This window comes from Protopterus annectens, chromosome 9.part0, assembly GCF_019279795.1.
Source record: "Protopterus annectens isolate FY-2018-M chromosome 9.part0, PAN1.0, whole genome shotgun sequence".
Classification (NCBI taxonomy): domain Eukaryota; kingdom Metazoa; phylum Chordata; order Ceratodontiformes; family Protopteridae; genus Protopterus; species Protopterus annectens.
In genome coordinates this window covers 1,678,870,574-1,678,942,662 of record NC_056743.1, presented here as the reverse complement: position 1 = coordinate 1,678,942,662, position 72,089 = coordinate 1,678,870,574, and the positions used below count along the sequence as shown (strand labels likewise).

Sequence of the window (72,089 nt, the reverse complement as noted above, 5' to 3'; positions counted from 1 at the left end):
AGGGTTTGAATCTGGCCTCTAGTTATTGGTAAGAATAGCCTGCAGACTGAGAAACTAGTATTTGCCAATGGGGCCTATCTGTGTTTCCACAGATAAAAATTACACACACACACACACACACACACACACACACACACACACACACACACACACACACACACACACACACACACACACACACAGACAAACAGAAGGCAAATAGACTTCACATAAGAAAAAGTCACATCCAAGAGCTTAACTGAAGCAAAGCACTGTGAAATGGCAGTGGTACTCACCATGGCATTTTGGTAATGAGCAGGTGCTTTCACACACATCATACTCATGCCAAACCAGTAAAGACAGATAGGTACCTGTCATGTGTAAAGTCAATGTTTGCTATGGTAAGTGAAAGAAAATGTGGCCAGGGTTATTACTCTTAAATACACTGTAACCCCCTCCCACACGCAACCATTATGTCAGTGTGATGATGTTTGTGATCAAAAGTGAAAGAAATTATAGCCAAATTGTTGTTCTCCCACTGTAGATGACCACCCCTACATGGATACACACACACACACACACACACACACACACACACACACACACACACACGTATAATCCATGGCATACCTATCAACTCTCCAGATTGTCATAGAATGTCAAGATTTTTGCCTCTTACTTTGGCTGTTTTTCCTAAAATTTATGGTTTTCTGAAAAATTATTGGCAAATCTTTGAGGACTGAAGTCAGAAAATATTGGCAGACAGTTTTTTCTGATTTCATATCCTTCAAAAAATTCATGCTAATGCAAAATCTGCATGCTAATGCAACATCTGTTTTTCTATTAACTTTCTAACTTTGAGCAATATTTAAAAAAAAAAAGTCCTTGTCTTTGGGCCTTTGTCCCCACATTATTTGTGACTTTGTCTGGATTTATTGCTCTAACAGGTTGAGATGTATGATCCATGGTAATACCTGTTTTACTTTGATTTCAGCAAATAGTCAATTTTGTGCTGCTAACACTACCACATCAGATAAGTGAATGTTTAGCATTTATCAGGATTAAAGGGTATTTGTCACCGTCTCTAATTTCACAGAATGTCCTTGATTTTGCCTCATATTTTTGACTTGTCCCTCATAAAAGTTCTGATCCGCCGATGAATCATTTGGGATTACAGAGTCAGTAGTGCCAGGCATTAGTTTCTTATTGTCTGTAAATCTCTGTGCAAATGCATTACTTTATTAACTTTTTTAGCGAATCGCAGTAATATTGAAAAAGTGTTCCTGATGGTGAGCCTTTAGTCTACCATTAATATTTGCTTTGCCCAGAACGCTTAAGCAAAGAAGTTGAGATTTATAGTATCCGATGTCCTCCCAATACTTATAAAACTCCCTGTAAGAGGCAAACATCCCTGAAGATTGGCTGCATCTGCTCTTCTTAAAATCCCAGGTGAGCACTGAGATCAGTCACTCTGGGCTGCCAGTCTCTAGTGACTAAATCACTCACGTTCATTTAATGACTAGTGGCTTTATTCTAACAGGGTCATATCACAACACAGTTTAGAATAAGGTGTGGAATCAAATAATGACTGACCTTTTTGTTTTTTTATAACTTTTTCCTGATCAGCAGCAGCTTTTGCAGGGTCCCCCAAACAGTCAAAGATGATTAACCCCCCCCCCGACAGACACACACAGAACCATCCATAGGTGTCACTGGTACCTAAGGCAGACTATGATGTAGTGGAGAGAATGGCCACCAGCAGGATTGTAAGTCAAAGGCACTGCATCTGTGGTAAAACATTTAATGAAATTATGAAGCTACTTGAGAAAACAATGTGAGCACAACCAGAAACACCTTTAAATTTTGAAGGATATATAGCAGTGCAAATCCTTAATGTTAGTTATCCTAAGAGTTATTATTACCACTCGGGTTTATTAAGTACACAACATTGCTGTACTTAGCTTTTGTCAGTTTAACAAGCATGTAACAAAATATCAAAATAAGATGAATTGTTGGAGTTGGGTGCTCCTTGGACCAAAGGGTTAAAATGTCTGGTGGGATACCAGAGAACATATCACTGATGTGTAACTGATGTTAGGCTCCTTTTTATACTATTCCGTATATTTCTGTCACATCTTCCTAATATGTTCAGCTTCTTTTAGACCTGCCCCATCTTTATCTTTATCATAGGCATGTTTCTTGGAAGTTTCCCTTGGTATCAATAATCATCTTAACCAGATATCTTGTTTCCCTTTCTACTCTTTTTTCCAATTCTTTAAAATGTTCTTTTAAGTATGCTTTCTATTTTCTCCTTGATCATCTCTGAAAATTTGCATTCTGTTTAACTTCTTTTTTTTATTTTTAATAACATTTGTGCTCCATCATTTCACTGCCCCCACAAGTAAACATGTTGCCTTATTAATCTTTTCTATTTAGAACACTTTGTTATGGCACCTGCACACATCACAGACTTCTGCCCATAGATGTTCAAATGCTCTATCCTCCAAATCTATTGCTCTTCTGTTCTGCATATTCACTCGGAATACTATTGAGCTCATATCCCAATAGCCTAGATATATATTTTTTTCTTAAATTTAACTCTAAACTTTGCCGTACGAATCTCATGGTAGGAACCACAGTCAGCTCCGGGCATTGTTTTTTCTGACTATATAGCATGGTTCCATCTCCGACTACAAATTATATAGTTAGTCTGATTTCTGTAGTGACCATTTTGTGATAGCCAATTACTAAATCCTCTCTCAGGCTATTGACAGTGATTATTTGCTATGGTCAGCGAATCAGTTTGGCAGAATTCTGATAGTTTTGCGCCACTTAAATTTGTACACCAATACCAAACCTGCTCATTATTCCAGCTGTACTTTTAACTACCAGCTTAAGCATTCCAATAACATGTGGTGAATGTAATATTTGTTGTGTTATTTCCAACAGTCACATCAGCTCCTTATAAAACTAGTCAACTTCCTTTTCTTCAGCACCTGTATTTATTGTATATACTTATATTACCATAATGTTGAACTGCTTACCAGGTAGCCAAACTAAGATCAACCTGTCATTTCTTGGACTCTAACCAAGCACTCATTTGGACACTAGTTTCTTTACTATGAGGACAACTCCATTTATACTTCCGGATTCTAGACCACAGTAGAAGTTCTAATGATTACTTGATGTTTAATGATGCATACCAGATCATTTTAGTTCAATGATTAATAGTATGTTAATGTTTATTCTTGCCATCTCATCTTTAACTCTGTACCATCTTATTTATGCATGCTGACCCTAACCATAACCCTAACCCTACCCTAGACCCTAACATAACCCTACGCATTACACTGTACCACTACATAAGACAAAAGGACTCAGAATACAGACAGCACAAAACATATATACCACCATACTTATATCTATGTCCAGAGCTGCCCTTAGCAACTGCTGGGCCCAATTTGGACCATTTTGGAGAATATAAGACTATTTTAAATTAGATAATAAAAATGTATGCTATTATTGTGTATTAAAATAAAGCAATATGTTTGTTTACTAGCTTATATTTTGTCATAAGACATGTTAAAACCAAATTAAACTACTGGGGTCCTGGGTGATCCAGCCTCCCCCATCAACACAACAATTCAACATCTCTTGTATTTAATTCTTCTCTCTGGGTCTGCTTAACTACTCAGGCAGACTACAAGGGGACTGTTTGATGGGTCACTGAGGTCCTATGTAAACATGGTGCCTCACTAGATGGGTGCACCCTGGCTTAACAGTAAAGATGTTTCCAAACTCCTGTGGTAGTGCCTGTATTCCTGAACCTAGACAGAAGATAGCTTCACACGTTACCCTTGTTTTCCCCACATATTTGCTTTTCCATTTTATTGTATATTATTTTATTTTTTCTACTATTTCTGTCTCTCCTTTCCTGTCTTCTCCTCATTTGACTCCTAACTTACTCTCATTTATATCCCATGCCCAACAATAGGTACCTACTGGATATTGTATATTATTTTCTGCATTGAGACATTATACTATATGCTGTTATGACAGTGTACTGGTACTCCTCTAACCTATTTTATTATTTATTTTACTGACTGAATCCTTGTTAATTGTGTTCACTTATGCTACAAACATTTCTGGCTTATATTTTTCCAATGCCTACTCTTACATTACCACTGCTGCATTTATGTTAACTAAAGTTTATTGCTTTTTCCCTTGTTTTCTGCCGTGTTACTGTTTAAACAATTTCAGCAAAGTGAATAATTTTTTATCTACCTTTGCCTCCTAACAGTCAGAATGTACACCTCATATTTCACTTCTCTGTGATTATTTTGTTCTTATCTGTGACTGCAGAAAGCATTTCTCTATGATACAATTGAATTGGTAAAATTCTGTCATGAGTCTGATTGGAAGTTACCTTTCATCATAGTGTCTGCATTTTTTATGCTTACTAGTGTTTGTTTTTGTGCTGTCTGAGACTGACTATTGTACAGCTATTCCTTCTAACTTTGTTCATTAGCAACCATACCAGCAAGAGAAGCAAAATAAAATGGTACCCATCTATCAGTGTTCAAAATAAGCCTGGACTTATTTTCTTTTACTGTAACCAGAGCAGTACAGGCAACCAGATGGTTGATCCAACCAGTTTTGAGTTGAAAACCCTGTTGACCACTTAGCAACAGCAATTAACTGCTAAGGGAGTGCAGTCACCTGATGCTGTGAGCCATACTAGAGGTAAGAAGCTGCAGTTACTAATAATATTGAGCTAGCCACTACTGCAATGTATGGTGGGAAATGTTGTCCACTCCACTAATGAAGCTGTAACTTTGTAACTACTATGGGAGCAAGACTAACAGTAGAAGAATCCTTGTAAGTTATGCTGTAGTGACTCTTAGGCGAATTGCTGGTTTTTGGAAGGCATAATGACCCTAGTCTGGGGCCCCCTGGTGGAGCAAGAAAATCTTGGGCCAATTTGGTCCAATTGACCTAAGATGGCCCTGTGTATATCTTTCTGTCTCTCTCTCTCTCTCTCTCTCTATATATATATATATATATATCCTCCTCCTCATCATCATAATGCTTTTTCCCATTTTTCATGGGGTTGGGCTGTCACTTCCACACATCCACTGCTGTCTTTTCTCTCAATTCTGAATCACTTTCTTGCCTTCTTTAATAGTCATGCCTGCCTGTTGCATGGCTTCTTTCATGCAATTTATTCAAATCAGTACTGGATGTCCCTGACACCTCTTGTTTTCTTCTTGTTTCTCTTTCTCAAATCTTCTTTATCAAATCACATTCTGCATTGCTGCAGATTTGATCAAGTCATTGTAATATGTTCTTCTGTTCTTCTTGACCTTCTGTACAACTTAGGCTACTTTGGCTTTTACTCTGATGTCAACAATTATGTTGATAATGATGATATATATATATATATATATATATATATATATATATATATATATATATATATATATATATATATATATATATATATATATATATATATATATATATATATATATATATATATATATATATATATATTTAAGGGTCTACGTCTTTTAATGAATTGACACTTCACCGAACGTGAAATAAATGAGCCCAATACTTTGAAAACACACATAACTGAAAACACACTCCACCAACACATAAACCACCAAAACACACATTCTCAAATCAAAATACCTCAACCGATAACACACACAGAACTGTTTTGGTAAAAGTTAAACTAGTGCCCCCAAAAGCATCCACCCTTAAACAGAAACACATTCCTAAAACACACAGCGCAAGAAACTGAAGTAAATACCCACAACGGGACAATTTGAATTTCCTCTTCACAATTTACACACAGTTACAATAACGTCTTAAAACAAATGCAGCTGCATTCACTTTTACTATAACAATTTCAACAAAACATCTAAACACACATTATTATATAAAAATAAAATACAAAAACACATTTCAGTATTTTTGCTGGGGGGCAAGCCCCCTGCAGTCTGCGCCCACCACACCCCCTGCAAACTATATATATCAACTCAAAGATTGCACTACAATGAAAATAAGGGCAGATTTCCCAATCTTTACTGCAATGTGATCTCAAACTATAGCTACCATGCTCTTAAAAGACATCTGCTCTTTCTAACTATTGTAACACCTACCTAAAAAGCTGGCATAGAACAGAACTAATCAGCACCACAATCAGCTACATACACAGTAAAAAACCTCTACCTACCCTTCTCCCACCAACAAAACAGTGTTACCCGCATCGATCAAATGTAACCCGGTAAAGTAAGCTTTCGGCAAACTGCACATTAGACAAACAGGGTTCATTTATTCATGTTTGGTGAAGCGTATATTCGTTCAAAAGAAGTAGACCCATATATATTTATATATCTTTATATCTCTATATCTCTATATATATATATATATATATATATATATATATATATATATATACTCAGATAAATCATTTTAGAAGATATATTAATTTATTCATTCCTTTCATGGTCTTTGACTGGGTTGATCTATCACGAATAAAGAAATTATTCAGACTTACTATTTTATAGCTTTCTTTCAATTTTACTAATTTATAGCTTTTCTTTCAATTGCTCATTTTTTAACTTAGCATTCAACTATTTCCTTATTTAGTTTTGCTTGTTAAAGCAACATCATTATCAGACTTGACATTCTTTTAAATTAACACTAATTTTTCCTTCTTTAGTGAAAGAATATTCAGTCTCTGTATATGCCATGTACAAAATGTTCCATTTTTAAAAGTTTGTAGTTTTGAAGTGGTTATTCATGATATCCATTACTTAATGTTGGGATTAGAGCTCAGTGAGTGTTCTCCTGTGTAAAGGGGATAAGTCATTTTGGTAATGGAAGGTGATCAGGTATCCTACTATAAAGCCGTGATACTTTCATTATAAATATAAGTACTACATAAAAAGACCATTCACTCCAATGAGTAAAGCTGTTATCTATCTTTGCAAATGTCATTCAGTTGAGACTCACCAAATCTTAACATTTGTTGTGCAACCCTATAATTATAGAACCTATGTACTGCAAACATATTTCCTTACTCACATCCCTGAATTGAAATTCTCTGAGACTTTATTGGAAGAACCACAAGAGAAAAATGTGTAAATATTCTATATATATTATCAGTGCATTTAACATCTGGTAGGAATAGTAACTTGGATAAAAATAAAATCTGAAAAATGATTGGGGAATATTTTAAATATGCTATAGCACCTAACAGGGAAAATTTTATGAAACATTTGAATCTACCTTTTCTTTGACTTAGATTATGCACCTCTCATACTTTTTCCTCAGAAAAATTACTGCAAAAGTACCTCTATCCAGTACCCCCAAAACATCAAAAGTACCATAACTGGGAACACCTCTTTAGAGCTGGCATATAAATATTATCAGATTAATGATTTTTCATCATTTACCTCATGGTATCTGCACCAGTGACATATAACAATATAGCGCTTATTACAGCCTGGGTGACCTCACTTTGATTATCACTCAAGTGTTTCACAGTTTTTGTAGGGAGGATGGGACGACCTGTCTGAGAGACGAGGGACCACAAGGAGTGGCCTTTTGTTAAGTTCTAAGATAATGCAAAGGTTAATATGAATGTCAGGGCTATTGTGGACAGAAGGAGAGTTGAACAAGCATGGACATTCTACGTCCACATAGTAGAGCACGCACTTAGTCTACTCATCACCATCCAACAAGCTTGATGAACATGTGTGTCAGCATTCCAAGGGATGACAGTATCACAACAAGTAGCAAAATCCTCACTTCCCAGGAATGAGACCAAAACAAAGGGAAGCCGGTGCCACTGACCAGGAAGAATGTGTGTACCAGGAGAGTGCTAATGGTGAAAAAGGCTGCTGGACCAAAAGCTATAGGTAAGAAGTCCAAGGCACTAGATTCAGGCAACATAATGGTGGAGTCTACATCCAAAGTTACACTGAAAAAAAAAACAACTAAGGCAAAACTAAATAAGGTTGTTACTATTCTGCATTACAGGCTTACTGAAGGGTATCATTTTAAGGATGGATTTTGGGGATAACTAGAGTCCATTCTGAAAGAATTTAACCTATAAGAAAAGACACGAGTAAGGGCAAGGTCAGATATGAGTCACAGTGGGTCTCTTCTTTTGAGGCAAGTGAGTCCCTAGTGGGAAGAATCTGCTGTAAGTATCCTGGAAGATAAAGAACTTTGAACTGAAGTCACCCAGGAGATCTCTTAAGCACCATTAGAAGGAAACTTAGCTGGGCTAGACTGCTTTATTTATAAAATGGTAATGCAGCTAAACTTCAGTTTTATTTGTTTTATGTGAAAGTGGAACAGAAATACTAATGATTTACACTGGAGATAGATTATTTAGATGTCTACAATATAAGACTGTAGCCAAATGAAAATGGGGGTGGTGTTTATCTGAAGCAAATGAAAATCTTGAAGAAGCTGGTTAAAATACATGTACTGTTTCAGGTAGTGATCCTAGCATATCGCAATATACATAAATGCATTAGATAAAGAGAGAGAAAAAGACAGAGAGAGAGCTGGATAGTTAGTAAGGTAGATGCGTTTATGTATGTGTGTGTGTGTGTGTGGTGGGTGTAAGTGTGTGTGTGTGTGTGTGTGTGTGTGTGTGTGTGTGTGTGTGTGTGTGTGTGTGTGTGTGTGTGTGTGTGTGTGTGTGTGTGTGTGTGTGTGTGTGTGTGTGTGTTTGTGTTCATTGTCCATTTCTCCAAAATCAGCTTTCAGTTTAAAAGCTCATGTAGATTAACTTCCACAGAAACAGAATTAAAGCTATGCCAAGTAAATGCCAAAGTCAATACAAGTGAATCTTCTTCTTTGTCTTTCGGCTTTTCCCAGTTAGGGGTCACCACAGCAGATCACCTGTTTGCTCATGATTGGCAGTGGAGTTTTTATGGTGTCGAGTTGCCAGCCCGGCGCCCAACCTTCCACAGAAGGTACACACATGCACGCACTCACACATACCAGTTAATGAACAATGAAATTTAAATTTGCCTTTATTTTTCTTCTTGACCAGACTATGCATGTATCTTATATTCACTGTATGTTCATTCAGTCAGTTTTCTTAAGTGCAATGGTATAGAACTGGAGCCAACATTTGTATGATTTAAAATTTTGGGCAAATTGATGTAAGCTGTTAACCAGCTATATACTGTGCAGTCATTCAGTTCTTCTAATGAATACAATAAATATGAAAACATTAAGATCTCTCTATTACTTAGGTGCCTTACCTTCAACTACTTCTAACTTTTTTCTACCACACCATTTCAGGAAGGGTCAGTTGCATAACTACTGCTCAATGTGTCTTAAACCTTAATGTAATGTTATGTATATATAACTTTGAAAATAATGTTATGTTTTGTAAAGTGTTAAGTTAGTACTATGTGTGCTAAACCTGACTGAATCATACTTATCCTCTTATTTATCTTCGTGCTATACCCCTTCCTCCTGGGCTATGGCCCCTCTGCAGCATTAATCAGTAGAAGCTAACCTTATACTAGTATGTGTGTTTTCCTGCCTTTTCTCTTTCTCCTTTGACTTAATAGGTTCATAGGTTCATAGGTTCATAGGTTCATACTAGGCTATCTGCCCAAGGGCATTTATAAGCCTAGCCCATAGTTATGTGGCTTTCGCCACCCCTTTAGTTTGAATAAAAACTATGCCTATCATTTTTCTGTGCCTCTGTCAAGCAGTGACACTGAAGTAATCCCTGGGGTATATCTGCGATCTCCCATCCATTGGTCAAGATTCCTCTTGAACAAGGCCAGCGAGGTGCTCTGCCTCACATGTACCGGGATTTTGTTCCACAGCATAGGGAGTCTCTGGGTGATGAATCTGTCCCTCCAGCACGTTCTATTTATAACCGTGTCAAGGTTTAAGTCTCCGCCCTTGTGGTTCTGAGGGATCTAGATTTTTGAGGTGAAGCATATTCATCAAATCTGGGTTTGACATGGCCTTATATGTCAGGCACAGGTCACCTCTGAGCAAGCGGTATGAGACTGAATAAAGCTGGAGTTCTTTCAGTCGGGCAGCATAAGACATATTTTTGAGACCCTTTATCCTTTTGGTGAGGAACTTTTGGGGCCTTTCAAGCTGCATCAGGTGTCTGGTCAGATACATTCGAACGGGCATTGTACTCAATCATAGGTCTAATGAGTGATGAGTACAGGGGACGATGACCTCCCTTGATCTAGATGTGAATCCCTTCATGATCAGGTGGGCGATATAGAAGGTTTTCCTAACTACTTTAGCAACATGAGTGTCAAACGAAAGACTACTGTCAACTTGGGTCCCCAGATCCCTGATGACTTTTCTGTGCTCAGTGGATTGTCACCTATATGGTAGCTAGGGTAACCTTGTTTTTCCCGAAGGGTATGACTATGCATTTTTGGCGTTTAACTTCAGGCCATGGCTCTGGCACCAGTTATCCGCTTCTGTGAGGCCCTTCTGGAGGATATCTGTGTCAGATGTGTTTTCGACTATGGCCCAGTTTGCAGTCATCTGCAAACTTTGTCAGCCATAACCCTCCTGTGTTTGCTTGTACTTCAGAAAAGTAGATGCCGAACAAGAGTGGACCCAGGACTGAGCCCTGTGGGACACCACTTGTGACAGGCTTTGAGTCTGACATGGCTCCAGCAACTCTGACCCTGTGGGTTCTGTCGCTAGCCAGTTTGCAACCCATCTTGTGATGTATGGGTTTACATTCAAGCTGATGAGTTTTTCGATGATACCTGAGTGGGGTATTGTGTCGAAGGCCTTTGCCAGGTCGAGGTAGGCTGTATGGACTGCCTTTCCTCATCAATGGCCTTGGTGACTGTCTCAAAAAGTCAACCAAGTTTAAGAGGCAGGATCTGCCTTTGACAAAGCCAAACTGGGTTGGATCCAAAGTCTGCAAGTTCCCTATGTCTTTATTTATGAGTTCCATTATGATCCTCTCCATGGCTTTGCAGATAAGGCTTGTCAAGCTAATGGGGTGGTAATTTCCAGGGTCTGTGGAGGCACCGCCTTATGAAGTGGGACCACAGTCGCCGGCGCCACTCCTTGGGTAATGATCCTGAGGTGAGGCTAAGATTAAACAGCTGTCCTAACTGTGGGTTTAATTCCTCGTTGAGTTCATGAAGCACACAGCCGGGGACACCATCCGGTCCCATGGATGCTGTGTTTTTGCCTTAGTGAGGGCAGTTCTCACCTGGGCGTTGGAGATGTTTGGGGGCTACAATCCTCTGGAATAGATATCTCTCCTTTGGGGAGGTGGGACAAGTTTGCACTGAACCTGTCAGCCAGTATGTTAGCAATGTGTGTAGGTTCAGTAATTTTCACATCATTTTGAACTAATTCTGAGCATATCTGGGAGTTTCCTCCTAGGTTTCTAACATAGCTAAAGAAGGCCTTATGATTGTCTTTAGAGTCCTTGGCGATTTTTCTCTCAAAATTTGCCTTGGATGATTTTATGAGAGCTCTTAGTTTTTACTTATAATGATCAAAGGTGTCTTACCTTTCAAGGATTTTGCTCTATCTTGTAGTAGCTTCCTCCTTTTGTTGTAGAGCTTGTTTATGGCTGGGGTCCACCAGACTGGACGCTTGCCTTTGGTACAGAGAGTCTTAGTTTTGTTTGGGATTGCCTGATCCATGCAGTCCTGTAGGTGCTGGTAGAAGGCATTTGTAAGTGATTCAGCAGTTTGAGTAATGTTTACCACTGGCTCAGGGGCCTTAAAGGAGACCACACTAGTTTTTAGAAGTGTGAAATCGGCTTTTGAGAAGTTTTTCACTGTGGTCTTTTTGTTTCAGGTGGGGCGGGATGAGGACCTCCAGCGAGATTAGTTTATGATCTGATCTCACCAGTGAGGGGTATACTTCCGGTGTTGAACATTTTGATCCCATGTTCGTGATGATGAGATCAAGTATGTTTTCACCTCTTGTGGGGATGGTGACTAGTTGTTCCATGGCATTTGAGTTTATGAACTCCAGGAATCTTTGGGTTAGAGTGTTCGGGCTTGAGTAGTGTTCCCAGTCTATATTAGGGTAGTTGAAGTCACCTAGTATGATGGTGTTTGGAGATACATTTATCCCTCCAATGTTTTCAGGAAGGCCATGTGAGGTTCCTGAGTTTGAGAGGGTGGCCTGTAACATGCTACAAATTGCAGAGCAGTCTTGCCTATGGTTAATTGCACCTGGATGGTCTCCGATGCATCGTGCGTTGCCACCAACCTTGAGGTGTGGGTGTCCTTTATGAATATGGACACCCTCCTTTCTTGGTGTTGTCCGGATTTTGGGGCCGGAACGATGATATGAGGTGAAACCTGTTAGTGCTGGGGTGCTCTCAGGAGCCTTGAACCAGGTTTCTGTCACAGCACAGACATCGATGTTCTCCATATTGAGAAGGGCCTCGAGTGCGTGCATCTTGAGATTGAGACTTCTGGCATTGAGCAGCATTACCCTTAGTTTTTTCCTTTTGGTGTTCTAGGGTGGTAGGTTTAGAATTTGAGCCTTGCCTAAAAAGGCACTATGGGGTGGCAAGAGCCTTTGCCAATATCTGGAAGCCCAGGGTGACAGGTGCAAGCCGTCCTTAAGCAGCGTGGCTTGTCCAGCATGTCATCCCAGGCAGACAGACATTGATCCCCTTTGAATGACACCAGAATTTAAGCCAATTATTAAAGCTGATCATCTTATCACTGTATTGTGGCATCATTCTAGGTGAAGGTAGGATACTGCTCAAGGTGAGGGTCATACCTGCCTGGGCTACATAATCAGAGAGCTCCTCGACGTCGCTTTTCATGTAGTCCAAGGAGGTACGCCTCAGGTCGCTGACACCAGCGTGGACAATGACTGAGTCGCACTTGTACCTGCTGTTGAGAGACCTGAGTGCTTGCGTTATGTGGCGGATTCTAGCGCCCGACAGGCAGCTTACTGTGACCTTCTCCTTACTCAGTCTGGTGAGCGGGACGCCAGTGTGTCTGACTATGGAATCACCAATTACAAGTGTGTCTGGCATTTTGTTTGGCCTTAAGGGCTGTGACTGTTTGACACTCTGACTGTGTGGTCTATGTGTTGCATGTGTTGGGTCGTGAGGTGGTAGTTGTTTGGGTGTCTGCTTTGGTGGCCTCTGCTGTTTTGGTAAATTTTGACCAGAGCCTCCGAGTATGTCTTTGTGTGAGTATGTGTATGATTTGAAGTTGTGATGGTACCATGTGTGACTGGGTATGTATTGTGTGTGGTTGCCTTCTCCTCCTGTCTGGTCTTGCCAGTCCTATGTTGAGAGAGCTCAGCCTCCAGTTTGGCCGTATAGTTGCATCTCTCGCATGTATTTGTGTTTTGTGGGAGAAGGAGAGGATTGTTCAGTGTACATGAGGCAATTGTAACATTGCCTCAATATTCCCAGGTTCACCAGTTGAGCTGGAGAGGACACTAGCAACTGATCCCTCGACATACTAGAAGTAGTAGATAAAGAACTTTCAAAGGACTCGGGGAAGTGGGTTTTGGGCTGGTGGGGTACTATCTATAATAAGAGTGCTTTATCAAGGTGCAAGTACTGTAGGAGTAAGTGCTAGGCTTTACAGATAGAGAATAGTCTACTTGGGAATCAAGTAGAGATGAACTTTTCAGTTATAGGATATGCTGGTTAGATCAGCAGTACAGTTTAGCGTGTTTTATAGCAGGGGCTGAAGGGAGCTAGGAATTGGCCCAAAACGACCAATGGACTACTAGTTTCTGGCTGAAACTTCACCAAATCGGACAAAAGGCGCTCAGTGCTTCCCACTCCCACTGGTAAGCAAAGAAACTTCCCTCCTTCCTAATAAGGCAATGGATCAGTAACAGGAACTAAAAACAAAGCCCAGGGATCAGCAACTCTGAAACTGGACTACTCTAGTTCAGTAAAGTGGGAAAACAAGAGATTTTTTGTTTTATTACAGAGATAAGGAAAAAACAGACAGTAAATGCTATAAATGCTGTAAATCGGCTAGCGACTTTAGTGTGTAGCCTACAGAAACAATTTGCAACAATTAGTAACTTAAAGTGCAATAAACAGTGTAAAATGCAGAAATTACTTAAAGTAGCAGTAAAACAGGCGAAATGCAGTCGCTAGCTTAATAACAGTGGGAAAGCCACAAAAATACTTATATCTGGTAGAAAGTCACTCTTTTAGCTCTCTGTTGCTTGGATCACTCTGCAGGCCACCACGAGGATCTGTGCAGAGTTGGTACAAGCTGGAAAACACGTGTTTAGCGTGTTTTATAGCAGGGGCTGAAAGGAGCTAGGAATTGGCCCAAACGACCAATAGACTACTAGTTTCTGGCTGAAACTTCACCAATTCGGACAAAAGGCTGCTCAGTGCTTCCCACTCCCACTGGTAAGCAAAGAAACTTCCTCCTTCCTAATAAGGCAATGGATCAGTAACAGGAACTAAAAACAAAGCCCAGGGATCAGCAACTCTGAAACTGGACTACTCTAGTTCAGTAAGGTGGGAAAACAAGAGATTTTTTTTTTTTTTTTTTTTTTTTTTTTACAGAGACAAGGAAAAAACAGACAGTAAATGCTATAAATGCTTTTAAGTGGCTAGCACACTTGAGTGTGTTAGCCTACAGGTAAAATTAAGCAACAAATAACTTTTTAAGAGTGCAAAACAGTTAATCAACACAAAAACAGTTTAAATAGAATGCAGAGCTGTATAAACAGGCTAAGATGCAGTCGCTAAGCAGTAAATATTCAAAAAGCCAGAAAAAAATACTTAAATCAGTTATAGCAAATACAGTTATAACAAATGCTCTGAAATATACTGTATATTTCCAATATGTTTGAGAAGGACAGTCAGAACACAAGAAGGTTCAGGCGAAGAAGAAAAAAAAGTTTTGTTTTACTTTTTGAAAAGGTAAAAAGGAGGAACAGAATAATTTTCAAATATTGTGTAACTTGTACTTGATTGTATCTTAAACCTATGCAAAGACTCTGTACTATTGTTCACAAAAACAATTTTTATTTTTTTTTCCAACCATTTTTGCTCTCCAATGTATTTGAATCTAGTAATTTTTTTAATTATTGCATTCCGTAATTGTACTTATGCTTGGAGCTTTTCTCCCCGGGCCTCTACTGAAAATGGACATATATCCAGTCGGACTATCCCAGTCAACAAATGTAAAATAAATCAATAAATAAATAAATAAAGACAGTAGTATTATAAATTATTATTGATTTTATATTAAAGAACACAATACTTACTTAACATATTTCTCGCAGATGCATAAACTTCCAGAACATGCACTACAACCATCAGTTCACCTCAGAGAGAAACGTCCTACAGCTTAATAAATATGTTTTGGTGACTGTAATATTTCTTGAGTTGCAATGGAAGATATAAGACATGCAGAGGGGCTCAGTAACATTTGTATGTAAACTATGATGATTCATAGTTGCATATGGTCAAAAGAAACAAACTTTAGAAAATGGAATTTCTGAACTGTGCGAGGCCGATGCAAATATTTTATACAATATGTTTGTATGCCATCTTATGATGCTTAATGTGGTAAATGCATGCCACTACATGGGAGAACATGACAAAATAGTTAGACATACCTCAAAACCTCTTATTTTAAGAAATATGGACAAAGCCAAAAATAATAGGTTTACAGAGGCACAAACACAGGGACAGGTTTAAACATTGCTGCTACAAACTTAGAATTCTGCTAGAATTGCATGTTTTACAATAGTATGCAGTTTCTGAATGATGTGAAGTCTGAAACACAAATGACCTTCATTTAATGATTTCAGTTCTCAATGATTTGCGTAAAAACACAAATTTTATGTGGAACAGACCAAAAATATGAGGCAAAAATCTGTGTATTCTGCAAAAATCTGGACAGTTGACATGTATGCTATTAGTAAAATTTCAAGATATAATATAATGTATGTCATCAAACAACAAAATGTTGACAAGGTGTGAAGGCAGAAAACCAAAATTTGTTTTGTACATGTGCAAGTGCTTTTTTTTTTCATGTACACTTTTGACTTGTGCTGCTGAACTATGAGCATCGGATCAGTGAAGTCCATGTAAGTGATTCATACAAATCAAGTAACTGAGTGCATTTATTTATTATTGACTTAGCATGTATTGTTAAAGCATTTACACTATGAATATTTGTTCAGCATTTCTGAAAGGGTAAGGAGCTGATATGTATACCATTTGAATATATTGCATTTACTTACCTGTTTCATAAGTACAATGTCCAGAGAAATACATTCCCACATATGGACAAATTAACAGCTGTAGGGAGAAAGTTAGGAATTATACAGGACCACATATCTGGAGCAGAGGCCATATAAATCTATTTATCTCAGCAAGTTAGGTCTGAGGTTTAGTGTCACAAACTGAATTTTAAAGATGGCACACAAGCTTCATTGCTGCATTTCATTTCAGCTTCATTTGTAATAATTTTCAGAAATGTTTTAAGAAGATAGGTTGGGTTTTCGGTTTTCCCTTCTGTAACAGGAAGATCAGCAGTTGTTCAGGGGCTAATCAAGCAAATTTCCAGGATGGTGCTTACACCTGATTTTAAAATCCTTCTCAGGAAACAGGATACTTTGACATATTTTATACTGTCAAATATATTGAATGAGCAGTACCTGTCCCACCTATGTACCTAGTCGTTGCTCAGTTCAAAGTGAAAAACATCTTTGACTGATTCCTAAGCATTGAACCTGTGACCTGAAATGAGATATACAGTTATATAGTTAGCACCCGTGTATTTGTTGTGGTTGTGCATTGTGTATTGTAGCCAAGGTCTCCATCCATTAACAGAGCTCAACTGCAGTAGTGTTTCCTTTCTGCATTCTACTGATAAAATTAAGTTACAGATGCAAAAAGAAGGTCAAACATGTTTTTCCTTTCTTTCAATTAATAAGTGTCCACTGCTGATTAAGGCTTTGATTAATTACGTCTCTTTTCTTTTGCAGGAAAGAGAACTCAATAATTTACTATGGAACAATGGAATCACACATTTTCACCCATCACACACTTCATTTTGTCAGGAATTCCAGGGATTCAAGATGAGAGAGGAAGAACTTTGTGTTTTGTGATTTTCCTTACAATATACACAATCACACTCATAGAAAACTTAATCTTTGTTATTGTAATAACCTTTGACAAGGCCCTCCACTCCCCGATGTACCTGTTTATCTGTAACCTGGCCCTCCTGGACCTTCTTATTCCTTCAGTTACCATCCCAGAGGTGCTCTACTATTTAATAACAGATGACAAGTCAATTGCTTTTGGCCCATGTGTTATGCAGATGGCCTTCCACCTCACCTTTGTAGTAACAGAAAGTTTATCCTTGGTTGCCATGGCGTACGATCGTTACCAGGCCATATGCAATGCATTGCTTTATCCCACTGTCATGACTACCAAGCATGTCTTTACATTATGTGTTTTTTGCTGGACAATAGGTATGCTAGGGGCTGTGATAAGTGCATACTTTGTACTTACTGCATTTTTCTGTGGACCAAACAAAATTGATTTTTTTTCCTGTGATTTTTCAACTGTCATGTCATTGTCATGTACTGATGTCACATTCCAGAGACAATACAACAGCATCCTGTCTGTAGTCATTATCTCTTTTCAGCTGTTTTTTATCCTGTTTTCCTATGGGAAGATAATTGCTGCGGTACTGAGAATCAGTTCTGCTGAGGGTCAGTGGAAAGCCTTTTCCACCTGTGTCAGCCATCTTCTTGTTATAAGTGTCTTCTATTTGGTTATGGCTTTTGTCTTAGTGTCTTATTCATTACCAGGGTTTTCTGAACAACTCCGTACTTTGGCGGCCATGTTGCATAACATACTCCCTCCTCTGGTCAATCCAGTCATTTACTGTTTAAAAACAAAGGAAATCAGGATAAGTATTGTAAAGATGCTCATGAAATTCTCAATGGGACAGCTCACTAATGTTATGAAAGTAAAACTATTCTGCTCAAACATGTAAGGAGTTCATCTTGTAAGAAAGTTTATTATTTGATGAGATCCATTGTTATACAGTTAGAAAAGACAGACCACATGACATTGAAGTTTATAGTAACAACCAGGTTGTAAACTGTTTGTGCTGGAATGAATAAAGCTGGTGCATAACTTTAAGGAATGTGCTGTGTGAGCGTATTCCCCTACAAGCAGATAAAGCATTTCTGTTCAGACATATTGGTTTAATGTAGAGCTAACTATCTTCTTTCACTCTGGTTTGTCACTTTTCTGTACTAGTGTCAACTCTCAATGCACGCTTCAATAGTTGCTGCACAATGGCACTGCAGAAACCTGTATAGACACACACACACACACACACACACACACACACACACACACACACACACACACACACACACACACACACACACACACAGGATCATAGGATAATAGAAAGTTACTAGGTTATTGACCCTGAGGCCCTTACAAGCCTAGCCAAGAATTTAGCCCTTGTTCTGACAAGTCAGCACCCGATGCCTCTGTCCAGCAGGGACACTTGGAATCCCATGGGTGTATTTTCCTTTTCTCCATCTAGTTATCCAGGTTGCGCTTAAAAAGGGTTAATGAGGTACTCTGTTTGAGGTGGTGTGGGAGTCTATTCCACAGAAGGGGGAGTCTCTGGGACACAAATCTGTTCTGCCATCAAGAGTTATTGATGTCACAGACCAAGATGAGGTCACGAGTGCAGGTTACTCAAGTGGAGCTTGACTTGTCTATATGCAGCAGTCCCATCAAGGTGCGGCCTAAGATTGCTTTGTATGCTAGACAGAAGTCACCTCTGAGGAGACTGTAGGAGACTGAGTAGAGGGACAGGGCCTTTAGCCTATCTGTGTATGGCAGATGTTTCAGGCCCTGGATACTCCTGGAGAGGAACCTCTGTGGTCTCTCCGGCTGTAGTATGTGCTTTGTGAGGTACATGCTGAAAGGGACATTTTACTCAATAATGGGTCTTATAAGGGAAGAATGCAGGGATGATATGACCAGCTTGTCCCTGGATGAGATACCCTTACCAATGAGGTGGGCCATGTAGAAAGCTATAAAGCTGGGTGCCTGAGTACCTCATGATTGATAGTGTGCTTAGGACCTTGTTATTAATGTGATAATTTGTGGGGACATCACTTTCCCCAAAGGGATGATGATGCATTTTATGGCATTCAGTTTGAGGCCATATTTCTGGCACCATTCATATGTTTGGGTGAGACCCTCTTGCAGGATGTCTGTATCACTAGGGGATCTAATGGCAGTGACCAGCTTGCAGTCGTCTGCAAACGTGGTCAGCCATAGCCCACTGGTTTTGGCCTGCACCTCAGAAAAGTATATCCCAAACAACAAAGGCCTCAAAACTGATTTCTGGGGTACACCACTCATTATGGGTCGACTCCTTGAGGTGGCTTCCCCTATTTTGACTATGTGAGTTCTATCAGTAATCCAGTTTGCTACACATCACACATGCACACATATGCGCACAGATGTAAGCACACACCTACACACAGGTGTAAGCATGCACGAGTGCACAAACTCACACATACACACACACACACACACACACACACACACACACACACACACACACACACACACACACACACACACAATAAACTAGTGTACCAAAAAAAATAAACACTGAAGCATGTAATGTAAGGAAATGAAACTATTTTACATATTGTAACAGTGTTGGAACTGCCAATAGCAATTTAATTTCACCTCTGCAGCCAAACTCTAAATATTCAGTATTGTACTTTGTTTACAGGCATGACAGAGTGAACCACTAGCAAACTAATAAATGAGTTAAGTCTATCAAAAAAAATCTAAAAACCTTTCAAATGAAGTAACAGGAAACAGAACTCAGTCTTACTGTCTTTGGTCAAGTGTTCATTAAGTATACAAAGGCTCAGAGATGAAAAATGTTACATATTTAATACAACTGACCAGCTTACTTCAACAGGCAAGGATGCATGTGATTCCATTTAACATTGTGCTGAAGTCCTGCACTTTTCAGAATGGTCTGGTCCAGTCCATCACAGCACTGAGTGTTCATTGGAATTAAGCTTTTGTGTGATGTGTGTTATACCTGTCTCAGTAATCTACACGCTAAAGGGAAGACATAATATTAAAAGTGGTATTCGAGGATATAAGGAACTAATTAGAATAACATCTTCAGAATAACATCAGGATTGGCATTGGTGGTCCATGTTTCTTACATACTACATGTCTCCTGATACCTCTGCATTCTATCCCCAGTAGGTGATGGACTACTTATCTGAATACTAAACTGTTAACATTTTTCTAAGTCTCATGACTTGCATGAAACAGTATGTTCATTGTCATACTTTGCTACTACAGCTACCTCAGTTCACCAAATCCACCTATCCACCTTCAGCGAACATTGAAACAATTTTTTTGCAGGGGGGCAAGCCCTACTTCATAGCCCATGTAGGGAGACACCCTCCACTCCCCCCAGAATTATATATATCAACTCTGAGGACACTCAACAGCAGAGAAAAAGGCAATCTCCACTTTCATCAAAGATGGCTTTGGTGAACTGGCTTTCATTTCTTTGTATTTACTGAAATTCCTTCAATGAATTGACATGCTCCCAAATAATATTGATTGATTCATCACTCTCTATTTATGTTTCATTTGTTTCTCAATCACTTGGTGCATACATACACACACACACACACACACACACACACACACACAAAACACATATTTAGTTTGGTCCCATGAAATGAATATATTGCACAGTCTGAAAACACTTGTGTTCCTCCTTTTGCAGACATGCTAATACTTGTTTTTAGTCATTCATAGGATGTGGTAACAATATATATTTACAATGCACTAGTTTTCCTACTACTTCCTCAAGATGTTAATGTTGAGAGGTTCATGTGACAAGTAGGCTCTGTATTAAAGGTTTAACATATGTTGGTCCATGTTTAGAGCTAATCTACTTGGTAGCACTGGTAAAAAAATGCAGTGCAATACCTTGGGCTTAACAGGACTTTATGTAATGCAATGAGGTGTATATTTCTCAGATCCATGCAGAAGTTCTCATATTTTAATACTAATAAAGCATAACAAGAGCATAAGTGTTTGCTTTCTCTTTAACGCACATCTAGAAGAGGTCAAGTTACTGAAATTCACTTAGTAAAATTAGCAGTAGCACAAGAAATGGTGGAGTGAATTAGACAAGCTTAATAAAAACAAAACAAAAAAGTAAAAACTGGGATGCAGGTGTTATATATTGTCATAGGTATATTGCAAGGGGTATGAGGCCAGCATCATTTCCTAATATGGAGTTTTCTGTGACAGAGCTGATCTGAGCAAGTACCCTTTATAGCCACCCCAGGAATATTACTTCCAATGACCTTTGAACAGATATCACCATAGTTCAATTCTTCTTCTTTCGGCTTTTCCTGGTTAGGGGTCACCACAGTGGATCACCTGTCTGCTCATGATTGGCAGTGGAGTTTTATGGTGTCGAGCTGCCAGCCTGGCGCCCAACCTTCAATACTGATTTCAAATGCACTTCCAGTTTAAGCTCCATAGATGAAATTTGTATTGGCATAAATGGAACTTTGGACTGGCTACAAAACAATTCCACTTATCTAAATGGTATAATAGACAACAGTTTGTCTTTTTATTATTAAGTTATTTTAAACTATGTAATAGAGGCAGACATCTGAAGACCTAACAGAGGATATAAGTGGTCACTCGTATCGCAGGCAAAATCTTCATCTTTTTTTACTGAGTCACATCTTATGACTACTTTTAGAAAGAAGGTGGTGGCGATAAATGTTTAGGGTTTTATAATCCTGGAACTCTGTCTTGAAACGATTTTTACAAAACCTGACACGGACAGATTTTAGAGTTATCTCTTTTTGAAAGAAAGATGAGCATGGATAGACAAGAAAAAAGATCATGGGGAGACAGTGATGCTACATAATGTAAAAACAGTATAAATGAATGGAAAAATATGACCTCAGTTGCCCATATAAAATCTTGTTACTGTTACTGGATCACTGGATCATAGGATCATAGGACGTTTATTAGGCTATTGGCCCTGAGGCCCTTATAAGCCTAGCCAAGAGGTTAGCCCATGCATAGACAAATCAGCACTCAATGTCCCTGTCCAGCAGGGATACGGGTGGAATCCCATGGATGTATTTTCTATTTCCCATCCAGTTATCCAGATTGTGCTTAAAAAGAGGTACACTCCACCATTTTTTTATGCTACTGCTAATTGTACTAAGTTAATTTCAGTAACTTGCCCAGGATACCTCCTCTAAATGTGCCTCAAAGAGAAAGCAAATGCATAACTCTTGTTATGCTCTTGGGAGAGTTCATAAGCCTTACTGTATTTCTACTTCAGGGCAATTTGTCATTAGATTACTCAATTATTTTGTAAAACTAGCAAGCTCATTGGTAATACAGTTTCTTTTCTTAAACAGGTGGTAAGGCAAAATAAAATAAATGTGAACAATCTAAAGTATGTATATAACAAATAAAATGGATGAACCCAACCACAGCCAGCAATAGGTTAATAAAAAGAACTTTGTTTAATGGTAAGTGCTTTTGCAGCAAGTAATGCTGCTTCATCAGATACTCAAACACTGCAATACCATACATTTAAACAACAGACAACCAATAAAATCATTTGTTCAATTACATATGGAAATAAAACCAGTTCACATTTAAAGGTGCATAAAACTAAAAGAGACTGCTCATCTGAACAGTCCCCTTGCCTGTAAAACTGGCTTTATAGAAATGTTATTATTAATTCCTTTACCCATAGTGGCTTTCATCCTGTTAATCCATTGTAATTCTGCTGTCTCAATTTTATTTCTGATATCTCCCCCTCTTTCATTACTGGGGACTGTTTGTATTACCATGAACTTAAAGGTATATGTGTGACCATATAAAGTCACATGTTTGGCTAGAGCATTAGACTCAGCACCTCTGGATATATCATATATATATATATATATATATATATATATATATATGTTCCCTCATGCACTCTTTCAGCATCCGATTAGTCTTCCCTATATAGAAGGAAAAACATATATTGCAATATACTAAATAAACAAGATCGGTAGTACTACAGTCAGCCTTCAATGTAAATTCCCATACATTTCCTGTATCTAGATGAATAAATTTACTGCTCCTATCTATATACCTACAATAGCTGCATTTTTTGCATGGAAAAATGCCCACTTGCTGAATGTCAGGCTTACTCTTATATATATTTCTAGGTCCACATAGCAGCCGTTTCAAAGATTTTTTATTCTTAAATGTATAACTGGGTTTACCCCCTACTAAGTCTTTATTTTTCTCATCTGTACATAGTATATCCCAATTTGTTATAAAGATGTCTTGCAGTAACCTTATGTTACTAGAATATGTGATGGACATATGCATGTGTCTCTTAATTTCAGTTGCATTACTATTGTTGGGAATACTTTCTGAGAAGTATAGTTTACCTCTTTCCCCTCTACACTCAGGTATTTGAGAAAGTACACTTGTAAGCTTTCTTTCTGTGTGGCCTTACCAATGAACTTGTCTTTTAAACTCTCAAGTTCATCCAAACATTTGTGATCATCTGCCACTAATCTGGAAGTTCTTAAACATTGGCCTTTAATAATATTCTTAAAAATGTGGCCTGGATGCATGCTCTGTCTGTGAAGGTAAGAACTCCTATAACATTCTTTCCTGTATATCTGAGTATCACATCTCCCTGTCCCATCTCTTATTATTTTCACATTAAAAAAATCAATGGTGCTGTAAGAGCTATTGACTGTGAATTTAAGAAATTTGGTGCTGTTATTAATGGTTTTATAAAAATGCTTCAAAGAATGTTCATCTCCTTCCCACAACAGAAATAAATCATCGACAAATTGCCAATAAAAAATAACTGTCCTTTCCTCTCAAAAGCATTCGAATGACTTCTTTCCCAAATGGCCATGACAAGGTTGGCGTAGCTATCGGCACATGAAGTGCCCATAGCTACACCATCCTTCTGTCTGTATAAAATGTGTTCAAACAAAAATATATTATTCTCTAAAATCAAGTCCACAAACAAAGAAAAACATGAAATCATACGTAGCATCATCTAATATATACTGTTTAAACATTTCTAAGCCAGTGTTGTTAGGAATGGTAGTAAAAAGTGACTGGACATCTAAGGTAACCATCAAGCAATTAGCACTGATTTCTCCACTGCTAGTAAATGCACATAAATCAGTCAAAAACTGTTTAGTGTTCTTAAGAATATATGCATTCCTGGCTAAGATAGGCTTAAGGTGCTTTCAACGTATATACTCAATGGCTCCATGCACCATCCCCTACCGGCCACAATCGGGGGTTGTGTAGGGTGCTTATGTACCTTTGGTAGTCCTTGTATAATTGGTAATATAGGTTCATTAACTATCAGATATCTAAACAATTCATTGTCAATAATTCAACATTGCAAACATTCATATAAGCTGTTGCAAACATTCATGGTATATTGTTTTACCTTAGAAAAACAAATCTTATGACAAAATTTAGAATCATTCAACATTATAATCATAGTGTCCTTATAATAACCATAATCCATCACGACCAAGCGCCATCCCTTGTCAGCAGGTCTTATAGATATCTATTCGTCTTTCTGTAAATGCAATAGTACTTCCCTTTCATGAAAATTCAAGTTAGAGAAGGTCACTGTTCTAACATCATTGTCATACAAATTATAAATGTGCTTGATACAAATCATTTTGAAGGCTTCAACCACTGGATTGCTTTTAGGTATAAAAGTACTATTTTATGAAACGTATTAACATTGCTGTCCCCATTACTCTCATTCCCAAAATGCAGCATTGCTTTAATACTCCCAACAACTACCACATTTCCTCCTATAACAAACCAGTACCAAAATTCAGTTTAGCAGAGCTTCTTATTACTTTGTGAAAATAAACTAATATAAACAAATATGTATTACTGTCCTTTATAGCCATCCTGGCAACAATAAAGCTATATACAGAAAAAAATACTACTAGGTTATGCCAATTGCAAGAATTTGTATGATTATAGATTACTGGTATGGACTGGAAATAATTGGAAGAAACTGGAATGAGACTGGAATGAATGTCTTTATCTGTTAATTAACCAAACTTCCACTGAACAGATGCAGGTCTCTGCTTTACGGGCTAAATCCTCTTGTACATTTCAGAATAAAGTTTGCAAACACTGCAGTTCGATTAAGAATGCTTTATTATGTACAGTGAAGGTGAACAATATTTTATTTATTTAATATTTGTTTACCAGGAAAATCCGACTTGGAACAAAGCCAACTTTCAGCAGAGGCCTGGGGAGAAAAGGTCCAGACGCATGTCTTTGCAATGTGGGAGGAAACTAGAGTACCCAGAGAAAATTCACATAAACTCAGGGAGGACATGCAGACTCTGCACAGAAGACACTCCAGCTAAGAATTGAACTGAAGAACTTCTTGCTGTAAGGTGACAACGCTACTGCTGCACCACTGCACCAAATACTGTCTCCATAGAATACTGTCTCCAATAACAGTGAAGATAAACTGAAATAGTCTGTAGCTTTTGAACTTATATTCTTCATATTCCATTCCTCCTGAATAGAATAATTAATATTCTGAAATGCTGCATATTTGACTTGACTTCTGCACTCAAACTCAAGTGTTTGTAATGCAATGACTTTCTGAATGTCAGTCAAAAACGGACTAACTTAACTGACAGTGATTGAAGTATTTCCTAATAATCTACATGCCTCTTTAGCCTTGGTTCACAAGCCTTGTACCATACAAACAAAAATGTGTCTGTACTCAAATGTACTGCACATTCTGTTCTTATCAGTATCCTTGATTGAAGTCTATTTTCACTGACTGAAAGTGCATTCACTGAAACTGCATGCACACTGTGAAGTCCTGACTTAATATGGACGCATTTCTAGACTTATGTAAAAAGAATACTGCATTTTTGTACATTTAAATAATACCTGGTCTTAGAACTCCTCCTGAGATACCCAAACACATACAGGTATCTCTTTCTGTAGTTACTTCAAAATATGAAATATAAAATGAAGACACGGGCCAAACCTTTCATTTTCAGGCCTATGCAAACGCTGTTCTACTAACTGTATTTATGTAGGATTTATTCTGTAATAGTTGTCTTTGAAATTACTAAAATGGGATTTGCTTCTGTAATTGCTTTATGGATCTATTAATATGGTCTGCAAAGTATACTATAATCATGTGTCTCAACCTGTTAAGAGGCCACTGTGGAACACAGACCCTAACAATGTGTGACAAATGGTCAAAATGTGGAACACCCTATTTTCGCACTGTGTGAAATGTGCCATTGCCATGGATCATTGTAGAACATCTGTAAAATTCAATAAAACACACTTCTCAAATCCAAAACCTTTATTTGATAATCTGCAAATACCATAACCACACCATAAGTAAAGGAAACAGCACTTTACAAAAATAAAAATCAGATTTGCTAAATTTTCTAAACAGACATATTACAGGGACACTTTAAATATTGCTCCTATAACCTTAGAAATATTGCTAGAACAGGATCTGTCTTGGCATTCAGTTTCTCTAAAAAATGGCAATTCTCTCCAAGACGTACTAGGGGGACAAGCAGAACAAGCAGACACTTTAAATATTGCTCTTATAAACTTAGAAATATTGCTGGAATAACAGGATCTATCTTACCATTTAGTTTCTCCCCAGAAAAAGCAATTACTTTCAGAGACGTACTAGGGGGACAAGCAGCACAAACAGAGACTCTTTAAATATTGCTCCTATAGCCTTAGAAATATTGCTAGAACAGGATCTGTCTTGGCATTCAGTTTCTCTAAAAAAATGGCAATTACTCTCTGAGACGTACTAGGGGGACAAGCAGCACAGACACTTTAAATAGTGCTCTTATAAATTTAGAAAGTTGCTAGAATAACAGGTCCTGGATTGGCATACAGTTTCTGGGAAAAAATGCATCCTAGGGGGCATGCAGAACAACAGAGACACTTTAAATATTGCTCTTATAAACTTACAAATATTGCTAGAATAACAGGATCTGTGTTGACACACAATTGCTCAATTACTTTCAGACTTCAAAATCCTAGGGGGGACAAGCAGTACAAAAACAAACTTTAACTATTCCTGTTATTCTAGCAACTTTTCAGTTTATAACAGCATATGTGTTGGCATACATTTAGTTCTATTTCTGGCAGACTTCAGAGACATACTAGAAACAAGCAGCACACACTTGCAGACACTAAACATTGCTCTTATAAACTTGGAAAGTTGCTAGTACAACAAGATATGTGCTAGCATACCATTTCTCAAAGAAAACACTTGCCATTGCAGCTAAAACACTTACCTTTGCCAAGGTACACAACACCCGCTCAATACACAGTTAGCCAAAGTCTCCAGCAGCACAAATAATCCGCCATGATAACCACGGCACAAACTATGATGATCCCGGTAGTACAGCACCAAGAAGCAGCAAAATAGAAACTCAGCTCTTCTGTTCTGGCCACTTCCAAGTCTCGATGTCTTCAATCCATACCTTCCTTCTCCAGATGTCTTCAATCCGCACCTTCCTTCTCCTGATGTCTTCAACCCATATTCTGCTCCTTCCCAGTCTTTTCTCCTGGAGATTAGACCTAAAAAGTAAAATCCCTGATTCCTTGAGGTTTAGATCCCTAGAACGTGTGGCTCATGGGGATAAGGTTTTCTTTAGGTGGAGCATGTCCATCAATTCTGGGTTGGACATGGCCTTGTATATCAGGCAGAGATCACCTCTGAGTAGGCAATATGCAACCGAGTACAACTGTAATTTCTTCAGTCAAGCTGCATAGGGCATCTGTTTGAGGCCATTGATCCTCTTGGTGAGGTACTTCTGTGGTCTTCCAGCTGTTGCAGGTGTGTTGTAAGGTACATCCCAAATGGGGCATTGTACGCTAAGATGGGTCTGATGAGTGATGAGTAGAGGGGCACAATGACCTCTTTTGATCTGGATGCGAACCCTTTTTTGATTAGATGGGCCATGTAGAAGGATTTTCTAACCACTTTGGCAATGTGATTATTAAATGTGAGATTAGTATCTACTTGAATCCCCAGATCCCTTATTACATCTTCCATATTTAGGGGACTACCACCTATGCGGTAGTTTATGGGTACTTTGATTTTTCTAAAGGGGATGACTATGCACTTTTTGGCATTTAGCTTGAGGCCATGATTTTGACGCCAGGCATCCATCGCATTGAGACCCTTTTGGAGGATGTATGTGTCAGCCAGAGAGTCAGTTATAACCCCTAGTTTGCAGTCATCTGCAAACTTGGTCAGACATAGTCCTCCTGTGCTTGTCTGTACCTCTGAGAAGTATAAGCTGAACAGGTTGGGTCCTAGGACTGAGCCCTGGGGAACGCCACTTGTAACCGGTTTAGAGTTGGACCTAGCTCCCACAATTCTCACCATGTGGGTTCTGTCCATGAGTCAGTTGGCAACCCATCTTGTGATGTAGGGGTTTTTATTCAGGCTGGTGAGCTTGTCTATAATACCAGAATGGGGAATGGTTTTGAAGGCCTTAGCAAGGTCTAGGTAGGCTGTGTGTACCACCTTTCCCTTGTCTTTAGCCTTGGTGACTGTCTCAAAGAATTCCACCAGGTTTAGGAGGCATGATCTGCCCTTAACAAAGCCAAACTGGGTAGGGTCCAGTGTTTAGAGGTTCCCAATGTCTCTGTTAATGAGTTCCATAATGACGCGCTCCATAGTCTTGCAGACCAAGCTAGTCAGGCTTATAGGGCGATAGTTTCTGGGGTCTGTTGTGGCTCCACCTTTGAGGAGCGGAATAACCGTTGCTGTGCACCACTCTATGGGTATGTAGCCTGTGGACAGGCTGAGTTTGAAGAGTGTATTTAGGTGATCTGTAATATATGCATTTAACTCTAAAAATACTTTCGTTTAGATAACTGAAATGCACTTAAACATTAAAGCTGGCTTTGGTAGTCTTGTCTTTCTGTAGATACTTGAGTTGTGCACCACAGCTCTTGCCAGGTTTAGCCTTACTCTGCACTGCTGAAGAATTGGCTGGGCCACTGTAGAGTCCCAATATCCTTGTTTTTATTACACTTACACTTGGGCCTTGCAAACCTCATCTTTTCCATCTCCTTTGCAAGACTGGGTGGCTGAAGTAATATTTTTCTTGACTGTATTGAAAAATGGAAACACAGCTTGGAAGTTATTTAAATATGCAAAACATACAGTGTATATTTTGTAGCAATATGTACAAAGCACAAAAAGCAGTATCTGGTCCTTAAAATAACATTTATACAATTATAAACTGATTGCATTGCTTGCTGCCCTTACTTTATTTACATTTTTTGTATGAAATAAACATATGCTGCTAGTAATATCTTGTAAGTCTGTAAGCAAACTGATAATGTACTACAGTGAACTAGACCAGTGTTACTAATAAATACATTCTTGCAACTCTGTAACTCAATTGATAATGTAATACAGTGAAATGGAAAGGCTGTAACTTCATTATTAAATCAAACTGAAACTTCAGTGGAATTTGTATTCCCTGTCATAACCTCAAATGAAACTAAAGCAGTAATCTGACACTGGGGGAATTTAATAAAGCCTACATGGTCATATTTACTGTGTAGGCATCAAGCTACAATGCCTACACAAAAGTAAGCAGGTTTGTGATTCAGTAAGCTCTGCTGGGAGGAAAGCATGCATGTGCCAACAATGGAAGTTCTGTGGCATGCAAATCACCTCATAATCAGGCTAATCTCACAAAATTGAGGCAGGTAGAGTAATCCAACAAGCAGATTGGCAGCCCTGCAGACCCTGTGTCAGAATTTGTTGTGTACATGGAAAACGTCTGTGTACAGGAATGTAGACAGACAAAAAGGGCTGCAAAAATGTAGGAAGATGGACAGAAATGGCACAGCACACACAGATGTGAGCAAAACTATCCTCTGTGTGTCTCAAAAGTTGCAAAAAATATGTTAAAATATTTTTTAATTTTCTGGGCATGTTTGTGCAGTGTACTGCAGTGTGCAAACATGCCTTATAAAAAAAAAAAAAAAAATGTGGCAAAACAAAATTAATATCATGAGACAGAAGTGTATTAAAGGACCCTTCATGAAGTATCTACAATAGTGCATCAGTGCTGTTGCTAATGTGGTAGGGCTTTGAATCATGCAGATTCCAGGTTGTGAGCACGGAACCCTATGAAAATGAGGTGAAATTACTGAATAGCATAATGGGGTAATCATGTCCACATACCCCCTCTGTGTAGGCAGTGAACCATGTTGGTGTCCACACAGGAGGTAGCTGATATCAGGAGAGGGTGTATCCGCTAACTTCTGAGCTAATAGGAGCTTAGCTGCTCCTGTTTGCATGGCATGCTGCCATGCTGAGCATGGAAGTCTGGGGGTGTGCGCACTGATGTCTAAGCTTTATTTACCTGTGGGGAGCATGTTTTCATGTGTTTGCATGGCATGCCACTGTGCTGAGTGTAGAGGTCCGGGGGTGTGCGTTCCCTCACTTCTAAGCATTGTTTACCTATGAGGCACACATTTGCATGGTGCACTGTATTGCTGAGAGTATCTAAATGGCCAATGACGTATTAATTAGTTTTGTCCCTTGTTTAACTTTAACTAGGGCCATTAAATGATGTTAATTATATACTAGGTAGGTGCAATGTATCATAGTTAGCCAATCATGCAGGGAGCATCTACACTAGGGCACTATAAGTTATGCCTACTCCCTACAATCTTATTTCCCCATATACTCTGCACCACTGGAGTAGATGCTTGGGAATTTTAACTGAAAGAATACTAGGGGCTGCTGTAGGTCTGTTAAATCTGTATGTGATAGATGCTGAAGTCAATGCTGCTGCTGCTGCTGCTGACAATAGGCCTAGGCAGAGAAGGAGAACAGTGTTCAGGGCCAGGGTAACCTTCCAGGAGCTACATGAGCTGGAGATTGTAGAGCACTACAGGCTGGACAGGGGCATACTACAAGAACTCACTGAGCTCTGCTGCCCTCAGCTCAGACCCAGAGCCACAATACCTTTCAAAGACCAACTGGCAAGATGATGGGAGTCTCACAGGCATCAGCATCCAGGATAATCCACCATTTCCTGGATGCCATGCTACCACATGCCAGTGAGCACATTTATTTTCCTCTCACCCCTGAGGTGAAGGCTAGCAATATGCAGCACTTCTACCATGAAGCACACTACCCTGAGGTACTGGCTCCCATAGATTGCACATTAAGGCACCACCTGGTAAGGAGGGTAGAATTTACGTCCACAAAGGGTACCACTCCATCAACTGCCAGGTCATGTGCAATGCCCAGGGCATTATCATGAATGTGTGTGCTGGCAACCCTGGCAGTTATCATGACTCCCATATCTGGCACACATCACAACTGCACCAGATGTTTGCTAGGGGAGACATCCCACACTGCCATTTTCTGGGGATGTTGGCTAAGCAGTGGAATTGTAGATGATGACATCCATCAGAAATGCACAGACACCCATCAAAGAATGCCATAATGAGGCACACTCACAAACTAAAAACATCATAGAGCATGTGTTTGGGCTGCTGAAGTCACACTTCTGGTGCCTCGATATATCTGATGGAGCCTGCAGTACTCTTTAGCCACATTTGCACATATATTCATAGTATGTGCCATGCTACACAGTATAATCCTGCAGAACAGCTGCAGCAGGATCAGCAAAGAGAAGGAATACACAGCTGCCCACTAGTGCCTAAGTCACCACAACCACACTCACAGGAAGACTTGGAGGAGGAGCCCCCCGATGATGTCCCTGTAGGCAGATGTAGGTATGCCCAGTATGCCCCGTCATTGGCTAAGAAATAATGCATAGCACATACACTGACAACCTAGGCCCCTAGCGACTGACACATTACACCTACTCACATACAGATATTAAAATAGCTGATGCCAGACAACCCACACAACCTGTACCTATCTATGTATTGACTGTGTACTGCTTGCATCACACAGAGTCATCCCTGAACTACAGTTCTGTCAATTGCTGCATTCACAACGTAAGTCTTTAACCTACAAGCTAATTGGGAGCATTACTATAATATGTTATCATTTTGTTCTTAATTTCTCCAAATCTTTTGGATTTCTAATACTATGATAGCAATGGACCCCATTCCTAAGTCAACGTATGATTAAAGTCCATGAAATTAGTATTGTTTCAGTATTTGATGTTAGGCAGTAGTGCTCTTCACAGCACCTGCAATGTGTCCAGTAATGACTCCTTGTGCAAGTCGTATGGAGTTACATGGATTGATAGCATATTTAAATATGATTGTAGAATCTTTTTTATAAGACCTGTTGCTCCAACTACTATTGAACTGTCTGGGTATCTTTCTTCCACGTTGCTGTCATTCCTGCCTGCAAATCCTAATATTTTATGACTATGTGTCTCTCTGTACGCAAGACATTGTAGTCACTGGGTGTGCTGATTTCAATGAGCAATGATACTTTTGTCTTCTTTTCTTGCACCACTATATCTGATTTTCTAGCATCTATCCTTTGAACTGTTGGTATTGGATGATCCCATGTGATATAGATGTCTTTATTTTCTGTGATGGTTTGTGGCTCATGTTTCCAGTGTTTTTCAGCCACTTTAATACCATCATGTTTGCAGAGTTCTCAGTTAAACAGTCTTGCCAAATTATTATTCCTTTCAGTATACAGTCCTTCTGCCATTAGTATGTTGCAACCAGCAACAATGTTTGTGACTGTCTCCAATTCAGTTTTATAAAACCTACATTTATCTGTTTCTCCCACATGTTCAATGGACTTTGTAAACCAATGTGTATGCAGCTCATGTCTTGGGCTGCCAACATTAACCTTTCATCTCTTGGTTTGAATTCACATATCCTTAACCATTCCTGCATTTGTTCCTGATCAACATGAGGTCCTCCCAGAAGTTTTCTATACTTGCAACTATATTTATGCTTTTCCCACATTTCTTGCCTTCTCATCTGGTCCTTCACCCTGTATTCTTTCTTTGTTTTTTTGGCACATTCAGTTGCTGCCTCATTTTTATCTACTTCTGGTTTGATTCCATTCCTGCTTAATGCTGATATACTTCTGCTAGAGTAAGCAGAGAATTCATCTTAGATTTATTCTCCTCATGTTTCAAAACATTCACTACATTTGGGTCTTGTGATGTCTGCAGATATGTGTGGAGTCCCACAATTGCAGATCTATACATATACTCAATTTCAAGGAGCTGTATCCTTCCTTTAGGACAGGGAATATATAATCTTGGTATGCACTGATTTTTTATAAATCATTTGGTGAACATGAAGCATCTTGTTTCACTATTTAATACATCCAACACATTTTGGGGCCAGTCAGTCACTCCAAAACTGTAAGTTAGGACAGGAAGAGAAAATTGGTTTATAGCCTGGATTTTGTTCCTAGATGCCAGTGCTGTTTTCAGGATTAATTTAAGTCTTCTGATGTATTTCTTACTAAGTTATATTTACATTTGTTTGTGTTTTATTGTTAATCCTTCATCAGTTCCCAGACATTTATACACTGCTTCTTGCTCAAGTTCTTTTATGTCACATTCTTATCCCAAACTGATGTTTTCCTGGTGTTGCAGTTTTCCTGCTTTAAAGGTTGCTTTTGCACATTTATCAAGACCAAGTGACATTCTTCTATCATCTGAAAAAAGTTTTGACAACTTGCAGTTGTGCTTTCTGTTCCTTATCTGATGAACTATACAGTTTTAAATAATTGACAAAGAGCAGATGAGAAGTTTTTGTTGTTTTCTACTAGCCAAATTATAGTGATGTCTTAAGTTAAGTAGACAGCTTAATGGGTTAAGGATAAGGCAGAAAAGCATCGGTAACAGAGTCACCCTGGAATATCCCCCCTTTGAATTTTTATCCCTGGAATAATAATTTGTCCTTTATCATGGCTTAATTGCAAAGTGGTTTGCCACTGTTTCATGGTCACTGTAATGCAGTCGATCAGTGTAGGATGTATCTTATACATTTTTAAGCACTCTTTTATCCATGAATGTGGGATACTATCAAATGCTTTTTTGTAGTCAGTCCATGCCATACTTAGAATCTTCCCCTTTTTACAGTTCTCCACTATGACTTTATTTAACAACAAATGATCCTTTGTTCCATATGACTTTATTTTATTTCCCTTTTGTTCTACTGCCATAATTGAGTTTTCTTCTAAATGACTATAAACTTAGTCAGCATCAATTCCTGTGTATAGTTTATATGTCGTCAGAAGTCAAGTTATTGGTCATAATTTTTAGGGTAGCTTGCAAGGTCACTCTTAAGATGGAACATTGTTTTTCCTGTTGTTAACCAGGTTGGTGTCTGTTAAGGGGGTGCATATAAATATGTCTTACTCATGGCTAAATCATCATGCAACAATGTTAATACTTTCAACCAAAAGTTAGGTACTGCATCTGGGCCTGGGGTTTTCCAAATGGGGGCTTTTCTTAACTTTACTTCAATCTCTCTGGCTGCTACTTCATCCAGTTCCATATCCTGTACCTTTAAACCTCTTATTCTTTATTTAACTTCTTCTATCCATTTAGCATCTTTGTTATGTTCCACAGGATCTTCATAGATACTTCTCCAAAATGTATTTATTTATTTTTTTGGTGTTTTTTCAATTTATTTTACCTTATTTCCCAATTCTCTATAAATTGCTTATTTTGTACTTTTCCATTATATTTATCTTCATATCTTCTAAGTGTTTCCACCTGTGATTACATTTTTTTGGTACCATATGTATGAATCTGTTGCTGTTATTCTAGGAAATATAGTGGGCTATTTGGACAGATGTAACATCCACATGGGACTACACATACCTAGTTTGATAGTATATGTTCCTTAACATACACTATGCCTCATAGTTGGAATATTCATGATATCAGGCAAGGGAGATGTTAAACTGTGGGCTCACATGATATTTGGACAACTGTCTATCCAAGCTGATCATGTGCTGTTGTTCCACCACCACCAACACAGCTGTGTACCCATATACCTGCTTTAACAGAAAATCAGCTATAGTATATCAGTGAACCAGGCAATCGCAGGGCTGTAACATACAGTAGATATTGCTCATACATTGTATGCCTATCTTCATGCAGGATAACAATATACTTATCTATGCTGTTGACTGTGTGATGAATTACTCCTCTCTGTCTGGTAACCTGTGGGGCTCAGTCGACTAGGGAACCTAGCATGGGTGATGGTGTTGATGGCTCTATTCTGGATTTACTTCCATCTTTTGCATGTGAGGTAGTACTATGTTGGTGTTTTAACAGACTGTCATACCTCTCAACCTCTTAGTGCAAGAAATCTGGATAAATCCAGAAGGATGTGGGGGACAAAGTCCCAAACATAGGGACAGACTTTAAATATTGTTCACATAAACCTAGAAAGTGGTGGAATTAAAGATGTTGCATTATTACATATTTTCAGAAGGATATAAAGTTTGAAACACAAATGTTTATCTGTATTTAGTAGAATGTATTGACATCAATATCCAATAATTCACAAGAAGACCACAAGCGTATTAGGTACAGATGAAACATATGAGGCAAAACTCAGGACTTTCTGCTAAAATCAGGACTTTTGAGAGATATGCAGACTGTCAGTCTGTTGGTGGTGTAACATTACCAACCTCAGTCACATATTAAGTACAGCAGACAGCTGGGGATTGTCATGGACATTTGTAGTGAAGTGCACTGCAGAAATAGGGTCATATGTTAATATATGTAACATAAAAAACTTTGGACTGGAGTACAGGTAGGAGTGGTCTGGAGTCACAGTATAAGTACTGACAGTCCCACTGGGCATTCCCATACACATAGTTAAAATTAGCACAATTCCATTGTCCCTTCATCAAAATGACCTGTTATGTATAAATATCCTTACATGCAGACATATATGTATACATATCTGTCTGTCACTGTCTCTCTCTCTCACATGCAGAGTATATCTATCGCTATGTAGTGTCAAATAGATATCTACCAATATATATAGCTATATATATTAAAATGCTACATAGACTCCCCCATATATCTACATAATACATATCATACACACACACACACACACACACACACACACACACACACACACACACATGACTACATTTATATATACATCCCTGTTATATAGAATATGTGTGTAGATGTCTGCATTGTTCGACATACCTTAATAATGGTGAGTAAATCTGCATTATCACACAGCAATACTGTTGCTCAAAGGATCCAAACTAAGGGTGTAACAGTACATAATCCACTTACCTACAGACCCCTGTGCCTGCTGTATGTCACCATGCAGACAGGCACAGGTGAGCAGGTGGTGTAATGTATAATGGTGTCAATGCACGTATGTACAGGGCACGTCATCCCTATCTACAGTTTCACCTAGCTAAATGCAAGCAGCCACATATGGCCATACTGGTAACTGTACACAGATAGCAATGATAACAACAGTTATCTCACTGCTAGAACACTAGATGTAGATAACAGTATGAAACAATATCAATCTGCAGGCCACACATGCTGTGCAACACAAGCCTAGTTTGTGTAATCTACAAGTTCTGTGCCTGCAATCACATATACAACAGAGGTAACCTGTGGCGAATGTTATAAGTAGTGTGAGCTACATTGTATAAGACTAGATACATAGGGGTTCTAACCTCACTCCACCCAACTTACTGTGTGTGTGTGTGTGTGTGTGTGTGTGTGTGTGTGTGTGTGTGTGTGTGTGTGTGTGTGTGTGTGTGTGTGTGTGTGTAGCCTCCTGCAACACAACAGGCATGCCCTCATGGGCTATCCACCTGCAATGGTTATGCACTTTTTCACCCTGTAACTAGCTGTCAGCTTCCAAACTGCCATCCTCTGCAAGGCCTGATAATGTCATCCACCTTAAGACTGCTGGCTGAGAATCTTACATCAGACATAATCTGTGGTGCATGCAATAAGTACTATTAGCTATAGTGTACAAGACTAGATAGATAGGGGCTCTAATCTCACTCTGGTCAACCAAATGCATGTGTGTATATCCATATGGCATATGTATGATAACCTCTCTAACTTAGACACTGGAAGGGTTTTGCATTATTTTATTTGTTTGTAGTTGTGGCTCCCCACAAATGAAAGAACCTAACAAGACATCCTGCAACAAGCATTATATGTTCTAAACTGATAGTACTAGCGTACATAAAGTGTGTTGCATGCATCAGTTACTGTGATCTGTAGTGTGTACCAGTATGTAGGTAAGTGTTCTAATCTACATACAGCCAACTTGCACTGCATGTGTGCATTGGCATGTCCTGTATGCAGTGAGTTGAAGTGGTGCTAGCCTGAATGTGGCCATGTTTGTGTGTGTGGCTGTTACAGCATTTTATATCATGTTACAAAGCCATAGGACATGTGAACTTAACTAGCATAATGGCCATACAGCCCTCACAATCAGAGGCATCTTTATTCCCCTAGGTACAGAATCAGCACATATTGCCTCAGTCTAAGAGGGACTGAGGTGCTCTGTGTACCATTAGGCAGCGTCTGATTCAAGGATGTGTTTAAGTCTGCTAGACAGATGTCTCTCACAAGCATGTAGTACTAATGTCACATAGGTCAATGTCCTTACAGTGAGGCATCAATCTACTATGCTTCCTACAGATAGGCGGCAGCATATGTACTCCAGCAGAGTCACACCTTGGCCTGTATGTAAGGCACAGATCACATCTGAGTAGTCTATATGTCACAGATGGCAATGACATTCAATTGCAGATGATCAGCAGTGAGCACATACTGAAGCTGTGAAGTGGCTTTGTGAGGGTCCATATTGTTGTGCGCAAGTGCCAGTACAGCTTGGTAAGGTACCTCAACAATTGGCCATTGTACCGTGATATTGGCATGGTGAGGGAGGAGTATGTGGAGGTTATGAGTATATCACCTACTGGTGACTGTGGCCTCAGCTATGCCATATGATTCCTGCCATACCACTGTAGAGAAATGGTGATCTGAGGCACATTACACGTAAACCTTTGTGGCCAGATCTGTGTACCCATGTTTCACCCCTGAGTATGTACATCACATGTTGAAACTGATGTGCTACTAACTGGAGACATAGGTCTACCTGATGGAAATTATACTACATATATATTTGCTCAGAGTTTATGGCCATTCGTATGTTACCAGGTATGGGTTTGCAATACCCTCTTGCAGGATACTGATGTAACACAGAGACTCTATGAGTGCTTTCAATTAGCAGGCAGCAGCCAACATTGTTAGCCACAGTCATTCAGTACTTGCGTGTACTGTGGTGACATGCAGTCCAAGCAGTAGAGGACCCAGGACTGCACCTTGTTGAGCACTGCTGCTTACAGATCGGCTATTGGAATTGGATGTCCCTATGTTGTGTATGTCTGCCATAAATGGGCTATGTAGCGACCCCTACAATGACAGTATTGTGGATGCCTAAGGGGGTGCTTTGTACATGTTGCCTGAATGGGTGGTATAGCCAGATGACTTGACTCAGTCTGGGGGTTATACAGCCTGATGTACCCTCAACCATGTCCCTGATGACTGCCTCGGAAATGTCCATCACATGTAACAGTCATGCACCCCCTGTCACACGTCCAAATTGTGTGCACTCAACCGTGTTTACACCATATATATGTGTGCTGATCAGCTCTATGATGATTGCCCCTATGGGCATACAGATATGGATACTTACACAAAGAGTCATACAGTTATGTTGGTCAGTGGATGCACCACCTCTGCGCAAGGGTAGAACAGGTGCTGTTCTCCACTCAGCTGGTGGGAAGATAGTGGTGTCAGTATGAATGCATGGACTTCCCAATGGTTTTAGCAACCAGTGTCAGATCACAGGTAGGATTCAACCTGGAATGTTAGCATGTTCCATAGATGCTGTGTGCCTTCCATTGTGAGGCCAGTTATGAACTGCTTTGTCAATATGGCAGTTATGGAACATGTTGTAGGAATGTCATGTGCCACACATGGTTGCGACAAGGGAGTATACATGATGCAGACATGACAGTGTGGGAGTACAGATTAGCTATGAGTACAAACCCATCATATGTGGCATCATGATGTCTGTGGTCAGTGACTCTCTGGGCCTTTCCTTTGGGGTTACACATGTAACTACACTGCAAGTTCCCAGACCTCTGAGTAATGTCACCTGAAATGCCATGATAGGCATTAGCATAGATGTCAGCACTAACACTGTCATATGCCTACTGACACTGGGTGAAACACTGTTAATGTTGCTGAATGCCATATCATGCCTAACAACTATGACTGGTGGAGCCCTATGACTGTTACACTATGTGATGGATGTCAGGCAGCAGTCTTATTCCACTCCACCAACCTTGGCCTGACAAGGATTATGGGAATATTAGGGCAGCAGGCTATGCTGGAGACTGTGTGCATCCTGTACAGAGTGGTATGTCAGCTGGTGTACAGTCATGCATCTGAGAGTCATAGCCTGAGCACATGGCATTGGGAGACCTACACTGCACTGATACCACTCACCAGTGGGGTTCACCATCTGCCATTAATGGCATACTCCTTCTAGTTATTCCCTCTCTGCAGTCACAACCACTGTCAATGACTTCTGTCTGGTACATTAGCAGGTGGTTGCATATTAGGAGCTGTCACTGACTCCCACACAGACCCAACAGTTATCCAGGATGGCCTGAGACACAGTCAGTTGTTGTCTGAGCCACTGACACAGACAACATGGCAACCACTGCACAATACATTGCTGTGGGAAATCATCCACCCCAGCACAATATTGTAGTGTCTGCACACTGCACCTACTTCAACCCTTACCCATGAAGGTATGGACACACAGTACTGTACCCTTTGACAGTCACTGCTCATTAGGATGTGGAGATGCATTCACTGTTGTACCACCTATACCAACAGGTTTTGGATATAAATCTCAAACTGTCAGTGCTATACTGAATGCAGCAGCCAGCACACCTATCATTGTGTGCAATGACACCCTTGCCATGTCACAACACAGGTATATCATACAACTGTAGCAGCCACACAGGTGCCATGGTACACCAATACACAGTGTATATAATATGTCCTATGGAGTCCATGTCATGACTGTACAAATGTAGTCCATTTCCTAAATGCTTTGAAGCGGATGTGTATGTCCCAATACAGGATGGTGCCAGATCCCACTGTGTACCTCCTGAGTAGCCATGACAGTAAAACAGGAGAAAATTTCCAGGAACTGCTAAAGCAGTTAACTAAACAAACAAAACAAGCAAACACACAAGTTGAACTGACACCACAGTGAGGAGTTCCTACAATAAGAATAAACTAAATAAAAACTGTAATCACAATGTACAGAATATAAATAATAAATTGAAATAAAACAACAGGAGATAAGTGCTTTCATGTTTGCCTTCATTGGACCTTAATAGAGACAACAGATTCATTTTTAAAGAGTCCCAGTATTGCTTCAGCCAATAAAATTATCTCCTTAATTTCCTTCCTTTCAACAGGTGTTCTAAAGGCACCTTGTCATTTAATCCAGGCAGTTTACCTGTCTGCAAATCCACTATCCAACGTGCTTCAATAGACTTCATTCTGTTTGTCATATCCCCACCTCCTAAGTTTTCAGGAACAATTTCCAATACCATAAAGCAAAAACTATGTCCAGCATGAACTGAAATATGCTGAAATGAGGCATCAGTTCGATTACAAAGCCTAATGTCACTGAGATGTTGCAAGATCCAATCTTTGAGTGATCTGTTTATCTTCCCAACATAAAAACTACTGCATGAGTCACATTCAACAATGTATATCACATTCTTTGTGGAACAATCTGCATAATTCCTTAGATGAAAATAATTCTTAGAATTAATATTACAACAGGCTTGCATTTCCTGCAAGGAAAAGTACCAGTTCACATTGATGTTGAGACAGTCTTATTAAAACTCCTATCCTTGCCTAACAGTCTTTTCAGATTTTTCTTGCTCTTGTAGCAAAACCTGGGTTTTTCACCCACAATATCTTTGAATATATTGTCCGTTGTAAGAATCTACCAGTTATTTCTTATAATCTGCCAGACATGTCTAACATCATTGCTGTGTGTAAGAGAACATTTTAGGCCTTCTGTAGAATTAGTGACATTCAAAACATCCCCAGACATCCTTTGCTTACCCCTTTGATAAAATATCTTTGGCCCCTAGTATGCCATCGGGCTTCATTTTCTAAGATTGCTTCATGTGTTTTTCTTTGTTTATAGCCTGGACTTACAAAATATTCCTTCAAGCATTGTGTCTCATTCTCATAATCTCACTCATTGGTGCTTATCCTGGTTCTAAGAACTTGTCCTTTGACATGTGGAAACACACGCTTAGGGTGCATAGTTGCCTATGCACAAGGTGGTTCCTCCAGCAATTCTTTATATATATATATATATATATATATATATATATATATATATGTATATAAGTATCTAGCTTCCCTTCATGCCCTTTATGTAAAATCACATCCGAGAAGTTGATCTCTTCCATGGAGATGTGAACTTCGAACTCAAGGAATGAGGTGGTCTTATTTAAATAATCATTAAAGTCCATCAATTGTTCTATACTACCTTGCCAAAGAAAAAATATGTCATCCACAAATCTCTTGTAGTATGATATATATCCTCTCCAAGGATTGGTCTCACAGAACACATAGTCACATTCTCATTTGGCCATTACTATATTAAAATAACTGCTGGCGCATGAAGTGCCCATCACAACCTCCCATCTCTGTCGATAGTATTTATTCCCATACATAAAAAAGTTGTTTTCCAAAATTATCTCTGACAGGGAGCATATGAGATGGACTGTATTATTATCAAAGGCTGCTTCTTGCATAAGAAATGTTCAGACTGATTCAACCCCAAAGTCATTAGATATAATTGTGAATAAACTTTTAACATCCATAGTGACCATCTGACAGTAGTAACACGTCTCACATGTTCCACACACCTACAACATCAATGTGGTATACATAGTACATACTAGGGAGACTGCTATGTAGCACAGACAGTACAACCTACATGAAACAGGGCCCCCATACATGTGAAGCACATATCTGCTGTGACACACATCATGCACAGGTTACACAACTGGATGCAAAGCACTACAATCATAACTGTTGGCCAACTGTCTGAATTGGACACAGGATATTTGTAGTGGGGTCATCTCCATCACAACAGCTTGTATATATGTAAGTTCTGAAAACCCAGGTGACATATATCAAGGGTAGCATACCTTATCACATATTATGAATGCATGAGACACTGACTGCCCTCTTAGTCTTTGTTAGACTGTTATACACATATGAACCTATGCAGCCATGCACATATACTGCTGTACCTTGCTGAAGTCATATTTCTTCTGTGCTGCCATGCCATCCTGTGCCAATTTCTTACCACTGTGTGTCCATAAGTTATCCCCAACAAGTCCTAGAACAGAAACATACACAAGTCTGTGACACACCTGTCATTGTATAACAATACTGCCAGTACAACATCATAAAACATAAGATACACAAATGTATTTTGCATACTCATGACACATGTCAGCATACAGTATCTGTTGGTGACCACTACAAGTGGCATGGCAAAACAATACTGCGTTAAACAAGTACTTGTCAAGTAATATAGTCACCCTGTGCATCAGACATGTAGCTTAATTTCCCTGCATCGGTGGGAAGGATGACAGGGATGTGGCACAGGTATCATCACTTGTAGAGGGTGTTGTGTATTGGTGCTGGGGGCCTAGGCTGTTCCAAATGATTGACAGCATGTGTGTGAGTCAGGAAGTGGAGCAGGTTAGATAGACCATGGAGAGGTGCCTTCTGTGTCTATAGGTGATATGTGACAGTGGTTTGTGAGTGTGTGCATGTACACAGTCAAGCTCAGTGCTAGCCTTACACATGTGTATGTTGAACAGCTTTAGACCATAAATGGTAGACCTGACAGTTCACCATCTCTACCTCTGAACACAGGAACTGGCTCTGCCAGGAGTTGCACTAGCACCACCATGCCCAAGGTCAGCTGCACTGCTCATACCTGATGATGACTGCTGTCTGCTGGGACCATGTACCCCATGGCACCACCCAGGACCATGATTACATCACCTACCACATCATGGTGTGGACTGCATACTCCCCTCTGTAGCTCTGGATGTAATGCCACTATGGGAGCATTACTGTGCACGGCCACATGCACTCTCAGAGGATGGTGTTGCTGATATATGTTTATGGGTCCAATGCCCAACTCCAGCCAGACATTCCAGCAGAGACAATGTGCAGTCCAAGACAGACACTATCTCAGCCCACTGTCTGTCCATTGCATCAGTGAACTGATCTAGGGTAACCACAATGCAATGGATGCAGTTACGGCTGGCCTTAGGCATAGGCAGCCCCGTAAAGGGCGCAATTTGTGTTTATCTATTTATTTTAATTAATTTACTTTTCTTAATAAGAAAAGTAAATTAATTAAAAAATAAATAAATCATAGGGCGCCAGAATCGTAGGGAGAAGTGAATGCCCCTCCCACTTTTGCAGCTGCTGGTTGGCAGGACTGGATGGATTCAAGAATTAACAAAAAAAAAAAACCTACACTCCGTAGTAGTGGAGTCTTCTCCTTTAAGTAGGAACATGCATGCATGCATCACATCCACGCACGTCAAATGCAGAAATTCACTCCATGTGTACGTATGTGCATGTACCTATTACACACACACGCACACTAGCCAGTCCAGAAGTAGCAGTCTCGTTTCGGGACTGATAGAAGTCAGTTAATACTTTAAATGTACTTCAAATTATCATCCATAACAAATCTGGAATGTTGGCCGTAAAATGCTAAACTAAAATGCTGCCTGAGGGCCCTTTGTAATCGGCATTCTTTGGGTCTTTCTAATAGACAAAGCAGAACACAGTCTAGTTTTGGTGTAGAATTTCTGTTTTCCTACCATTTGTGCCCTTTTCTGTTGAGCTGTGATTTTTTGTGAACAGCTGACATTGAAAGGTGTTTTTATGTAGTTTAAGGCAAACCAGGTGCAGGGTGGATTTTACTGGCAGACCTCCAGCATCGTTGGCATTTATTTTAGGAATTAGGCTGTCGGTATCAGTTTCAAAACCCCCTTAAAAGTAAGTATCCATTAACATCAATGTTTTACATGTTAGAATAGTACAATATTTTGTACAAGATTCCAATAATTTTGGAGAAATTAAGGTAGACTGAACTGCCAAAATATTTTGCAGATGGTGAGAGATGTTAATACAGCTCGAATAAGCTGTACTGCATTAGGAAATTCGAACAAAACTGATTCTCATTGGAATTTACGGTCTGTGTTAAAATATGACATACACTAGGTTGTTCTAGGTTATCATGCCACAGAGACAGCGAGACAGAAAGAGAGAGAGAGAAAGGATGCTTTCACAGAGACATGACGATATAACATAAATGCAACAACTTGTTGGCAGGTGCTGCTAAATGATGACTGAAAGAACCCTGCCAGCGTGAATAACCACAGTGATTAAATAGCAACAGCAGCCAAACAGGTGCTTTTGTTTTATTTTTTTTTTCCTGTCCTTCCGGAGGGTTATCAAGAGTTTGAGGCACTATTTTAAAACAATAAAAATAAGGGAAACTTATACTTCTGCAGTCATATTTATACTGAATACAACAAAGTGCACACTGATTAAGTTATTCCAACCGAGTCGTGTAATCCTGGTAAAATCTGTTTGTCTTAGAGTCGCTCTCTCTCTCTGACAAAGATATGCAGGAACTACTATAGTCTGTGCACCTCTTTATATGCTACCATCTGCAGACTGTACAGGAGAGGTACTATAAAAGTTATGGGAGCTTATGATTAAATAAATGTTCCAGTAGCACTGGCATTTCATGTATATATTTAGATGTTACTATACATTTAGACAAGTATTTTATTGGGCTCAGACTATGTCTAATAATTCTTCAGTAGCATGTCTTTCTGAAGTATACCAATTATGTCAAGAATAAAACAACACAGGATATGGATTTCCCATTCTTGCTTTCCTGTCCCATCTGTATTTATTAAAATGGTAGTATATCATTCAAAGATGGCCGCTGTTCTTTAAACACTGCAAAACTACAGCTCTCCAGATATCAGAAACAAAAATCAACCCTGTGGATATATCACAAGATTTTATATGCTAATTGGCAGCAATAACTAAAGTACTAACATCTATCTTCACTTCTGAGAAGGAAAAACAGAGAAAAAATATTTTCTAAAAGCAGGATTGGAATTGATGGTCATCCTGACTCTGAACAGAGCAACAAACAAAGGAAATACATATCTCTCAGCTGAAACCTTACATCTGGTATAAATACGTTTACAGGGTATCAAAATGTCAAAAGAAGACAAAACTATGGAAATCACAACTTCTAAAACTAAACTATCTGCCTTGCAATCTCCGGAAAAAGAAGCTTTTTTAAAAGACAGAAAACAGTTACACAAAGGGAGACTGTAAAAACAGGAATAACAAACAAACCAGACCAACCGGTCAGCATGGAGGAAATTAAATCAGCACTGTTACCTATTCAAGAAGCCTTAAAAGATTTATCAACACAAATGCTTACGTTTAGTGCCACATGTAATCAGATTTTGGAAAGGATGGATAAATCAGAAACCAGAATAGCTGAAAGTGAGGATAAAATAATTATGCTTACGAAAAAAACAGACTTTCATGATGCAGACATCCAAACCATGCAAAATAAAATTTTAGACCTGGAAGCAAGATCCAGACGGAATAATATAATAATCAGAGGAATTCCAGAAACAATTCAGTACAATGATCTGAATGCTACCATAATGCAAATACTCGAAACACTGTTCAAAGACTCTGATAGTGTTAAACAGATTGTTATAGAAAGAGCACATAGAGCTATCAGAGAATCATTTGCTTCAAATGCACCTAGACCAGTCTACATCAAAATTCTGAATTATCAAGATGCTAGCAAAATACTGCTATTAAAAAGAATGGTGGATCTATCATCTGGCAAAATAACAAAATTTCCATGACACAGGACTTACCAATACAAATAAGACAATCCAGGCAAATGCTAGCTCCTTACTGCAAGTTTTTGATTGAAAAAAACATCAGATTTCAAATGAAGTATCCAAATACTTTAATTTTCACAGTGGATGGTATTAAATATTCAATAAACACTAAAAAAGAAGCAACACCTACCTTTTTGAAGCTTTTCAAAGCACTGCCACCTACAGAAGTTTGATCAAAGCATCCAGGTCTCTTTCAGCATCAGACAGACTGGGACTCCATAACTACGATGATCCGAGGCTTTATAACTCTTTGTTTGTTCTTTTTTTTCTACCAGGCCCTGGGAAACTTGTGATTACATCCTTATCTTGAAATTCCAGCGTGTCCACGGCATTTTTCCAAATATTTATGGCTCCTACGAGTGTAAACAAGCCACGAGGTAACAGGAAGTCCATTAGAGGATGCAGGGGGACTGATTTCAACGTAGCGCATCCAGGAGGTCCGTCCGCGAAATGGTACCCCCATCGCAAATTTGAAATGAAGAAAACAAGCTCAGCAAGCAGGAAGGACTAGAGAGAAGCTGTAGAAACTGTTTGGAATTAAAAACGAAGCTTCCTGGACTTATTTGGAGGGTAAATGGCTTCTGTATGGTATAAGGAAATGTACAGCTGCACAGGTAGGAAATGCTATTGTAATGGGTTGGTTAAAATAGAAGGGTATTGCATTGTATAGTGTTAGAATCTGGTAATTATGTCTCTATTTCTCTTTTTTGTTTTTCCCTAGATAGGGTTTCTTTTTTTTTTTCTTTTCTCTTTTGTTCTTTCACTTTTAAATAGGAAAGTGTATGTGTATGCTCTGTTCAATAAAATAACAGGATGATGTTAGTATAATAAATGTTATGAAAGACTGTGAACCTGAAATGTTTAAAATGTTACATTTAGGTTGCCCTTCTCTTTAGTATTTTTAAATATATTTTATAGGGATACAATTATTTAGTCAAATGCTTTGTGTAGTAAAGTTGTTATTGTTACTTAGAGTATGTTACAAGCTTTAGCAGACTGTCACCTTTGGAGAAGGACAACTACCTAAAGCAGTTAGAACATTTAAACAAAAATAACCTTAGGACTGTATTGTTATGTTTAACAACTGTTTCCTTTCTCTGGAATTAAAAATTAATAGGGTATATGACAAGAAGTTAAAATGTATTATTCTCATTGCTGATTATTAATATTGTGAGCTATTAGCTAAACTGGATTTTCACACAACAATTAGTAAATGTGTTTAACTATATTAAGTATGTCCAGAACTGTAGTTAGGTAATTAGTAGTGTTTATTAGGGAATGTTTGGATTAAGCTTTGTAGATTTAGAGATAGTGGTTGTAGGTTTTGCATAAGGTTTTGGGTTAATTTGTAGAGTTAGAAATTTAGATAAACAGAGATATTCAAAGGATGTGAAAAACCTATGTACATCCTGGTCCAGAGGAATAGTGGATAAGCACTGGGTAGGGATGGGATGTCAGATTTGCTTCCAAATAATCTATGGTATGTTAATACACTGTAATCTAAGGTTGTCTCTCAATAGTAGGAATAGGACTACATTTTTGAAGAGCTACAGATGTGGATAATAGAATCTTGGAATGTTAAAGGACTCCAGAACATAAAAAAGGAAACTATTTTTACATTTGTTTTTCCAATCAAAAGCAGACTTTATTTCATTGAGGAAACTCATTTGACTAATGATCAGTGGGATATACTGAAGAATAAGAAATGGATTAGGGAGATAGTGGCGGCGGAAGGGACAACGAACAGTGCAGGAGTGGCAATTATAATTAAAAACCGATACCAAGAAAAAATATTAGATGTCAAAATAGATAAAGAGGGAAGGTGGTGTTTAGTGGTTTTGATATCTAAGTTCTATTATAAACCTATATTACTCATGAATATATATGCCCCCTCTACTAATCAGCACCATTTTATAACTTCACTTTACACCATTTTACAACAATATAATAACTGTTATATATTAATGGAAGGTGACTGGAATTCGTATCAAGATCCCAAGTTGGACAAAGTTGGTTCATCCAAAGCTTTTAATAAACAGGCAATGATAGCATTGAAGGAATTTAAAACTGATTTTACACTATACGACCCATTTATACATACACACACACAAAAGAAAGCAGAGAATTTTACTTTTTACTCAAGTTGCCATAAAATGTGGTTGAGAATTGATTTTTTTCTGATTTCGGAAGTATTGATGTCTGTTGACCCATGTGTTTCTACTCAAGCCAGACAATTATCGGACCACTCAAAGATCACACTAACACTCAACAATAATAATATGAGTAATAGGAGACTTCAAGGTTACAATTGGTCTTTAAATCCATATTTACTAAGGAAAGAGGACATATTGAAAGAAGTTAAAGAGACACTTGAACAGTTACTGCATAACTTTCTTAACAACAGACATCCAGTTGATATAGAATGGGCTACGACCAAAGCCCAAATAAGAGGGATTTTTCTTCAGAAAGCTACTTACTGTAAAAAAATGCAAAATAAGGAACTATTAGACTTGGAAACCAAAATTAAGTCACTAGACCAGGAGTTAATAAGGAACTATAATAAACAGAAATAGACTTATTAAAGTGTCAAAAAGAACTGTTTTTACTACACAATAGTAAACTGTCATTTTATGAATAGAGAAATTTAGTGAAATACGCGAATCATATTCAGACTCCCTCAAAAGCATTAGCACACATTATTAACCAAGCGAAATCAACATTATTAATATCAGAAATAAACTATAATAATAGAACATATACTAATAAGGCAGATATCATGAATACTTTTGAAAAAATATTTAATCAGGTATATGGTGATCAGCAGACAGTTTTACCAGATAAAGTTAGGAAAGATTTCTTGCAGAAGATCATATTCCCGAATATTGATAATGAGTCCCATAGGGATTTAATTAAACCAATTTCATGGAGGAGGTAGCAGAGATAATTAAAAAGCTGAGACCACATAAAGCCCCAGGCCCGGATGGATTGACCTCTGAATTTTATAAAACTTTTAATGAGATTCTGAGTAAAATACTTTCACAGACATTTAATTATATAATTCAAAATAAAATCAATGATCCTCACTTTAATGCTTCTAAGACTATTTTGATACCGAAAGAAAAAAGTGACGCTAAAAACCCAGATAATTACAGACCCATTTCACTATTGAACATAGACATGAAAATTATGACATCCATCCTGGCAAATAGGCTGAAAAAGGTCACAAATTTATTAATATCAGAGGAACAGGCGGGATTTATGGATGGGAGACAGACCACTGATAATACATTAATGCTTCACACATTAATCTCATACGCCAAGTACAAAATCTCAATATTTATGCACTCATAATTGATGCACAGAAAGCATTTGACAGAGTTAACTTGGTATACCTATTTGATGTGTTATCATACTTTAATTTACCTTCGGATTTCATTCTAACATTAAGGAAAATATATAATAACGCATATACAAATATATTTATCAAACAAGAATGCTCTAAAAGAATACAAATTAAAAATGGTACCCGACAAGGGTGCCCATTATCTCCTATTTTGTTTAATCTTTATTTGGAACCATTATTTTTACACATTAAACAAAATGTTTTTTACAATCCTCCAACACTATATGGTATGAAAATAAATATGGCTGCTTTTGCAGACGATTTAAATATATATTGTACCACACCAGTGTCAGACACCAAGAAAATATTAAAAGCAATAGAAGACTTTGAGAAAATCTCTAATTATAAACTGAATTTTAAGAAATCCAAAATATTCTCATTAAAGACTCCTACACCTTTTTCATTGCTACCATTGATAGGACAAGTAGTGACGGAAGAAAAAACAAAATATCTGGGTATTGTATTTTCAACTGATAATAAAGATTTTTTTATAAACAATCAGATAACATTGGGATCAGATAACATTGGATTTGAAAAGATGGAGTAAACTGAAACTACCAATGATGGCAAAAACTGCAATTATCAAAATGAATGTTCTTCCCAGAATATTATATATACTTAGAGCTACACAACTTAGAATCACGAGGACATTTTTTAAACAGCTTCATATAGGACTAGGGAGATTTCTTTGGGAACCCAGGAAAACGAGGATAACATATGAGAAATTGATGGCTCCAAAGAATAGAGGAGGTTTAGATTTACCAGATTTTGAAACTTATTATTTGATAATTAATGCCAACAGAATCTTAAGGGTGATTCACTTTGATAGAGACAGTCTGAAATGGGTGCCAAAATGGCTGGTCTTAACCTACAGACATGTGACTAAAGTGGGAATTAACTGTAAAGCTCTACCCTTTCTGAATAGAGGAACACTCAGTAAATATGACTTAATGGAACATATTAAAAGTTATGTAACTTCAATTCAAAATCTTACTAAAATATATGACGGTGTTTCAACCATTTCACAAGAACCCAAATTTAGTAATTGGGAATAAGTTGATAGACTTACAAAAATTCCCCCTAATAAAGGATTTAATTGTATTGGATCTCTACCCCTTTCTTGGGGTATCAATTCACAATATTTTAAAAGAGAAAAGTCTTCCTATTTCCTATCTAATTATCATGAGACAGCTTAAAGATCTGGCTATAAATTATTTTAATAACTTTGATTTTAATGAAGAGAAATTAAATATATGTAGTAATCTGTGGGAAGCTCTGATACAAGATAAAAAATATATAACTACTTCATATAAACTGATAAAAGAGATGAAATACAATAAACATATTCTCTTATCGAATTATTGGAGGGAAAAATTAATATTAGTTGACGACAGCAAGATCTTGGAAGCATTTAATCTAACATTAAAGTCTGTGTCCCTTCAGAAATTACTATTCACACAACTGATGATATTTAACAATGCCTACTATACCCGTCTTATTCTTCATAAATTTGACTCAAAGAATTCGCCTAAATGTCCATATTGTATAGACCAGCTAACTGACTTGTTTCACATGTTTTGGAGTTGCAAATGCATTTTTAAACTTTGGAATTCATTAAAACTTCAATTACAGAAAATGGGATACCAGCATTCAACACTCTCTTGGGAATTTATGATCCTACATATTCCTCCAGATAACTTAGATAAATCAAAAAAGATCATAATCATGAATATTTGTTTATTAATGAAACTATACATAGCTTCAAACTGGTTGAACCCGACTCAGATATCTTGGGAAAATTTTAGAATATTAGCAATCAGACACATATTAGCGCATAAATTGTTAATCAATGACCATAAGAAAAACATAAATAATATAAAAATATGGGAGCAAATCTTCAATATTGTGTTGGCCTAGAGGTTCTTATCCACTATTACTCAGGACACATATTTATAAGACTGATTTAATCTTAGATTTGACATAGATCGTAACAATAATACAGACTGTTGACTTTTTCATGTTGTATTTCTTTTTTAATAATTTGTATTAATATATAATGCTTATGTAACTTTTGGAAGCAATCATGTATATATTGTATATATTTATAGTGTGTAGTTATGTAATTGAAAAACAATAAAAGACGGATTATTGAAAAAAAAATGGTAGTATATCAAGGTACTGAAGCTGTGGATGATTTGGGATTAATTAGAGAGGTCTTTCCTACAGCCACAACACTCTTTCCTCACTGAAATTGTTGGCAGCAATTTTCAAGATATGGGGCAACCAGTGGGAAAATGTAGTTCTAAGGGAAGCGGAAGAAACATGGGCAGACACCTAACCTTAAGAAAACATTTTATGTTGGTTGCTCAAGGATTCTCTTGAGCTGCGACTGATATTAGGTCTTCGGATTTTCCCGGTTAGGGGTCGCCACAGCAGAACTCCGGTCCGCTAATGATTGGCAGTAGATTTTAACAATAGTTACTCACATACAAGAGATCTTTGTAAAGGGTGCAACACAATGGTACCAATGTTCAAAGTACTGCAGTCGCATACTGCAGTTAGGATTATTTAATCCCACACAAATATTAAGCAGTAATGAGACCAAGAATAATTACTGTACTGAACAGTGTGTTTAAGCCACACCTTCAAGCAGCAAAAGGGGAAGTTCTAAGTTAATTGTATTTATTTTATTTTACATTTTTTAACCAGGTAGTGTCTGGCTGGGCAAGTAGCCAATTTTCAGTGGAGACTCGAGGAAAAAAGCTCCATAACAGTAGTACAAAAAGATAATTTTACAAAGATTTACAAAGAATGTACAAAAGGTTAACAGTTGCCTACAATCACAGTTTACAAAAAGAGAATGTAAACAGAAAACATTACATTTCCTAAGCCTTACTGCAGACCTTAATAGTTGCAGCTTACAAATAAGACAGGTGATACATATTTAAAATGAATGGATTTGAATGCTAAATAAATCTAAACAGGTCAGAAAGAGTAACATCACTGAGTGATTGTGTTGTGGCACTAGCATTAAATATTGTGTTCTCAAGTTTGTGTAACTAGATGTTTAGGGGTTCGTATCTCAAAGTAGTCAAGTTGAGTGAGTGTATGATCAATCTGAAGACAATTTTAGAACCTGCTGGAGGGGTGGATTTGTCTTCCAGAGGTTACCACACCTGTGGAACAGACTCTCAATTCATGTAAAGCAGAGAACCTCTTTGGTCCTCTTCAAGCACAGTCTGGATGATTGAATGGGTAACCATAAATTCACCATGGGGGTTCCACCTGTGTCTCTGCTGGATACATGAGCAATAGGTGCTGATCATGGAAACAAGGTCAGAACTTGTTAGTCTTGTAAGGGCCCTAGGCTCATTAGCCTAGTAACTTCCTATGATATTATGATCCTGTGATTTAGAACTGCTAGGTCTAGAGAATTGATAGGTGGCAGCTATTATATTTTGCAGCTCTTAAATTTCTTACAATCAGTGGACAGTAATTTGCAACTTAACAGACTAATGTAATGTCTAAAGGAAGTCTACGTAATTCAGAAAGAAATGTTGTTCAAATACAGAGTTATGAGGGAGGTACAGGTTGAAGGCAAGGGTTGTAATGACAGATGTTTGAGGAGCATTTTAAGGTTAAATATTCTGAAATGGGTAGTTTTATCATTATTGGTTCATACATTTTGTTTCATTGCTTACTGGAAGAATGTTCAAAACTACAAATGTACAACCTACTCTAACAAGTGTAAATGTTTCTATGTGAAACTAGCTGCTTTTTGTTTATCAAATGGCACTTTGTGTTGTAAACTCTGAAAGCAGTGTTAGCATAACTGCCTTTGGTGCAGAAGGTTGTGGATTCTACTCCCACACCATCTAGATGGAGTGCTGGTATTGCAGTGCCCATATGATTATTGATTATTTGGTGCATTATAAGGGGTGCTAGGGGTTCTGCACTCCTGAGTATGTCCTTTGTATGAGATGTCTAGTGACTATGAACTTGCTGGTCATTTACTACTGCAGTATTACCAACTTACCAATTTTTAATGCAATATAGGCAATTTAGTTCTTCAGGGAAAGCAGGCACTGAATTTGTAGATAAAACATTGATATGTGAAGTTGTTTTGCTGGTAGCAACCTCTTCATTAGGTATGGATTTCTTTAGTGTGGAATTCAGATGATTTTACATCTGCAGAGCTTGTGAGTATGGCGTAATATTGGTGGATTATAATGACAGAAGTCTTGAGTGGCCTTTTATGGTTAAAAATTTCTGAAATGGGTAGTTATTGGTTCGTACATTTTGTTTCACGTTTATAAAAATAATGTTTAAAACTACAAATTTAAAACACTTTCTAACAAGTGGTGCTATATTATACACGGAATATAATTCAATGCAATCAAGAAGGTGAGTCAAAGAACAAATAAACGTACGCATGGCCCTAAAAAATGTGTGAAAGGAGTCTGTTTTGAAAACAGCCCAAAGGTAAACGTAATTCTTCACTGGCCAGATGCATTTTCTATGAATGTGGGTTTTCATGCTGTTTCAATGAATATGAATTTTTCCATTTCAATGAATGTGAATTTCAAGGGCAGAGAAGTTTATTGCTTATACTAAGTTTGTTTTCATTGCGAGACTGTATTGTTTAGCAAATGGCTACCTGTGTTTGTGCTATTTTATTTAAATATCTATAATGACTGTAGAAGCAAATAAGAGAATAGTACGCGTGGCAACTGGTGAGAAATAACCAAATAATGGAACAGTGGAATGGCAGAGGAGGACGGTGCTCCTGGGGGGAGTGGTTTGCTGCAGGAGCAGCTGCTCTGGGGGGGCAGTCTATTAGCCTGTCTAGGGCTCTGTTTGACCGTGATCTGGCTCTGGTATTTAAAGTAGAAAATTTTATGCAGAAGTAGTTGCAGATAAAGACACCTTGGAATGTAGCTATTCTTCTTATGCATTTAAATAATTTAAGGAAGTGAATGGATTGGCTTTCTTGGGGAGTGACCCTATGGGTGTGGCTCAAATAGGGGTGTTTCATGACTGTGGTGTGGGTGGGGCTTAAGGGGCGCCTGAGCACTACCTCGCCTAGGGCGCCATTTCGGCTAAGGCCGGCCCTGGATGCAGTTGCAGATGTCAGACTGTGCTGCATCCATAACCTTAAGCACATGTCTGGTGTTACATTCAGAGCATGCCTGTGCCTCCATGATGGTTTGAAACATGTGCTGAGTGACCCATGATGTGACACCTGCAATAGTTGGAGGATGGACAGCAGTCCTACAAGTACCCCTTTCAATCCACCTGTGTAGGACCTTGCCATCTCTCTGGCTATGGCCAATGACTACACTCACTGGAGCCATAGTTGCCATACTTTCCTGTTCAATGTTTCCACCCTCTGAGTGTCCAATATCTCTGGCCTCTAGGGACTGGGTATGTGTGGGTATACTGACTGTGTGCTTTGACAATAGGGCCAGAAGAGGGATGTCAACCTCTGGGACAGATTCAGCCCCCAACAACTCTACATTTTCTTCACTGTGGCCACCATCATCATGAGAGTTCAAAGAGACACTGACGTCAGGTTGTGTGGGGGAGGAACTCCAAACCCCCTTGCTCACCTGTGAAAACCAAGACAAAAACAGTACATTACAACCTGCCCTATTATGTATGGAAAATCCACCAAGACTAATAATAATGAGGATCCACAACTGCATTACCAGTCTCACTTCTTCTCATAGGTTCATATGAGTGTACTAGGCTAATGGCCCTAAAGCCTTTACAAGCCTAGCCCATAGAAGAGCCCTGGCATCGTGCCGCCCAATGTTAGTTCCCATTGCCTCTATCAAGTAGAGCCACTGTAGTGATCCCTGGGGTGAACTTTCTATTTCCCATCCACTCATCAAGATTTCTCTTGAAGACGGCCAGTGAGGTGCTCTGCTTGACATGTATGGGAAGTCTACTCCAGAGCAAGGGGAGTCTCTGGGTTATGAACCTGTCCCTTTAGCATGTTCTATTGATTGTGGTAATGAGGTTGAGGTCTCTGGAGTGTGTGGTGTGGAAGGACTTGTATTTCTTTAGATGTAGCATTCCTAACCTAGCTGGGTCAGATATGGCTTTATCAGTAAAGCAGAGATCTCCTCTAAGTAGATGATATGAGACAGAGAATAGCTAGAGTTTTTTGAGTCTGTCCATGTAGGACATCTGTTTAAGGCCTAGGATTCTATTTGTGAGGTACATTTGTGGCCTTTCCAGCTGTTGCATGCATCTAGTGAGGTACATGCCAAATGTGGCATTATACTCAATGACTGGCCTAATGAGGGAAGAGTAGAGAGAGATGATGACCTCTTTCTTCCTGGATGTAAAACCTTTGGTAATGAGATGTACCACATAGAAGGACTTTCTGACCACAGTGGTGATGTGGTGGTCGAAGGAGAGGTTGCTGTCAATCTGTGTCCCCAGATCTCTTATAATGTCTTCAGTATTCATTGGGGTCCCATCGATGTGGTAATTAGTGGGAACTGAGTTTTTCCCAAAGGGGATGGTGATGCATTTTTAGGCATTAAGCTTAAGGCCATGGTTTTGACGTCAGTCATTGGTCTCAGTCAGGCCTTTCTGTAGGATGTCTACATCACTTGGGGAGTTAATAATGGTTCCCAGCTTGCAGTCATCTGTAAACTTGGTCAGCCTGAGTCCCTCCAGGTTGGCCTGGACTTCTGAGAAGTAGATGTCAAACAAGAGAGGAACCAGGACTGATCCCTGTGGGACTCCACTCATGACTGGTCAGCAGTCTGACTTGGAGTCCACTACTTTCACACTGTGGGTTCTGTCAGCCAATTTGCAACTCACCTAGTGATATAGGGGTTGATGCCTACTTTGGTGAGTTTATCAATAATTCCTGAGTGGGGAATGATATCAAAGGCCTTGGCCAGATCGAGGTAGGCTATATGAACCCTCTTGCCCTCATCCACAATTCTGCTGACAGACTCAAAGAAGTGAAACAGGTTCAGCTGGCATGCTCTACCTTTCACAAAACCAAATTGCGTGAGATCTAGAGTTTGGTTCATAGGTTCATAGGTTCATACTAGGCTATCTGCCCGAGGGCATTTATAAGCCTAGCCCATAGTTTTGTGGCTTACGCTACCCCTTTAGTTTGGAGAAACTATGCCCATTATTTTGCTGTGCCTCTGTTGAGCAGTGACACTGAGGTAACCCCTGGGGTGTATCTGCGATCTCCCATCCATTGGTCAAGATTCCTCTTGAACAAGGCCAGCGAGGTGCTCTGCCTCACATAAACCGGGATTTTGTTCCACAGCATAGGGAGTCTTTGGGTGATGAATCTATCCCTCCAGCACGTCCTATTAATAACCGTGTCAAGGTTTAAGTCTCCCGCCCTTGTGGCTCTGAGGGATCTAGATTTTTTGAGTTGAAGCATGTTCATCAAATCTGGGTTTGACATGGCCTTGTATGTCAGGCATAGGTCACCTCTGAGCAAGCGGTAAGCAACTGAATATAACTGGAGTTCTTTCAGTCGGGCAGCATAAGACAGATTTTTGAGACCCTTTATCCTTTTGGTGAGGAACTTTTGTGGCCTCTCCAGCTGCTGCAAGTGTCGGGTCAGATACATTCTGAATGGGGCATTGTACTCGATCATTGGTCTGATGAGTGATGAGTATAGGGAGACTATGACTTCCCTTGATCTAGATGTGAATCCCTTCATGATAAGGTGGGCAATGTAGAAGGTCTTCCTAACTACTTTAGCAATATGAGTGTCGAATGAAAGGCTACTGTCAACCTGGGTTCCCAGGTCCCTAATAACTTCTTCTGTGTTCAGGGATTGCCACCTATATGGTAGCTAGGGTAACCTTATTTTTCCGAAGGGTATGACTATGCATTTCTTGGCATTTAACTTTAGGCCATGGCTCTGGCACCAGTTATCCATTTCTGTGAGACCCTTCTGAAGGATATCTGTGTCGGATGTGTTTTCAACCCAGTTTGCAGTCATCTGCAAACTTTGTCAGCCATAACCCTCCTGTGTTTGCTTGTACTTCAGAAAAGTAGATGCCAAACAAGAGTGGGCCCAGGACTGAGCCCTGTGGGACACCACTTGTGACAGGCTTTGAGTCTGATATGGCACCAGCAACTCTGACCCTGTGGGTTCTGTCACTCAGCCAGTTTGCAACCCATCTTGTAATGTATGGGTTTACATTTAAGTTGATGAGTTTTTCAATGATACCCGAGTGAGGTATTGTATCAAAAGCCTTCGCCAGGTCTAGGTAGGCTGTATGGACTGCCTTTCCCTCATCAATGGCCTTGGTGACTGTTTCAAAAAAGTCAACCAAGTTTAGAAGGCATGATCTGCCTTTGACAAAGCCAAACTGGGTTGGATCCAAAGTCTGCAAGTTCCCTATGTCTTTATTTATGAGATCCATTATGATACTCTCCATGGCTTTGCAGATAAGGCTTGTCAAGCTAATGGGACGGTAATTTCCAGGGTCGGTGGAGGCACCGCCTTTGTGGAGAGGGAGCACAGTCGCTGTGCGCCACTGTATCCGGAGGTGAGACTAAGATTAAACAGCTGTCCTAACTGTGGGTTTAATTCCTCGTTGAGTTCATGGAGCACACAGCCGGGGACACCATCAGGTCCCATGGATGCTGTGTTCTTTGCCTTGGAGAGAGCAGTTCTCACCTGGGCGTTAGAGATGTTTGGGGGGGCTACAATCATTTGGTATAGATATCTCTCCTTTAGGGGAGGGGAGAAGTTTGCACTGAACCTGTCAGCCAGTATGTTGGCAATGTCTGTAGGATCAGTAATCTTCACATCATTTTGAACTAATTCTGAGCATATCTGGGAGTTTCCTCCTAGGTTTCTGACATAGCTAAAGAATGCCTTATGGTTGTCTTTAGAGTCCTTAGCTATTTTTTTCTCAAAATTAGCTTTGGATGATTTTATGAGAGCTCTTAGCTTTTTACTTATAGTGATCAGCAATGTCTTACCTTTTAAGGATTTTGCTCTATCTTGTAGTAGCTTTCTCCTTTTGTTGTAGAGTTTGTTTATGGCTGGGGTCCACCAGACTGGACGCTTGCCTTTGGTACAAAGAGTCTTTGTTTTGCTTGGGATTGCCTGATCCATGCAGCCTGCAGGTGCTGGTAGAAGGCATTTGTAAGTGATTCAGCGGTTTGAGTAATGTTAACCGCTCAGGGGCCTTAAAGGAGACCACACTAGTCTTTAGAAGTGTGAAGTCGGCTTTGAAGTTCTTTACTGTGGTCTTTTTCATTTCGGGTGGGGGCAGGATGAGGACCTCCAGCGAGATTAGTTTGTGATCAGATCTCACCAGTGAGGGGTATACTTCCGTTGAACATTGTGCTCCCATGTTCATGATGATGAGATCAAGTATGTTTTCTCCTCTTGTGGGGATGGTGACTAGTTGTTCCATGGCATTTGAGTTTATGAATTCCAGGAACTTTTGGGCTAGAGTGTTTGGGCTTGAGTAGTGTTCCCAGTCTATATTAGGGTAGTTGAAGTCACCTAGTATGATGGTGTTCGAGATACATTTATCCCTCCAGTGTTTTCAGGAAGGCCATATGAGGTTCCTGAGTTTGGTGGCCTGTAACATGCTACAAATTGCAGAGCAGTCTTGCCTATGGTTAATTGCACCTGGATGGTTTCCGATGCATCGTGCGATGCCACCAATCTTGAGGTGTGGGTGTCCTTGATGAATATGGATACCCCTCCTCCTTTCTTGGTATTGTCCGGGTTTTGGGGCCGGAACGCATGATATGAGGTAAAACCTGATAGTGCTGGGGTGCTGTCAGGAGCCTTGAATCAGGTTTCTGTCACAGCACAGACATCGATGTTCTCCACACTGAGAAGGGCCTCGAGTGCGTGCAACTTGAGGTTGAGACTTCTGGCATTGAGCAGCATTACCCTTAGTTTTTTTTCTTTGTTTTGTTCTAGGGTGGTAGGTTTTGAATTTGAGCCTTGCCTAAAAAAGGCACTATGGGGGTGGCAAGAGCCTTTGCCAAAATCCAGACTCCCAGGGGTGACAAGTGCAAGCTGTCCCTTGCGAAGCAGCGTGGCTTGTCCAGCATGTCATCCCAGGCAGACAGACATTGGATCCCCTTTGAATGACACCAGAGTTTAAGCCAATTGTTAAAGCTGATCATCTTATCTCTGTATTGTGCCATCATTCTTGGTGAAGGTAGATTCCCTATATCCTTGTTAATTAGGTCCATGATGATGCACTCCATAGCCTTACATGTCAGACTCATCAGGCTATTGGGGTGATAATTCCCAGGGTCTATAGTCACTCCCCTTTTATTGAGAGGGTTGACTCTAACAGTGCGCCATTCAGTAGAGACAAAGCCTGAGGTGAGGTTGTGATTGAACAGGGCACACAGATGTGGTGCCATTTCACTTTGTAGTTCATGTAGAACACATCCAGAGATATTGGGGAGAGGAGACTACATCATTGCAGGGGTAGGTCTGTAACAGAAACCTTTACATAGAGCTGTGTGTACCACAGGCTGCAGCTGTTGTTGAAAGAAACACACATATGCAGCTAGTGTGACCACTTTGGAGGACAGCAAGCTGTAGGTGTGTCTGTATCAGTTGTGTCAGTCTTGTTGTAGAGGCAGAGCCAGGGTGAGGGTACCCCTTACACTCCAATTAAGGCATGTGTTTAAGTTACGTATGTTAGACAACTGTGTCAATAACAGAGTACTAGGTGACATATAGTTACGCTATACAGATATTTGAAGTGTGTCCCACCTGCAGGCCTTTGACTTCCAGCATTAAAAAGCAGTTATTTAATTTGCAACTCTTTGTGTGGATAAAGAGTGTATGAGTCATTCATTAATAGCTGCCTTCAAAATAATGTAATTGAAATGCAACACAACACTAGATTTCAACCCATGGCTGAGTGTGGCAAAATGTACCGTGTACAAGGCATTTAACAGACTCAGCTAAGGAGTAACTGTTAAAGCAGTTGTGTTTGTAAGATATACTCAGCTAAGGAGTAACTGTTAAAGCAGTTGTGTTTGTAAGATATATGTGCACACATACAGGCTGTGGCAAACATTTTCTACATACTTCAGTATGTGCTTGGCTTTATATGGATGTATTTCTGCACCAGCGTCCCAGTTGTACATGTACTTTGACATTGATGCCTTAGCAGCGAGTGTCTTTCTACATATTTCTGATAAAAGGGCACATTTACCTGCTATTACAGGCCTCACTTCCATCCATATCATGTCTTTGGCTGTCTAGTGGTGTTCTATTGGACCAGAATCCAAAGTACACACTCAGTTTTTCCATTACTTTTTATTACAGATTGTACCATGCAGAGCAGTGTGCAGCTCCGATGAAATACGCCTAATGACTGCAACTGGAAATTACTATGTTTGGTTTAAACCACCTTATTTTAGGGAAGAGTTATGTGGCATGGTAGGTTACTGCAAAGGGGAGATAAGAAAGTGGTGAAATGAGAGGAAGCAGGGGGAAAAACTTAGTGAAAGGCATGTAGGGATGTGCAGGAAGGGTGTAGGAAAGAACATAGCTATCCATTTCCTGTACAGCAAAAACTGTGCACTTGGACAGAATTTGCACATGACTTTAAACTCTCCATTCCAGAGAGAGGATTGAAGGCAACACAACTGCATTGTGAAACTGTTTGGACCAAATTATGTGTATCCAGTGGACACGTGTGAAATGGAGAGCTATGTATGGGATGATATTTTTTTGGTACAGGTGCCCATTTTTTTAAGGTGAGAGTGGAATGTTGGGAAAGGGACATAGGTACATGTGGGGGAGGCAAGTTGTGTAGGTGAGGATGTATTTGCAAACAGACAAGACAGCAGACAGGGTAGGTGTGTGACATATGAGGGGGGTGAACACCTTGGATAGGGACTGTGTTGTGGAATCCAAGTCCCATTTGCTTCCGGACGGCAGCACCATGACTCATGTCCTCATCCATGGGACTGTCAGCACTGCTCCATCACTGCCTTGAGGGTGGCAGTGCTGGAGGCTGGGCATTGGGCTGAGGCTGCCCCACCAGGTTGTCCAGGATGTCCTCAATCTGGTGCAGTTGGTGGCTATAGCCATGGTGGACTATCCTGCACACCAACACTGGCAGCTCAGCCTGGGTGACAACTCCCCCTTCACCACCACTCTCAGATGGGGGCCCATCCCCATCCCATGGGGGAAGAGCTACCCAATACTGCAGGTAGTGCAGGGACTGCAGAGGAGGCACCACCAGTCTGAGTCCCAGATATGCTGGCACCCAGTGCCATGAATGGTTGAGGCAAGGTAGGGGGATCAGCAGGAACCAGCCTACCTTGCCATGCTGTGATATTTAAGGTATAGCGATAAGCTGAGGTTAGTTATGAACAAACAATTGTTAGTATTAACAGCATGGAACATAATTATAATTAACCCAATTGCATAGCAATGTTTATTATGTGTGACATGACATGAAATAACAGAACAGTCAGTTTAATAGCATGTCAGTAAGAGTTAAAGCATAAGGCCAACAAAATGATTAATTTAACAAGGTATGTTAATATGAAACCATAACACATAATGATAATAAACCACATTTCCCAAAGTATAGTTATTATAGCAAAATATGTTAGTAATAAACCATAATAATAAATGCAATAATAAATAAATGAAGATATGGGGTGGGGAGAGAGAGAAACAGTCCACTACTGACATTGCAGACTACATCCATGACAATAGTGCTAATATTTACTCTACAGGTGTGTATTGTCAGTTTTGTGTACAGTGACTACAGGTTTCCTACAGCTGATGTAGCATGTACATACCTCTCAAGATGTTTCCATGGGACAGTATGGGCCAAGCAATAACAAATGCTGGTACACAGCTACACAGAACAGTTGCACATGATGTGGACTTGTATAACTGCCAAGGTGTTCTGTAGACAGATTTGGTAATGCTTTGCATTCCAAGTAATCATTTCTGTGGTAATCCTGTGACAGGAAGATTATGCAATATTAATTACTGTACAATAAATTGTGACACTTTGAGAGACATGTATGTATACAGTACATAAACTTGACAGCCGTCATGCCTTAGTTGGCAGCCATGGCAATAGAATCCAGTATCAGTGACTGCAGGGGCCATCTGCAACTAATGTAATAATTGACTGCAGCAACCTAGTACAGACGTGCGAGGAATACAGCCACACTGGAAGTAGAAAGATTTATTTAGGAATCAACAATGCTGGTAAACACATTCTTGGTATTCATTTTAACATTTTGTGAAATCTAACCACAATATCTGCTCTTAATATAGGCAATCTCACCCAGATACCTTTGGTTCCTGGGGAGAGAGAAAATTTGAGCATTATGTGATGGATAGTGAAATGGTAGTGCTACATACCACTGGATTTGAACCCAGGACTGTGTATGGCAAAATATACTGTGTACAAGGTATTTAACAGACTGAACTACTGAGTCACTGCTGGCTACTGAGTGACTGATACTGACATAGAGATAACCTGGAACCATACTATGAGTTGCGCAATACAAGTTACAGGACATTCTTCTGGCATTCTAGTACTATTGCAGTAGTATAAAAGGCTGTAGTGACAGTAGAGCACACATGCATAGAATACAACCATACTGCATATATTAAAACAGCTTTATTTTAGAATCAACAATGCTGGTGAACACATTTTAATGTTATTGGTTTGACATATCTGTGAAGTCCACAAATAATATCTGCCCATGGAGTGGGCTACCTCACCCATGTACCTTTATTACCTGAAGTCTGAGGAACAGAAAGTATTATGTGACAAATATTGGCCTGGAGACAGCCTTGGACAGTACTATGAGTTAAGCAATGCAGTTTGCAGGCCATTAGATTTGCATTCGACAGCTATTATAGTGTTATACTTGACTGTAGCAACCTTACCATGCAAAATCAATGCATACAGCTCTACGGCAATGGTTATGACAACACAATCCTGCTGTACATCAGTTTGCTTACTGTTATTGGTATTGTTTATTGTTTTTATTGAACTACAGTTGTTATTGTTCATTTATTGCATTACAGCTCTAATTGCCATTTATTGCACTGCAGATTTTCTTGTGTATGCTTTATTGCAGTAAATGGTTTACTCTTTCTTGCCTATCGCACAACAGTTAGCATAATAAATCTGTACTCACCACACTCACAGCACAACCTGACCAGGCAGCCAGCATGGGACTCGACATTGCAAGCCCTCTCAGCTGCAGCTGTTGGGGCAGAAGCACACCATTTTGCATACCAGTTTTGCAGACATTCAGCTTGCATTTTGGTAAGACAGTGGAAAACGTACTTGCATACTTGTGGGGCATTCCCGTCTCATGCTTCTTGGACACAGGTGTCCCAGGTTCCCCTCTTTCTCCTTTTCAGGTCGACCTGATGATGATGACAGTGCTCACCTGTGCAGAGGATACCAGTAACACTGGAGAGCTCCCTGGCCAACCAGTCCCAGGCCTCTGCCTTACATACCAAGCCCTGGAAACTACCCTCCATCAGCCTGGGTTCATATTTTTTTTACCAGGAGCCCAACCATGAACCTGGACTCCTGAATACCCCATATCTGTGCCCAAAAGCACGCACTTTCACCATCACTGCCTGCCATATCAACAGTCGAATGAACTTATATGAATGGTGCAATTCCCACCTATTGTGCTTAATATAGGCTGTTTTTCCAGCCATTACAAGTCAATTGAGCAACATTCAAAAAAGTTTTGCATTGCTTAGCATCGCACAAACTAGTTAAGCAGAGCTGAGTAGCACAAAAACTCACACAACTGAGGGTTCAGCAAAGCCTAGCACTGTGTAAACATTGGCAGCTATTATCATGTTAATGCAGTGCTTAGAATGGTTGAGCAGAGCTCAGCAGAGTGCAGCAGTGCCATATTTCACAATTTTGTTATTAAATTATACAAAAATAGTCCATTCAGTTATAGACATGATCTGCCTGCTGTAGACTCGAACCCAGGGCCTACTACGCATAAAGCCCTATCTCTACCCATTTAGCTTCTTGGATGTTATGAAAACTAGTATGCCTTCACATATACTACTTAGCATTGCTGAGTACCACACCATGCCATGGAAATACGAATAAATAAACCTGTAAATAAATAATTAATTATATCCAGTTTCTATTTTAAATGTCTGGCAAGTGTTAGCTATACGTGTATAAGTAGTGCTGAGCTCCACTGCACTCCGCTCTGCACCATGCAAATGGCAATTCTGAAAAAACTAAAAAAAAATAATATTAATTAATAAAAATAATCTAACTGATTACATCCAATTTATATTTTTAGAAGTGTAGCAGGTGTCAGTTGTCTATATCTTAGCATGGCTTAGCATTGTGGTGCTCTACACTGTACATCCAGTTTCTAGTTTTAGATGTATAGCAGGTGTCAGCTGTCTATATCTAAGCATGGCTTGACATTGTGGTGCTCCACACCGCACTGTGCAATCATGCAGAAAAATCAACTTAAATATTACACATTTAACAGACTTCACAGCATTTCAACAGTGGCAGGGTGCATTCCTGGGAGCCTCACCCTGTACTTACCATCTGACCAGGCATCCACAGCCATGGGTAACATCTACACACCTCCCTACACTGATTCAAAACCCTTGTTCCTATGCTCACCCTTGGCAGCACACCATCATTAATATGCATGGCATACTGCTGAGGGGGGGGGGGGTGGCTATGTACATTGATACATTCCATGTAGGTTCTACATGGTGCCTAAATGGAGTTTGTTAAATCCTGTGTACTGTGTTAATATTTCAACATTTTGTGCAATTCTGCACTTTATAAAATTAATCTTAACTGTTGAACTTTCTATGTGTACTCTTTAACCCTCAGGTCATACCTACAAAAAATTTCTTCAGTGTGCAGGTCACTGCCCACTTCTTAACATGTCATGTTCTTTTAGACAATGTCATTTAACTCTTTCATTACCACTGAATACTACAAGGATTTATTATTGCGATCTAGAATTTTCTTGGATAAATAGTAAGAACTGTTACTGCATAAAACACTAATAATATTAAAACTGATCATTACCATACTGTTTAATGAGATACAGTACTGTCTTTAATTCAGCTTGCTGAGCTGGCCTGTATTCTGATAGCTCAGTTACATAAGCCCATGCCTCTGGTGTGCTTGGTAAACTGCAACATTGTAGTTTGGTTAAGAATGTTTTATAATGTACAGTGGCAGTAAATGTAAGCAAAATCAAAATGCTGTCTTCAGTAACAGTGCTGATAAAACGAAATAGGCTGTAGCTTCTGCACTTATATTCTTCATATCTTTTCTTCCCAAATAGTATAGTTAATATTCTGGAATGCTGGATATTTGACCTGACTTCTGCACTCAAACTCAAGTATCTGTACTGCAATGATTTTTTTGCATTTCAGTCCAAAAGAACTAACTTTGTCTGAAGTATTTCCTAATAATCAACATGCCTATTTAGCCTTGGTTCCCAAACATTTACCATGCAAACAAAATGTACTGCACGTTCTGTTCTTATCAGCATTCTTGACTGAAAGTTATGTTCACTGATTGAAGGTCCATTCATTGAAACTGTATGCACACCGTGAAGGCCAGCTTTAATACGGCTGCAGTTCTAGACTCATGCAAAGAAAATACTGTATTTTTGTATATTTAAATGATACCTGATATTATGTCAATATCAACTGGCTGCAGCCTGGACATAAGCTCTAACTCCCTAAAATCCTAAATGAACTTCCAAGGATTCCCACAACTAATGAATAGCCCCACACATTATAGCAAGATATCAAACTGATTCTAATATCAAACAATAGTAAATTCGCTGCCACAAGTACAATGTCAGACTCTCTTAGTGACCATATCACAGTCTGTACAACCAGATATCCTACACATGCAATTAAACAGCAGGTTTATAAAACAGCATGCAACCTGTTTTTAACCCAGAAATATTCATCATTACAATAACATCTATTAATTATAACATCGTAAAAATCCTCCCCATAGATGATGCTGTAAATTAAATCAATGCAACTATCTTAAATATCCTAAATAGTCTTGCAGTTCCTAAAAGGAAGTGACTAAAAACAAATAATGCAATTTGGCTATCCAAAAAGAGTAGAACACTAATGTAGGACAGAGAAAAAGTATGGAAAATGGCAAAAATATGAAACACCACAATATCTTCAAAACTTCAGAATTCTCTGCACTCTTAATAGAAAGCAAATTAACAAAGGCAAAAAAATGATACTACAACATTCAGAGCAACAGTAAACACAACCCTAAAAAAGTCTGAGCTGACATTAAAGAAATTTCACATACCAGAAAAAAATTCAGTTCTAATCCCTGTCCCAATACCTTGCCTCTTAAAACTGCAAAAGACTTCAACACTTATTTCTTAGATTGCATAGCATCCATAAAAAAGGATTCCCCAGCATCTAATTCCAGTTCTACACCCATCCTATATAAACTACTCTTAAAAACACAAACCATACTCTACTTCAGCTGATGACCTTCTAACTGTGTACCTTAAAATAGCAACCAGTATCACTGCCTATCCTGTCTCAAGCCTTATAAATAAGTTTGTTCAGGAATCCTATCTTCCCTATCTCTGGAAACAAACTGCACATTATCTATCTGTATAAAGGAAGAAAGAAGTTTTAAGGAATACTTGCAGCATGGTTTTTAGCATTAAACCTTTTTTTTTAGGTGGAACACAGTGTGATAGTCTGTGAGAACAAACTAGCTGTATTCATTGTACTGGTAGGAAGCTGTCAGTTTGTAAAATACTAGTTCTGAGTCAAAGGAAGAAATTCAGCAGACACCAATAAGTTTAGACCTATAGCAATCTTACCCCCCCACCCCCAAAAAAGTTTGAAAATGTACTAAAAACAATTGCTAAGCTTTTTCTGCAGAAATAACATTTATCAAATATAAAATACAGTTACTGTCCCTCTCACAGTTCTAACATTGTGCTTATACCCCAAATCTATAGATAATATCAAACTAATATCCTCCAATTTTTACACTTGTCTAGAGCCTTCACCACAGTTTGTCACAGCAAATCTCTACTTTAAATGTCCTCACTAGCAAACTCAGCCCATCCCTCTATGGTTCAATAGTTACCTGTCCAACAGGTAACAGTCAGTGGCTCTCCACCCTACCTCCCAGTCATGACTGATGTATCTTTAGGAATTAGGATAAGCCCTGGCTGCTGTCTGCTCCTCTCCCAGCATCTAACCCATGCATTACCTGCTCATCTTGTGCTTCCTGCACTAGTCTATAGGAATATAAAGGACCCTCTCCAATTATCGGTGGTTCACCTCACTGAATACCTACTCTACAATCCAATTCTCAAGGACACCAGTAAAATGACCTGCTCATCTTGTGCTTCCTGCACTAGTCTATAGAAATATAAAGGACCCTCTCCAATTATCGGTGGTTCACCTCACTGAATAACTTCCCTACAATCCCTCTCTCAAGGACACCAGTAAAATTACCTGCTCATCTTGTGCTTCCTGCACTAGTCTATAAGAATATAAAGGATCCTCTCCAATTATTGGTGGTTCACCTCACTGATTAACTACCCTACCATCCCTCTCTCAAGGACACCAGTAAAATGACCTGCTCATTTTGTGCTTCCTGCACTAGTCTATAGGAATATAAAGGACCCACTCCAATTATCTGTGGTTCACCTCATTGAATAACTACCCTACAATCCCCTCACTCAAGGACACCAGTAAAATTATGTTTGTGGAATAATTCCTGCCAGAAAGACTTTCTACTATTGTACCTATACTATAGGGTTAGAGAAAGTCCTGAGCTAGGACAGCCAGCAGCCTCTACCCCCCCCCCTTCAGTACCTTCACACACTCTCTTCCCCATCCTCTATAGAAACTCCTTTTGCCTAGCAACCTTTTTTCTTGTTGTACTCATAACTACCTCTCATATCAGCCTTGCAATACCAACCTGTCCACTAGGTGGCTCCCTTACCCCAGCCACACTCTCTTTCGTATCTCTTATGCCCATATACTTACATTAATTTCTCCTATTGTCCCTTAACTGCTATTCAGTCCTCTCACTTTACCCTCTACTTCTACTGTCCACATCCACCTTTTCTAGGCTCAATTCTCACTATCCTTTTCCCACATCTGTCTTTTCCAACTTACCTTCCGGAGTCAGTCCTGCTGATTGTTTTTTATAACTGAATCTGTATCTGTCTCCTGCTCTAGTCCTTATTTCCTTCTCATCTCTCCATTGACTATCACTCTTCCTGTCCTCTCTTTCTCTCAGTCCATACCATTTCTACCCCTCTGTTATACCTCACCTTTACCATGTACTGCAAAATATCCCATTCTCCTCTCTGAAGTTGTCTGTCTCTTGCCCCTCCCACCTGTAACTACTCTTTCCCCCTACTGCCCTCCCCTCTCCACCTTTATCCTCAGAACTCCCATAAATACCCTGGGTCTAGTGGGGTGCCATCTTTAGGAATTAGGATAAGCCCTGGCTGCTGTCTGCTCCTCTCCCAGCATCTAAACCACGCAGTATGTAACTCATTATTAAAATTGTTGCTGCTTATCATGCCAAATGTCTGTAGTGATTTTTGTGCCAAATAACCTTTTTTGTACTAGTTGCTGCTAAGGTTTTTTAATAGGAAGTGTGTATTTTTAAACTCATTTATATTAAACTGTGGTGTGCTTGTCAATTTATACTGTTAAGGCCTCTTTTCTCGCCTTTTGATTTAACCCATATAGTCTGCTTGTGAAGGCTTTGCAGGCGTTATTAAGCTGAGAATAATGGATTAGTAGGCAATTTCCTTTGCTTGACTAGAGCTAAGAATGCCGTTCGGTATTGCTTGTTATAACTCCCGGAGACGGCTCATTGAACTACAGCACCCTTGTGGAGTTTTCTAAAGTATAAAAAAGCTCTCTGTCTTGGTTAGCTGTGTTGCTCTCACAGTGGGTCTGTATAGTTTGCAGTTCTGCCTCTGGCAAATTTGAAAGCTGACATTAGGCTTTGGTGAACTACAAAATCTGATATTAAATAATTTCCTAAAACTCCCACTCATGTGGACCTCTCTCTGATGTGCCTGTTCATGTATAGATTTCCAAAGCTGGTATAAGGCTTTTTGGGCAACGCTACATAATTTATTATCCTGATGCTTGAATGTTCTCCACATACCAACCTTGTACCACATATGTGTTCAATCACAGGTGATTTTTGCCTATAAATGGCTTTTGAAAGAGTGCACTCATGGGATAATTCTCTGAGTGTGCTTAATCATATATGGATATCTGAAGCCGGTAAAAGGCTTTTTGAGCAGCGCTACCCAAACACTTTCACTAATGACTAAATCCTTTGAACATAACAGCCTTGTGCCACATATGTGCTCAACTAAAGGAGTTTTTACCCCATAAACGGCCTTTTCTTTCCATTCTGAAGCCTGTAATCGGCCGTTGTAAAGGTGCCACCTAATCGTTTACCCTGAAGCCTAAATCCTCTCCACAGTTCCACCTTCTACGGCATATTACTTTTACTTTTGGAACACTGCTGTTTAAGCCAGTAAATGGCTTTTAATGGATAAACCCTCTCCACAGACCTACCTCCTATAGCGTATTATTATCTTACTTTACAAACCCTCCTATAGCATATTATTATCTTACCTTACAAACCCTGCTGTTAGAAGCCAGTAAACGGCTTTTGGAAGTACGCCATCCAGGTGGAGAATCATAAAGGGCTTGACTAAATGTACCTCACTCCAGCAGTGTTTAATTGCTGGTAAATTACTGATTTGTCGTACACAAGCTGTATTGCTGATACGAGCACCTTTGGGTAGAAGTCCCTTAGGGCTACTGCATTGAACCCCTAAAAGCTAATTGCAGAAGCTGTGTAATGAACTATATAACACTCTATCTGTGTTTTGCCCTATGATACATTACCCCACATTGTAAAGTGTAATCCTATTTGGGCCTCACACAGTGTCCTGATCTAGCATAGTACCTGAAGTAAATGCTTAACATGTTTTACTAATATTGCACTTCTAGCATAGTACTTGTAGAAACTGTCTAACATGATTTACTAATGCTGCAGTTAAGTAGGTAGAAATGTTTTAATTTCTACATTTAATTTCACTGCTACTACAAAATGGCACAGAACTATTGCACTATAGAGTTTTACATTGTTGCTAACAAGGATTTAGAAAGATATACCTGCTCTCTATGGATATTTGTCTCTGTGAATGATTAGCCTATTTTGTAATGTTTGGGTTTTTGGAAATGTAACTTGCTATCATATATCTGTCTCTGAATGATTAGTGTAATGTTTGAGCAAGCATACCTTGCTATGTGATAACTACTGTTCCTCATCCCTACCTTCTCTCTCTTGCCTCCTTAAGTTACCTGCTCATTTTGTGCTTCCTGCACTAGTCTATAGGAATATAAAGGACCCACTCCAATTATCGGTGGTTCACCTCACTGAATAACTACCATACAATCCCTCTTTCAAGGACACCAGTAAAAGTATGTTTGTGGAATAATTCCTGCAAGAAAGACTTTCTACTATTGTACCTATACTACAGGGTTAGAGAAAGTCCTGAACTAGGACACCCAGCAGCCTCTACCCCCCCCTCCTTCAGTACCTTCACACACTGTTTCTGCCATCCTCTATAGAAACTCTTTTTGTCTAGCAACCTTTTTTCTTGTACTCTAACTCCCTCATATCAGCCTTGCAATATCAGACCTGTCCACTAGGTGGCTCCCTTACCAAGGCCATACTCTCTTTCGTATCTCATATGCCCATATACTTACATTCATTTCTCCTGTTGTCACTTAACTGCTATTCAGTCCTCTCATTTTACCCTCTACTTCTACTGTCCACATCCACCTTCTCTAGGCTCATATATCACTATCCTTATCCCACATCTGTCTTTTCCAACTTACCTTCTGGAGTCATTCCTGCTGATTGTATTTTATAACTGCATCTGTATCTGTTTCTACCCGCTCTGTTCGCCTTGCAGACTCACTCCGCTCCTCTCCCTACCCCCAATTCCCACACACCCTCCAGGGGTCCTACTCTTATACTTACTAAACCACACCTCTTCCTCTTCCCATTACTCTCTGTACATTTTACCACTGTTCATCTTCTCTCATATCTACCTTCTCTTAACACTCCCTTCTATCTTACCACAACCTTCACACTACCCAACCATCACCCTTTATACTTCCAAATTCTACCTACACACATCCAATAATAAATGCTTACAATGTATAAACCACCCACCCCAGTATATGTCCTACTTTTATTCACACTGTTACTACTTCTTCCTCTAACCTTTGCCTACTTACTCACCTCCTAGGAATACCCACTACATCCACACCC

At 39.2% G+C, this 72,089-nt stretch overlaps 1 protein-coding gene across 1 annotated transcript; it reads left to right on the top strand.

Annotated features, from left to right (window-relative positions):
- Nucleotides 1-17,012: 17,012 nt before the first annotated feature.
- LOC122810743 (olfactory receptor 6B1-like) lies at nucleotides 17,013-46,238 on the top strand. Its single transcript, XM_044082305.1, has 2 exons — nucleotides 17,013-17,981; nucleotides 45,660-46,238. Exons 1-2 carry the CDS (start codon nucleotides 17,013-17,015, stop codon nucleotides 46,236-46,238), a joined length of 1,548 nt encoding a protein of 515 aa, XP_043938240.1.
- Nucleotides 46,239-72,089: the final 25,851 nt, after the last annotated feature.

Bases quoted from the DNA above. Each gene is read 5' to 3' on its own strand.
- LOC122810743 (XM_044082305.1), top strand. From the start codon at position 17,013: ATGGAACAATGGAATCACACATTTTCACCCATCACACACTTCATTTTG. The intron at 17,982-45,659 runs GTAAAACTATTC...TTTAAAAGACAG, and splicing joins AGCTCACTAATGTTATGAAA to AAAACAGTTACACAAAGGGA.